The following is a 70,838-nucleotide window of genomic DNA, read 5'->3' on the forward strand; positions in this document are numbered from 1 at the left end:
AGGATTTGACTATTACTTGCTCTATACTTTAAGGACAATTAAAAACATTTTTCTTAAACCAGACGCCTTAAATGATGTAATTAACCCTAATTTCTAGTCCACATCCCCCATATGTATACTATTTTGGGGATTTTCACAATAGTCTTTATCACTTTGGTTATATTTACCAACATGAATTGATCTTATTTGTGTAATCCTCTAGACCCGTATATCAGTTTATTTAACAAATTTAATGGCCCAATAGCCTTTAGTGACCAACCCTATTAACTATATTGATGTAGCTAAGTTCCTAGCCAATGGGGTCCCAAGCTGCACCTCATTTAACCCAGTTGATAGGTTAAGTTGCTAGCCTATGGGTTGTCAAGCTACAACTCATTATCTAGAAGATATAGAGAAGTGTATAAGATCTTCTCCTATAACCTTTGCCTTATGGATATTATGTCGTCTTAAAACAAATTACTCTTCATGTTATTATAAGTTCATTGAAATAAATATTTTTTCATTATTTTTCTTGTGTGATGTTTATAGTGAAGTCCCTAAGTACATGAAATGATTGAGTGGATTATGATGGGATCATAATAGAATGATCATTGGTCCTTAAACATGCATTCTAAATATACATATTCTATGGATACTAGGGACTGACATCAAACATTCCATGAAGAATGGCGCTATGTTATCATGATTATACAATAAATATGGCTGATTTTTTGGATGTTAGTATAGAGACATCAAGGACAAACGATTCTCTTTAACAAAAGACTTCACTGAATTGAACAGTGTGATACCCTTAATGACGTTATTCCTAAACACCTATAATGTTGATTCATATCACGATCATATTAGTCATTCGACTTGAGACACCAAAGACATCTTGTGCAAGGACAGTCATATTTTAACCGCAATTTACAAGTGCATACTTATGAGTTGTATATAATTATTGGTTTGGCTATACTAAAAAGTACACAAAGACGATTGAGTGGACAAGATGGATTATGATAAATGATGGTGGCAAGTTAAGTTGTTATTTTACTTTGTTTTAAATGTAAATTTCCTAAATAAAATATAATTTTTTATTCTGTAAAATCAGTCAAATGTGTGTATTATGGGAGTGAGGTTGTCTCCATAGAGATCGGTCTTTAGAGGTGATTTTAATAATTAAGTTAGGTTAATGGAGAATTTAGAATGAGAATAAGTGTAATGAAAGAGGTTATTTATAAGTTGATTAAGAGAAGTAATAATAATAAAGATAGTGAAAGGTGAAGATAAGTAAAAAGAGGTAGATAGGGAAGTGGAGAAACTATGACTATATTGAAACAAGATGGTAATATAGGTAGTGGATGATATATTTTTAGAGTTTTAATTACGATGTAAGATAGATGAGGTGAAAATATATTAGTCAGGATACTATGAGTAGTAAGAAGTATAATTAGTGTAATTATTAATTATAATTAAGACCAGGTTACATGTAATTAAGAAGAGATACATATAATAGGTAAGCGGATACTAGGTTTAGATAAGTAGTGAATATGGATATTTAGTTCAGTGGAATATGAGAGAAGAATAAAGAGGAATGTATAGGGACTATGATAATATTTAGAGAGGATTATTTAATTAGATCAATGAAAGAGAGAAATATGTATATGCTAATAATTTCATATTCCAAGAGATAGAGAGAATATAGTTTGTTTAATTCTAGAAGAAAAACTTAGGTAGAGTGAAAAAAGAATAAGAAGAGAGAAAGAGGAAGAGTAATAGAGCTATTGAATTACTTATATGTAATAAATATAGTTTGGTAATATCATATAATAACATAAAACAATTTATATATTTAATAAATATATTTTTATTATTTTTATTTAGTAAAATTGAAAAGAAAATAGGATAAATTGGGGTGAAATCCTCGATGCCCACTAGATGTTTGTGAAAATTCTTGAAGAGGCAGAACTATGAACCAAACTTCAAAATCATATTTCCGATTGGATTGAGATCAACAATACAAGTAAAAAGGTATCACACTCCTCTTGTTCGTTGATAAATCAGAAATTTGTGTTAAATAAGCCATTAAGGCTCTGATTCATGCAACAATATATATAAAATTTTCCTTCGAATAGGGTAAGGGTTGAATCCAAAAGGAGGGGGAATGAGAGAGTAAATTAAAATTCAAATATATTTTAAAATATTTTTTAGGTGATTTTATATTTTTCCAGATTTTTTAACTATTCTCTAAAGAGAAAAATTGATGAAATAAATAAAAACTAGTCAAAACTATTTTCAATAAATGGAATACATATTAATTTTGATTTTACATAAGTTCTAAGAATTAAATGTGACTTTTAAGAATTTTTTGGGACCTTATAGGGCAAGGAATAAGATTTAATATTAAAGAGAACCTCTGGCCACAACGGGTAGTAGACTGAAGACACTGAAACTGTGCTATCCAATGGAATATTTATCTAGCAAAAAAGGTGAGAAAATTCAAATCAAACATTCAGGAGGTCACACAAACGTTATTGCCACTTCCCCCATCGGCCAAGTGGTGCTCTTTCCCCAAGAATCTTGATCACCCTTGAACTCTCTCTCCCACACTCTTGTAGAACCAGAATGAATCAAAGAAATATGATTCACTAGGCCTTCAAAAACAATTTGGGAGCCCCAGAAATCCAAGATGAGATACAAAGAAAGGGGAGAAGAGATTAAATAGAAGTGCCCTAACTCTCCCTGCCATTGGATTTAATTCCAAGGGTTTGGAGGGCTAAGATTTCTTGATATCCAGCTTGGATCCACATTCCCTCCCTCCCAGATTTGGAAATAGGTCTTTCAAATTCAAATTGTGGATTAGTTCCACACTTCTTGACTTTAGTTGACCCGGTTCTTAAGGAAGTTTGAATGGGCTTCTAAAGTGGGCTTCTTGTTTATTGGGCCTCTTCTTATTATCTATTAGATGGCTTAAGTTTCTACTTTCCTCCTATTTGTATCTCAAACTCACCATTGTATTTACGTAAGTCCTGTTGTTCAAATGACACTCCAAGAAAAAGTAAGAAATCCACTTGACTCTAAGGAGTCAAGTGTGGTTAGTCTAAAAAAACAATAATATATATAAAATAGAGCTTAGCAAAATAAAGCATAAATTTCTCATTTTAACCTTAAATGGTGAATAATGCTAGTGAAAATCTAAAAATACATGGTAAAAAATAAGTATAAATCATAATTTTATTGATCTAATTTGATGTTATCAAATATTCCTTAACTAAATCATTATTGGCCTAGATCCTCCTTTGTTATCATCAACCGATGGTTCATGTCGTGCATGTATCCTTGTAGGAAAATGTAAAATTCAAGAATTGCGGCGTATGATAAATAATGATATGATACATGTGACATGGCGGCACATCAACGCACACCATGTCAACTTGCTTTTTGTCAAGCCCTAATGCTTTTATGACACATCTACGTCACTTTTATAGGTTTGTGCCACATGTACATATGACGCCATGTGTCTCGTGTCAAGTGGGGATGGCAAGTCCATTGTTGACCTGTCAATTTTAATAAATAAGCAACAAATAATTTAGTTAAATGCACCTCACTACTTCACACAAATCATTTATTGAAAATAAAATCTGACCTTTTTTATTGGTACATGTCGCTACCATGATGAGCGAATTGTCCGCGTGCATTCAATAGACAGTGATCTACCTCGTACCGGAGTCGATAAGCAGCGTGCATTAACTGCACGCGGCTACCAACACATGTGCATCAATAAAAGAATCGATTTTTCACTGTATTTAATACATGCCCGCAGTCGATTCACCGCGTGCATTAAATAATCACGGTAAGCTCACCGCTGTACTCTTTTTTATTTTTTTATTTTAAAGCAGTGTTGATGGGGTGACGTGGCATTTTTCTAGCCATTTAAACACACGAATCATTCTCCAATGATTGCGCCACGGAAAACGACGTGTTAGAACGCAATTTGAGAAGGGTGAAAATGAGAAAAACGTGGCAACCAATCAGAAAACGCCGTTTCCTAGATTCTTGGAGGAGAGATAAATTAATCTAACGGCTAGGATTAATCCTCAGTAAAACGATGATATCTTGAGATCTAGATGTCCGATTGGGCTGAAATTTTGAGGGCATGTTTGTCTTTTCCCCCTCTCCAATCTAGTTGGTTGGATCTTTAAATAGAGGTCTGGAAAAGGGCAAAATTCACTTTTTGAAGCTCTCCCTAAGGATTTTGCCAAGAAGGACACAGGAGTTGCTTTGGAAGCTGACAGATCTTAATTCTGCATTCAATGTTGTAAGTTTCTGATTTGTATTCTGAACATCTTCTTGAGAGATTCTAAAATGCATTGGCATGGGCAAAATGTACATGCCCTGGAAGTTGTTTTGAATGAAATTAGCATTGCAAATTGAGTCTGATTCGAGATCTGATTTTTAATCTTTAGTTTTAAATAAATTTGGAAGAATTATGCATTTTTAGAATTTTAATTTAGGGTCAGATTTCACTATTTCCCCAAATTCTGTACTTTCTCTCTCTAGGTTAATTCACATAGTTTCTCTATCTAGATTTCACAATTGATTGTTTGTAAATTTAATTCAACATATAAAAAACCTAAATAAAAAATTTCATCCAAAAATTCGCCCATCTTGAAGTCCAATTTCAAAACCCCTTTGTTGATTATTAAATTCCCATTTTAATTCATAAAAATTGTCTTAAAATTTTATATTAATTGGGAAATTAATAATTTGAATTAATCTAATCTTATAATTAAAATTATCCTCTCTTGAGCTTTTTGACTGAAAATATTTAAAATCAAAATTAAGTTTTTACTTAATTTTGATTAATTAAAAACATCATTAAGTATAATTATGGTCTATTAATTGCAAAATTAATTCATTCTTGAATTAATTTATTAAAAATTGGATAAAAGTCTTGCTTTCTGCCTCCCTGTGGTTCGACCCCTTGCTTGCTCTATATTCTGTATTTAGTGATTAAGGGTATTTATAAATTTTATCGTATTAGTCTAAACGCTCGATCAACGATGTATTACACATCATTTTTAGGCTTATCAATTAGCGCTGTTGCCGGGGAGGCACGGTTAGAATTTTAAATTATTCATCAGGAATATTCTGTTCTAGAGTGATAATCCATTTTTTTATACATTCTTGAATTGAATTAAATTTTGCATATATTTTAGAGTTATCAAAACACATAGTGGAAATTCCAAGTTTATCAGTTATCTTTCATTTGTTGTGATTTTCTTGTTGAGATAATATGACTTGTCCTCAAAACAAACTATTATATATTGATTTTTTAAAAACAAACTATCAGAGATTGAAATTTCAAAACAAACTATCGGAGATTTGTTTATTTATTTTTATTGAACTAACGCGTACTAATCTTTTTCTTGAGTGTTTGTGTTACAAAAGAAGGTGGTCATCACAATTGGGATTTCTACACCTCCATTGAGGTAATTTTTTTTAATTTTATTTTTCATTCTCACCCTCTGATATTTCATAAAGGGAAGATCCTCTAAAAGGAGAAAATGGAACATAATAGAAGTCTGCCAAGCAATTCAATCACTGGACAAGGTACGCATCGTAAAACGATTAGGAAAATGATGGAATTTCCTACATATCCTGTAGATTAAAATGAAAATACTGTTCCTAGGAAACTTAGAGAATTTTATGAGCCACCAAGTTTTGAAGAATACCTTGCACTTAAGGAAAATTCTTATAGGAATCATAGAGATGATCCTAGGGAAAACTTGAAGGGTTTTGAAGAAAGGAAAAGTGAATCTTTTGAAAACCCTAATTTTGAGTTTGGGAATTCTCTAAACTATTCTAGATATCAGAAGCCACCATCTCCTAAAGCCATAAGTCCAGGTATAAGTTCTTCTACTAATATTATGGATGTAAGTAGTAGCTCCCAAATTAATACCACCTCTACTAGTATCCCTACTAGGTCAAGCTCTCCAACAACCAATGGCTCACCTATTAGTGCTCCTATCCCGGATCATTCTCAAATAGTTACGGTTGTCCAAACTATGATATCCATGATGTCTCAAGTGAAGGATCATATGATGGAGTTCAATGAAAGAATTACAAAAATAGAGAATGATAGACGTCAAGAACCTATAGGAGACATGATAAGCAAAGAAAATAGTGGAGGATTAGTAAAATTAGAAGATGAAGTAGAGGATGAAAAACTCCACAACCCTCAAATCACATTATAAAAACCTGTCGGAAAACCTTCTAGGAGGAGGAACTTATATAAGAAGTCGTTGGAACAAAGAGAGTACAAAATTACATGTGAAATCAGAGGAACAAAATTCAAAAATGTCGTTATAGATCTTAGTTCCAATCTGAATATCATACCTTCTTCTATGTTTGCGAGACACCCTATAGGAAAGGTAATGCCCTCTTCTGATGTTGTTTGTTTTGATGATGGAGTCCAGATAGCTTCTAAAGAAACAATCTCCAATATTTGCATTGATATAGAGGGGTTTCGATTCAGATCTGATTTTGTGATCCTTGAAGAAATCAAAGAAAACCCCTTTAGTTCTTGGTAGATCTTTCTTGAAAACAGCTAGAGCTATGATTGATATTGAGGAAGGAGAGGTAATCCTTAGAAAAGAAGATAATATTGTCTCCCTTATTTTAGGTATTTCTAATAGCAAAAGTGTACACTTTGAGGATTACATTAAAAAAATTCCTAAGGAAAAAACTGTGGTAGACGATTGATCTTCTCAACCTAGTTCTTTCCCTAAAACAGTTTATTCATCATTACCATCCATTAGTCCACCTTCTCAAAATTTCTGTAAACCATCATGTATATCATCTCAAGTGGGACTTTTTGCTTTAAAAATAGTTAATCTTCACTTGTGAAATGATATGAAGAAATTAAATGATCAAACGAGTGAGATGCAGGAAAGGTTAGAAAAGTAAAAAATGGAGAATGAATCATTGACTAAAAATTTTTCTGCATTACTAAAGAAGGAAAATAGATGTATAAATGGATGTAAGATTACAGATTTTGACATGAGGAGGTACGAGGATCATAGGAGTAAGTATTTAGGGAATCATGGGATGTATGAGCATAAAAGATGGATTCCTATGCGATATATGTCGATGAGCACAAAAGGTATTTCAACCCAAACTAAGGAGCGAAGAGTGTGGATTCCCAAATCCATCTTAGAACCATTTAAAACAATATTGCATAAGGAATTATGGATTCCAAAGTTCATTATAAAGCCATTTGTATGACCCTAAATATTAACATTCATATATTTAGTCGGGATAGGAGGTTACGAAGTCAATTATTTGGCCACGAAGCAAACCCCATCGCTAGGTTGAGGGTCATGTCTCTCCAAGGCACAGCTTTCATTATTTACTTGCTGTAAGAAGGTTTTGCAAGACCTTCTATGACTTCGAGTAGCAAAGTTTTTTAGTTTTTTTTTTTTTTACATTCTTCTTAATCTAAATCTGAATTGACTTCATCACACATGAATCTTTATTTATTTCTCCTAATTTCTTAAGGTCATCTTCACTCCTAAAGTCACACCTCTACCGCTGTTTGGTAAGTAGCATATGCGGTCTGCCTGGTTCTTTCATTCCTAACAGAACCTTTTGTGTAGAAGGTATTTCAAATACGATAAAAACTCTTTGATTGGTGGGACTTATATAAAAAATATATTTCCACTAAATCATCATACTATAAGTCAAAGTTACAGCCTGGGGAGCTAGGAATAAGAATGAGAATCGATGTTGTGATGGTGCTACGAGATGGAAATTTCTTTTATCATATAGAGGCGGACCTATTTATTGACTATAAATGCAAACCAATGTACCAGTATCTAAGATAAGAAGTTGTTATATCATTAAATTTTATGAAAATGCAACTTTAGGAGCTACTTTTGCGGCAGCTTATATCTTTAGTATTTGCCATGTAGCTCGTCTGTCAAAAAATGATCTTCTCAAAGTCATAGAGAGAGTCTTGGGTGTGTATCACTAGAAAATAGGAACTCATCATCAGGGAAGATTTTCCAGAGGGTCTGAAGGCGTGATTTTAGGAGCAAGAGTTCTTAAATAAGTTAATCAATAAAGGCAAGAGTTTATGAGTGCGAGCAGAGTGTAACAGATGATAGTACAAAATGAAGGTTCCGATCAGAATTTAGGTTATGAATTAAATGAAGATGAAGATTCTAAGAAGTCAATGAATATTCAGAATCAGAAGGAATGCATGTTCTCTCTTGTAAGAAAAATCAAATTTGATGTCGATTGCATCCACATTTCCATTCCTTGAAAGCTAACTGCTTGTTGGTTGTTGTATAAGTGGTAATGTCCATGTACGCCTCCGTGAGAAGGCCTTGTTGTACCTCACTCTCGTTATCAATGGGGTATGCTCTTTCTTTTTTGGGAGAGTATGCCAATATGATCTTAATGACATGTGGAGCTTTGCATCTGACATTTGTTGGACTTCCTTCTGCGGGAGTCGGTGTCCCAGCCTTTTCGTGCCATAACTAGTGATAAGTGGTCACACGGAGCTTTCGGAGAGGAGTAACCTATCATATAAGCACAAATACGAACTGTGCTAAACACTCAAATGACCCATCTAAGATTAGGGGGAGTTTTCCTTAAATAGGAACCTTTGACTTTTCTACGGACTTAGAGATGTATCGAATGCTCTTACGGGAAAATAAACTCCCTGCTATGGTTCCACAATAACTCTGAAAAATCCTTTCTTTCTCGTCCACTTCTGGGGGTGCAGACGCACATGCGCCAATTAAAGTTGAAGGTTACAAGAATGGCGGGGAAGTGAACAGTACGGATGAATGTAGACCCATCAGGCAGGGATATTCATTCTGGTCCTTGGATGGGTGGTGAGACTAGCCTGAGCCGAGGTTTTGAAGGTGCAACTATAAGTGCGATGAGCAAAAGGGATGAAGTGAAGAAATGACCAAATGTTCAGCATCTGAATGAGCAGAGCATCATAAAGCAAAGCAAGCCGCGTTATCACACAAATCTTCCTTTATGAGTGAGACTCTATCAAGTTGGAGAAGCTCATCCACTATAAATGCTTTATTTCATAACATTTAGTTCATGTTCTGAGGTTTTAAAAAGTCAATATTATTAAAGATAATGTTATGAAATAAATGTTCTGTTTACATAAATTCAAAACCAAAGTAGAGAAATGAATGTGTGTGCCTTTTTAAAAAAATAAAGAGGTTGCGGAGAAAAAATGGGATTTGCTTCCCTTTACAATATGAAGAAAGAAATAGGTTGAATTTTTTACCGCTTATATTAGTTCTACCTATAGAAAAGATCATGAAAGAGGTGATAAGAATGGTCCCTGAATCCATTTACGATCTCGTGTTTTCAGACACATCGCACTTCCACTCGGATCAAGGCTGGCACTCCTCCCTAAGACAGATAAAACAAGAGTGGGGAATCTCTCTTTGGTTTTTGGAATTTGACATCAGATTGTCTTCAAATAACGACCGACATAGATTTGTTCCAATTTTTAAGGAAGAGATTGACAATCCTAAGTTCGTTTACCCCACTCAAACACTTTTTTTTCGCTAGATGAAGAGGTGAGAAGGGCCCTTACTCCATCTCAAACAATATACTATTATCGGCCGTATCAGGCAACATCTACCTACACAAGCTTAAACAGTAGATATGGAGGATCTGATAGAAGCACGACATCCCTCTTTTTCAGGGAATAACATAAGTTTTCTTTAGGACAGGTCATCATATTGATGACCAACAAAACTATGGAGAACAAGCAGGCTTTAACGCTCCCCAAGACAATAAAGCCGTTCTGGTGGGAAGGGGCGAGTTTACGAACTGGTTACGAACTGTTGTTTAAATTCCAATTCCTACTTCAGCGAGATTACAAATTCTCCAAAGCCTAAACTCACGGCTCTCTCTTGAAACAAAAGTAGCAAATGCATGCTCTACCAAAGCAGGCAATTCTAACTAAAAAGCTAAAACAATCCTTCCATTTTTTATCTCGTAATTTTTCATCTCTCTATATTTCTCTCTCTCATATATGTATGTTTATGTGCATATCTTTAATATTTCATACTTGGTTCCTAGCCCAAATTAGATCCTATATATACATCTAAAGAAAGCTTGTGCTGCTTCTTAAGGATGAATGTACTACACATAAATTCAAAACATAGCTTATGTCTATCATATATTCAAGTGAGAAGGTGATCATTCATTAGGGAAGGCCTTTTGGATCAGTAAAGGATGACTAGCTTAAGGCTCTATTGGTCTGTCAGGTCTTCGAGTGAGAAGATGATCTTTCATGAGGGGAGGTCTTTGGGATCACCATTAGATGACCGTCTGAAATCTCTCTCAGTATGGGATGCCTTGGAGAATAGTAAATACCCTAATTACCCAAGTACATGGCCCCTTTTTATAAGGGAGGGGAAACTTAATCATCTTCAATCTTTATTGCTTTGTACATTATTTTAATAAGATAGACTTAGCTCTCTAGATTTAATTTTAATCACCATACTTAATTATAATGTATTCATCTCATCAATAGTATGTGCGAATCCCATTCATTGGAATCTGTAAATGATAACATGAAATTGTATACATAAATATAATTTTCAACATTTAAGAAATCAATATAAAACTTGTTTCTACACTAATTCGTCCTGACTCAGCCTCTTGAGTTTAGCTATTTGTAATCATTCAATTATGAATTTGACCAATCAAATGGAATGAAAAATCAGCTCATTATTTTGGGATTTACAATTCATTAAAATCAGATCAATTAGGATTTGTAATGGATGCATGCAAATCTTCCTCCTATCACCTGGTCTTTACATCAAATGCTAGCATTGCATCACAAAAATGTCATAAACCAGTGGGAGAGAGATCATTTGGGTCTGCTCGTGGTAGTGCTCGATTGGAGAGATCTGGTTACTCCACTTTATGGCTTTGCTCATTGAGTTGATGTCAGGTACTCTTTAATTGCATCTGTTCTATTTAACCTATTTTTCTTGATGTTTCCAAAAAGGGGCTACTATTGATGTACCCTTACTCACTTTCATTTAATGCATCTTACCATTCACTCTAACTATTTTATATGCTTGAGCTTTATCATTCTCTCGATCTCAAAATCCTCAGGTTCAAAGTTTGTTGTAAACACTCTCTCTCTTTGTGAACACAGCACTTCAACATCCAGTCGACAGAAATCATCTGCTGAAACTATCTACATATTGTTATTGAGTTTGTGGTTCACAAAGTTATTACTAACCACAGATTAAAATACATAAGATCTATTCTGATATTCTAGAAATCATCCAGCAAATGAGCTTATGAAAACTGGATTTTTAATTTCTACATTGACTGCTTTTATGTTTTTTGGAATGACAAGGGACACAGGATTGAATTCTAGAAATGGTGCCGCCAGAGACCTACGTAGAAAATTGGCTTATAATGATGTATGTGTGCTTCTTTCAATTTTTTGTTCAACACAAAGATTGTTCCTAAGAAAAATCCAATAGTGTGGAACTGGAATCATGTTTTTTGGTGTAAATAAAAATACTTTCATGATTACTCAATAAAGAAAATTTATTGTAGTTATTCAGAAAGGATGACAGAAAAGGGAGAGAGACTTCATGCAGTTATTTCAATTTTTTTGTATTGCATGAATATATGTAAGGAAGGTGAATATCTTAAGAGCACCCTTTCTGCCGACATTAGTGAAGAACGAGGTCTGAATAAAGAAAGAGCACGTGGACAAGTAACAAAAGGCAGAAGGGAGGTATATTTAAAAAATGTACTTACTAATGTGATATCGATACCTTTGTTTCTCAAGATATCAAAAGAGAGATTCTCACATCAATATTTGTGTTAAATATTTAGTGAGATACTTGAATGATATTTTTAATTTTATGTACATCTCTTTGGGCTTGTTTAGAGGGGAGAATTGACCTTAGAGAACAAAGTCTGAGCTTACTTTTGATCAACTTATGTATCAATTGTTATTGTGCTTAATTAGATCTATGAGGCTGTCCTAGAGGGCTTGAGGAACTAAGTAGACTATGAGGTGATACTATTGATCTGCGGGAGGCTTTGGGTGTCTATGACAACAGATCTCACTATCAATTTTTTTTACTTTCAGTGTCTTATTATTGTGTAATTTTTGCTTTAGTTGTGGCCTCAACAAATCGGTGAGGGGCTAGAACAGCTCTGAGTTAGGATATCCCAGATACAGGATTTAGAAGCTAGCCCTAACTTTTGAAAAAGCACACAAATCATCCTTCTAGTATAACACAAATGTCTTTTTTTTAGTTAGATACTAGATTAAATTGATAGTTAAGTAAATTTTAGAGCTATATATTTATCTCCCTCTTAGGGTGTGCCTATCGAGAAAAACCAACACTTGCTGATTTTCTTACTAATCTCCTCTCTTCCCTTATGAACTAAAAAGGTGCGGTGAATGACACCCTTCAATCTGTCTATTCCTTAAAGAAATGAACTATCAAGTGTTACATTTATCTGATGGCAGGTAGGTTGCGGTGATCAGACCAATCTAGGGAATCCTTGATTGCACATTCCCTAATCTTGAATCCTTGATTTTCTTTGAGTCTAAATATCCCTTCTCTCTTATCTTTTTTATTCATAGACTACTCATCTAATCTCCCTCTTTCTCGCTCTAGAATTATAACATGAAAAGCTGAAAGTAGAATGCCACCCTGTATAAGACTGTATACATATATAATAAGTATCTCCCCCATTGTCCTAATAAGTCTGTTCTCTCATTTGCAACACTAGCTAAGTTAGTAAAGCTGAAAGTACAACACCCTCTTTTCTCCCTCTGGTTCAACCCATGTTCTCTCTAATCTGTGGCTTCGACATCGAAAACGAAGGAGAAACACGTCTCAAATCTAATGACAACAGACGGTTCCGCCGCTGATCTCAGACTTCACCAGCAATGCCGCCGCCACCAACACCGCCGCCACCGTCCGGACCAGAGACCTCCTCAGCATTATCCCGCCGGCGAAGCTCAAACCCATCAGAGTCAGTGAGTGACTCCCGATTCGCCGACTCCACGCCCCCGTCTGCCTCCGTTGACGTTTCTGTCTCGGTTGAGTCACTGCCCAGCTTCCTCTCCGCCTCCGTCCCGGTCGAGCTCCCACCGCCATTCTCCAAAGAAATTGCCGGCGCTCCGGCCGCCTCCATCATCTTCTCTGGCGGCCCGTTTGCCGGCAGCCCATTCGCTGGAAGCTCAGTCAGCTGTTGTCTGATGGGCACAGCATTGCAGATCACCACCTGTCCTCCAGTCTTCTGCCTCTCCCGGTACACCACCATCTCGCTCTTATACCGCTCCTTGTCCTGTACTCCTCTCTCCTGGTACACCTGAGTTGACCCAAAGATTAAGAACAAGAAGAAAAAACCCAAAGATTCGAGCTTTTATGTATAATTAACTTTCGGGCAACTCACGGATTTCTCGGAGTCAGAGAGCTTGCTCCAAAGATCGCCGATGATCTTGCTGATCTCCCGGTCCTTGCCCGGGTGCAGAGGCTTCAGCCTGGCATGCTGCTCGGCGAAGAAGAAGTTGTACCCACTGCGGTTCGGCTTCGGGTGAGTTGGGTCGAGTGTGCTCAGCTTCTTACGACGGCGGCGCCGCCTACCTCCGCCAGCCAAGGTGGTGCTGTTGCCTGCAGGGAGGCTCAGCGGCACGGTCCCCGGGGCGTAGCCGGCAGTGTGGTAAAGAACGCCCTTCAGCTTCTCTGCGCCCACCATTACGGTGACCAGATATCCGTGCTCAAACTTCCCATCAATCACGCCCACCACCGGATAATTAGCAGGCATTTGGGCGCTTCCTGAGATAAAAATGATTCAAACATTTTCACAGCGTATGAAAAAAAAAATTCTGAGTCGCACAAATTTTCTGCACATCATAAAATTACGGGCATAATTTTAAAAGATAGACGCAAATAATTTCCTAAAAACCATGCTTCTTAAAAATGCCAGGAGATTTGTAACATTAATGCATGGAAGACAATAAAATCGAAAATAAATAGCTATAACTAGAAGCTTCAACAACGCAAGATAAAAGTTGGGGCTCTTACAGACCAAAAATATAGGAAATTGACATTATCGTTCAGTTTACAGCTCAGACCAGCATACCAAGAATCATTAACAATTAGGCATTTGAGATTAAAAAAAAACAGTAGAACCGATACAATACAGCTATAATTAGAAGCCAATCACAGCTTCTATCAGCAAATCAAGCATAGTAAAAGAGACCAAAATGTACGGGAAATTGGTTAATCCAAAATATGGGCAAACGGATAAGACACCTAAGGAAAGATGATCGCCAACGCTTCTTTTTCGCTTCTGGAATGGACCTCCGCTCTCAGGAGTAGGCCCCTGCTCGGAAGGCTTCTCTGCTGAAAAAACAAAGGAAAAAAAAACGTAGTTTCTTAACGAAAGTTATTTAAGAAGACAATAACATATCATAACTGTTCAAAACAACCCAAAAAATGAGATTTTTGTTTCCTAAAAAATAGGATTTTAATTGATTCCAATCGAAAAGGCGTAAGAAAACACACCGGGTGGGGTAGGATTCCAGCCCTTGGCGCCAAAGAAATAAATCTTTTCGTAGTGATGCATCAGAGACATGTAATATTTCCGCAAAACGAATGAAGCGTTCGTCGCCGTGGACGGAAAACTGAAGACAGCCGTTATCTCCTTCCATCTTCTCTCTCTTATGACCTGAGAATGGAGAAAGATAAGAGGGAGAAATGCTGGGTCAACGCCCATATTCGCAATTTCCTTAAAAAAAACATAATTTGCTCATCCACTTGGTTCTAATGCCCAGAACTATGATTATTTATCAAACCAGATTGACATTATTCAAAATACTGCTTGCTACTCTGCAAATTTCTGGTAAGAGGAGGAAGAACGACCCTGAATTCCCACATTCCCGAAATACTTATTGTTCGTTAAAAATGGTGGCATTCAACAGCCTAAAGTTTTGGTTTAGTCACCATCAAATGTTTTTCCACGATTTCAACTTGCGAGATTGAAGGTAAAAAAAGCATAAAATGTTCAGCTAAATGCTCCAAAAACCAAGCCGTCCAGTAATAACATATCTATCGAACTTCACCTTCTCAATACCACCACGAGAAGTAACCTCAACGAACAGGCGATGGAGATCGAGCTCTTTCCCACCAATAGTAGGAACCCTAGAAAAATGCAAGGGAAATCATCTAAGCAGAAAGCAATCAAAATCCAAAAGAAATAAGAAAATGGTAGAAAATCTTTCCGGCATTTCAATGCATCATCAATGCCCAACATTTTCCAAGCATAAAAAGATTCAAACTTCTCGGAGAAACGGAAGATTGTTTCTGCCGAACGAAGAAATCCAAGGAAACGTACATGAATTTGGTTCCGAGAGTGGCGTGGAGCTTCTCCAGAGACCTGATGAACAGCTCTCTATCCGCAATCACTTCATCGTACTTTGCAATCGGCGGGGGATAGGGACTGTAATTATTCCCATCTGTTGTTACATCAATCGGAGAAGAAGATATCGCCGCTTCCATCTGTTTACCCTTCTCGATCGCCTTCTCTTCCGCAACTTCAGTCATCGCCTTCGAACGAGAGATCAGCCCTTTTTCACTCTAAGATAAACTAAGCTTGATGAGAGGCTTATTACGCATGAAAATTTCTCACAAAAAACGAAAAAACCCAAGAAGAAGACGAGAACAAACCCAATGAAACTAGCTTCTCATGGAGCCCTAGCAACCGATAGATCAGGCCCTTCCCTCGGAAACTGCGATTTGATGTCCGGAAGAACATTTACGAGCAAGATTAAGCTTCAAGAGAGGATCGCCACGCTAGAAAATCCCCACCAAAAAAAGAAATTTCACATGAACCGAAGAAACTGCCCAGATTACTCCGAAACCGCGGTTAATTTCCCAAACAAGGGGTTTACAAATGCTTAAAACTCCGACAGAAAACGAAGAATTTGAACAAAGAAGACAGACCCAATGAGAACAAACCAGCGAGGGTTTCGATCATAAAACCCCCACCCAGATTCGTCCCCTCACAAAGGATTAAAACCCCAGCTGTCTGCCATGGCTAATCTACCTACACACGCAACATTCTCCACAGAAAGCCTTCAATGGCCCCGAGTTTCAAACCACGTTTTCTGCATTTGGGGAATAATGCCGGCGCCATCAATACCACATTTAAGCCGCTACCCCAAATAAGAACAAGAACAGCAGCAGTTCGAGAGAAACGAAGAGGGAGAACTTCACCTAATCTGTACATGAGCAGACGCCGTTGTTTACCTCGCAGTAAAACGACGATGGCGTTTCTCTATGATCAAGCGGAGTAAATACGATGATTAATTACAGGATGGAGATTTGAAACGCGAGGAACGAGATCAACAAGAGAGGGGAGAGGAACTCACGCGATTCGCCGGGGAGCGCCCCTATTCTGGTTTATTAGGGCGAGACGGGTCACAAACTTCAGATGAAATCGCCGAAAACCAAGTAGAAATGAATGAACAAGAATCTATTTTTACACAAAATACGATCTGGGTCGCGATGCAAAAGATCCGTCGTTGCTCGTTTCTTATGTGGGTCATCCTCGCCGCTGATTCCTTCCTCGCTTCTCCCTCGGCCATGGAGATTTCTTGAAGGGCAAAGTTGGGATTTTTAAGGAGGGAAGTGGTACGTGGCTTTTTTCTAGATAGGACACGTTGCCCATGGGGTACGTGGCGGAATCTCAAGTTTTTTAGGGTTGCGGATTGGACCGGGTGTTTTTATTGACTTGAGCGGGCACGTGACGTGGCTTCCACGTGCGGGTTTGCACGTGCGAGGTGGCTACTGACATCAGTAAATGGGTTTTAAGTGTTGGGAGAAAGAAATGGTTATCAATTTAATTAAATATTGATAATCAGTATTCGTTAAGTTCAGATATATATATGCATATGTTCATAAAACAAAAATACAAATCTGCTGGTTCCTTCCTTGCTTCTTCCTCAGCTATGGAGATTTCTTGAGGGGCAAAGTTGGGATTTTTAAGGGGGGAAATGGGGTACGTGGCATTTTTCTAGGTAGGACATGACACTCTTCGGTACGTGGCAGATTTTCAAGTTTTTTAGGGTTGCGGATTGGACCTGGTGTATTTACTGACTTGAGAGGGCACGTGCGTGTTTGCACGTGCGGGTGGCTGCTGAAATCAGTAAATGGGTTTAGGTTTTGGGAAAATAACTGATTGTCAATTTAGTTATGTATTGATAATTAGTATTCATTAAGGTAATATATATACGAATAAAGCTGCATTATACATATATTCATTAAGATAACATACAAAGCTACTGAAAAAGGAGCAGAGGAGTACATCAAATGTGTTGAGACCGTAGATACACCTAGAGGCTGGACACTTGTGTGACCTCATATGACTTGTTTGGGTCATCAGCGTTGCTGATTATGTCCTCGATTCTTCCTCGGGTGGGGAAATGGGTTTGTGGCATTTCTCGGGTAGGATACAATCCTCATGGGGTATGTGGCATATTATAAAGTTTTTTTAGGTTGAGAATTGGATCGAGTGTTTTTATTGACTTGAGAAGGCACATGACAAGTCTTTGACATGCATATTTGCACTTGCAGGTTGGTTACCAAGCTAGCGGGCATTCAATTTAATTCAATCTTGATAGGCAATATTGGATTAAAGTCAAAATACATGTATTCAACCAATATAAATATTGATAAAACCCAAAAACACTGAAAAAATATTAAGACAATGTCATAAATGGGGAATGCAAGAAGCTGTATTATGATGGATAATATACGAAGCCGAAAAATGAAATCAGATAAGAAATTTCAATGTGTGGAGATTTTGTGGATACCTCTAGAGGCTAGACACTTGTGCTGCTTTATAAGAATCATTTGGGTTATGGAGAATACCTAAAAACACTGAAAATATTAAGACAATGTCATAAATGGGGAATGTGAGCAGCACAAGTGTCTAGCGTCTAGATGTATTATGATGGATAATATACGAAGCTGAAAAATGAAAGTAGATAAGAAATTTCAACGCGTGGAGATTGTGTGGATACCTCTGGAGGCTAGACATTTGTGCTGCCTTAGAAGATTCCTTCGGGTCTTGGAGATTTGTCGAGGGGTAAAGATGGAATTTGGGGGGAGGGGAGAAGAGACATGGCTTTTCCCCATGTACTACACAATACCCTTGAGGTTTGTGTGGAAACTCAAGTTTTTTAGGGTTACAGATCGTACCCAAGTGTTTTTATTGACTTCAGAATGCACGCAATGAGACTTCAGCATGCGGGATGCCTACCAAAAGAGCAACCATCCAATTTAATTAAATATCGGTAAGAAAATATTCATTAAAGTAGAAACATGTGTATTCAATCAATAAAAAGATTGATAATACACACAACATTGAAAATAAAGAGAATTATCATTATTTTTGTGAATGCACGTTTCTGCATTATGCTCTGTAATGTACAAAGTTGTTGGATAAGGAGCAGATGAGGACATTCAACATGTTGAGACCAAATGGATTCCTCTAGAAGCCGGATGCTTGTAATAAAATGCCTTAGATGACTTCTTTGGGTAATAGAGATTAGGGTTTGACAATCCCACTACGGCACAAGCTTTCAGCAAAGAACTAACCTTACCTAAAGTTCATTCCAATTCTCATCCGTTCGTGTTGAGTCCAGTCCAGACTGGTCCCAGTCTGGTCCGATTGACTAGTCCATGTCAAATTCAAAGTAGAAAAAATATGTTCATGGGCATGTTAAATACCCACACAGCGAGCTTTAGAAAAGTTGGTAATGAATGCCTTTTCTCCTCCCTTCCCTTCTTTCCCTCCTCTCTCTCAATCTCCCTCTTTAGGTCTTTCTCCCATCACAATAAAGGAGGAACAAGCCTTGAATAGAGAAAGAGATTTTGATGGCTTCTTGTAGACCACCTTCGAAGAACTCCTCTACATAAAGTGGGTGCCCACCAATGGTCAAATGTATGGAAACTACAGCTGAGCTCAATAAAAACCTCATTGACAAGTTGGATTTAATAGTTTTAGACTTTTTAAAATATATAAAATAAATATTTAATAATTTACTTTCAATTCCAGTCTGGTTTGTGCCTTGGGCCTAAACCTGCCTGATGAACCTGTCCACCTTCAAATAACGAACCTACAGTCCTGGTTTGGTGTGGTCAAACCGGTACAACCGCTGTAGAGATTCATCAAATAAGCAAAGTTGGGATTTTTAGAGTGTGAAAGGCATGATACCCCTAGGGTACGTGGCAGATTCTCAAGTTTTTTTAGAGTTGGGAAGTTTAATTAAATGATGAGGCCTGAGAGGGCACATGATGTGCAACTAAAATTAAAAAAAAAATCGTCAATTTTCTGGGAACATACAAAGCTGCATTATCATTTATAATACACAACGTTACTGAATGAGAAGAAGACTAGATTCAACGTGTCGAATACTACGTGGATATGTCTTCTCGTTTGAGGAACCGAATAATAGTAGATATGACTATGGGCAACGTGATTCTACTATCCACTTGTTTCGACTTTCCTTAAATGTCCAATTCAACTGGTATTTATTATGACTAGATGAGTAAAAATCATGGATTCTCAAGAATAAACAAATCTGCATTCTCATTGATAATAGACAAAGCTGCTGAGTTTCTAATCCCTATTTATTGATGATGCAAAAATTAACTGTTTATTAAATGTGCTTGAATTTTAGGCGGACAAATCACAACTACCTCATTTGACAACACATAAATAAACAAATAACTTTCTCCCTCTCAGGAACTTAAAAATCAGTGAAAGACTGTTTCTCATTTTTCAAAGTTCTGATTTGAATCAAGAGGACAATTTTTTTCCCCCTGATTACAGCTTCAAAATAGGTAAGTCAGAAGTTTTTACTGATGTCAGGCTCAGTTTGATAAATCAGGGGCATAGAAATTTAGAGTTAAATGTTATTTAAAAACGTTAAGAATAGTAAAATCGATTTTCGCTTTTGTGATAATGAATTGGTGGAAACAACGACACTACTTTCATATTAAAGCGACAAATAAAATTTATTTTTTATAAGGATTAATTATACTTGGGCATAATTTTACAATTTTAATATTATTAAGATTAACTTATGACGGGGTTTCCACTACGCAACGGCAGACGTCATCCGTCAAGTCACACGTCACGGTGACGGCACCGTGATGGATGACGTGACAATGACGATAATGGAATTCTTGGCCTGTGACGATGGCGGTGACGGCGACATGACGGTGAAGTGACAGTTACGGAGGTCCCCAGACGGGTGACGCGGCGGGACGGACAGAACGGATACCTCGGTGACGGGTTTGTTAGAACACTGAAAAATTGCATAAAAACCTTAAAAAATTATCTCCTTAAGAGAGAGAGAGAACTGAGCTTTGAATATTCATCACCTGTGACGGTGACGCTGTCTGGTGACAGGACAACACGTGCGGTGACGTGTGACAAGAATGTGACAGATTTTTTCAAAAACCTGGGACATGTGACAGGACGCGGCCGTGGTGTAATATTCGTCACGTCCCGTCCGTCACCACTCGTCATCCGTCCTGTCACGTCCGCCGTCACGTCACTTAGTTTCCACATGCGTGCTCGCACGTGCGGGAGGAAGGCACGTGCGAGACTGTTACAGAAAGTTCCAGAAGGGGTTGAGGGTTGTCGGAGAAGACGATGGAAGCGGTATTCAGATCTAGAAGTGGAAGCGCAGTCGGAGGAAGATGGAGGAGGAAATTTCTCGCGAAGCCTCAGATCTCGGCTTCGCGATTCTTCTGCGGCGGTCTCCTCTTCTTCCTGATTCTGTTCATCCATTTTTCGCAGATTTTGAGGTCGATTCTGGCGTCGTTTCCCGTGTCGTGGTCGGATCGGATCAAGGTAACTTCGCCGATCCTTCGATGCCGTTCTGTGATTGCGGAGGGGGAGAAGTTCGTCTTGTATTCCCCGCACAGCGGGTTCAGCAACCAGGTCGCTGAGCTCAGAAACGGCATTGTTGTTGCCGCTTTGCTGAATCGGACTTTGGTTGTTCCTCCTGTGCTCGATCACCATGCTGTGGCTCTCGGAAGTTGTCCGAAATTCAGAGTTTCTAGCCCCACCGATCTGCGTGTCAGTGTCTGGGATCATATCATGGACCTTCTCCGGAGTCGAAGGTGAGTCAGGGAACCTCTAGGTGTTCATATTTCGATTCCGAGGACGCTCTAATTATGACTAATTGCTCATTTTTTTATTTGATTTCTATTACGTCTGAAGTCTTCGAAATTGGTAAATTTTAGACTCTCATGCGTTTTATGATTCGCAGGTTCGTCTCCATGGCGGACATTGTCGATCTGTCATCCTTGGTTTCTTCTTCCACGGTGAAAATCATAGATTTTAGAGCATTTGTGGCGGCATTGTGCGGCGTCAACTTGAATCTCGTTTGTGCGGCTGCTTCTGAGCGTCAATCTTTGCCCAAGGAATTCAATCAGTGTAAAGATTTACTGTCTAGACCGGATTTTGGTGCTGGTCACTGCTCATACGGTGTGGAAGATGATTGCAGAACCACTGTATGGACTTACGGCCAAGAACACGACGATCTATTGGATCAATTTCAACCGGGCGAAGAGCTGAAGAGAAAGAAGAAGATCAAGTTCATCAGACGGAGGAGAGATATCTTTAAAGCTCTCGGCCCCGGTTCAACGGCTGATGCAGCCAAAGTTCTGGCATTTGGGAGCCTTTTTTCATCGCCATATAAAGGCTCCGAGCTTTATTTTGACATCCACGACTCACCCAAAGACTCCAGAATTGAATCATTATTAAGAAAACTTGATCATCTCCCATTCACCAGAGAAATATTAGATGTGGGTAAGGAGTTGGCTTCGAACAGGGTAAAGAAGCCCTTCCTCTGTGCCCAACTGAGGTTGCTTGATGGGCAGTTCAAGAATCATTGGAAGGAGACCTTTGCGGCTTTGAGGGAGAAGATTGAACTTTTGATGGCTGATAACGGAGGGAGAAGCCACAGACCAATCTCTATCTTTATTATGACAGATTTGCCTGAAGCTACTTGGTCTGAAACTTTCCTAGGAGAATTAATGAGAAATTCCAGTTACTTCGAGCTCTTCACTCTCTCAGAAGACGATAAGCTGCTGGTGGATGCATCTCGGCAGCTCATCTCTGCAGATCATATCTCAAGAACTCCTGTTTCCGCAGAGAGTCAAACCCTTTCTGGGGGCAAAGAATACTGTCCTCAATTAACATTGCCCAGTATTCTTCTCTATGTTCAGGAAGTCGTGTGTAGTTGCGCATCATTGGGATTTGTTGGGACTTCGGGATCAACTATTGCTGAAAATATTGAAGCAATGAGAAAGAATAACAGATGCAACTCGTAGGTGAGTTGATTTTGACCAAATGTTCGCTAGAATGAGCTCGAAATTTGTCTATCTAGAGAGATGGGGTTGATATATAGTCAGTATCCTATTACCCATCCATTCTCCATTCTTTGGTCTTATTTTCCTTTTGAACTGTAAGTATTCCTACTCTTGCCTCTATTTTGAATAATTTTTAAAGCTAAAAATTCATGTTCATAAGCTTTTCCTAATTTTTTATGGTTTGGGAAAAAAATACTTATTTCTTATCATTTTATTCACTCATTCGTGTATGGAGCATTCATTTCTTTGAAACCTGGAACTGGCTTTGTGTTTGAAGGTGAGCTGACTTTTGATAATGGTTTGATGGGATTCATCTGTACGTGGAAAAAAACAATAATTCGCAATAAGTGAGATTATTGGCTTCAGGACATGGAAAAAACAATAATTCGCAATAAGTGAGATTCCTGAAGATCAGATTTTGCTGAAATTCGGGAAAAATGTCATTTTGGTTTGAAGGGCGTGTATTTGCTCGAGTCTCAGAAAACCCATAATTTTGGTCATATATGTTGGTCAAAGTAAATCTGTGTCTGACAGCAATATCAAAAGTCAATCTACAATTATGATTATGATTTTTAGGTTGTTGACCATCGGAGACCTAGGCGACCAAACCCAAAGTCATAAATTATGACGGATTGGGATTATTATGCTACATAAGCTGCAAGTGATCCAGACTGGCTTGCACGACTGCCCATAGATGATACAGAGGAATGGATTGAATGATAGTCCTGGATAGTAATGGAGCAACAGATGGACAAAAGAAGTGGTGGATGGACAGATGATTGAGACATAGATAAAAGGAGAGATTTGGAAAGTGTGTGAGAGAAAGTGAGGAAAAAAGATATGCTCGATTAAAGGGAAGTAAAGAGCAACAGGTGAAAGGATAGATTTTTAGTTTTCAAAATAAGGATAGAGGATAAACCGATAAATGAAGGATGGAGCTGATTTCTTGGGATGTGGTTTGCAGACTGTTCAATTTAGAAGGCTTGGGTTCTGCAGCTACAAACGATGAACTTGGAGCTTCTGATAAAGTTTGTGGACAACATTATGAATTACGGGAAGGATCTCGTTCTGAAGGTATTGAATGACAATCATGACATGCAGCTGAATTGGGAGGGGTGTTCAGTTCCAGTCAGATGGGCATCTGCATTCTGGCAGGGTTTGAGGCAGGTCTTCCCCTAAGCCTGATAATTCTTCTTCGCCAAACTAGGGTATGGTTCCTTATTACGGTATTGGTTGGATAACTGGTCGGCTAGGGGCATTCTGTTAGAAGAGTTCTTGCATCTTTTTGTTGTATCATGGAACTCTTCTGCCGTAGTTAGGGATTGTCGGGATGGCACATGGAATCCAATTTTTGGGGGTGCTGTGATACGAACCTGGATCTAGGCTCGTATCAGAAGGGGGGGTAGAGGACGAGATAAGGTAGAAATTCCCGGGGTAGAGAGGTGAAACGGGAAGGATCGGAGAGGAGGCCGAGCAGAGGGTAAGGATCGGCTGAGGACGAGCCGCCTGGAGATGCGGTGAAGCAGATACGATCACGAAGACGGGGATCGTGGAGGAAGACGGAGCGTGGATATAGAAGAGACGAGGGGGAAGGGAAACCAACTACCACTTAAACCTCAAACATTCAGTCTGCCCTCTTCAAAGGAGGGCTGTGCTATTTAAAGGAAACATAGACGATAATGCCCCCAACGCATCTGGGGAAACCTATCATGGTGTCAGACCAGAGGGTGGAGGTTTTTGACGATGCAGAATTCTTTATGACATATTAGACCTCTCAACTGGGCACAGGATGACTCTTAGGCCTCTTTTTCTTACCCGGGTGTCTACACTAGGTTAAGAGATGGATAGTGATACGAACCTTGATCTAGGCTCATATCGGAGGGCCGGTAGAGGGCGAGGTAAGGTAGAAGTTCCCGGGGTAGAGAGGAGAACGGGAGTGGTCGGGGGAAGGCCGAGCTGAGGGGGTAGGGATCAGCCGGGGCGAGCCGCCTGAAGACGCGGTGAAGTGGAGACGATTGCGAGGACGGGGATCATAGAAGGGGAGAGAGAAACCCGACCTAGACGAGGAGAGGGGCAGGACAAGAACACTTCTTCTAACTTCTTCTTGGCTGCCCTCCTAAAGGGAGGGCATCCTATTTAAAGGGAAATACATAATAGCAAATGACTAGAACGCCCCTGTGGGCTAACATGACTAAACTACCCCTAGGATCCTATCAGATAGATTGAGGCAAGAGGTGTCAACCATTCGAGTGTGCAGGCTCATATGGAAGCAGAAAATTCCCTTAAAGTTGCAGACTTTGATACGGTTCCCATTAGAATATATGAAACGAGGAAAAGAAGGGGGAGCCAAAGAAAGAATGTTGACCAGTCAGCACTAATATCCCATGTGATGCTGACGTGGCGACTAACTCCCAGTCTTGACTGGGAGTGGTAAGAGAAAGTTGAGAGTTTTGTTTAATGCTGCTTTAGAAGGGCGTGAATGGTTTGGGGGGGGTAGTTTGGACCTTATGTAACTCTCATTTATATTTTTTTTAGTATTGGGGTTATTACCACACTGGGGTGATCTTCCTTTTTCCCTTAAAAAGGGAAATTGATGAAGGGATATATTTATGTCGTAAGAACAAGATATAAATGGTAGGATAGACATATTTTGGTTTGGTGGGTTCTGCTCAAAACAACCGTATATTAGTGTTCATTACCATCAAAACAACCAGACATTAGTGTTCATTGCCATCTCAAATGTCATTCACCTGTTCTAATATAACTCATGAATGACTTTTTTTTATGACTCATGAATGACATGCAGATTTTATTTTGTATTTTCTTGGATTGAAGTTTCAAACTTCAATTTTGATGTATTTGTCAATGGTTTGTGTCACATGATCTTCATTTTTTTTGGGCTGATTACTGATTGTGGGCGGTCTTATTTTTTTTTTTTAAAAATGATCTCTATTTTTATCTAATAAGAATTTTAGTAGTTGATTTTTTGCTAATCGTATGCCTATTAGTTTTTTTGAAAGAGCGTAATATTTATCCAGTGTGATGCAGACCGCCATCTTATTCTGAAAATTACTACTCGGTATTCGTTTCTGCTCTGTATTTGTTATTATTTAGTTAATTTCTGATGTCCATTAAGCATGCTTGATAACGCCACTTTGTTCAATGTCATCAAGGGCTTTGTTTCTGCGCTGGAATGTATCCCATGATTATTTTTCTCACTATTTAATTTGTTCTTGAAGTCAATTATATTGTCTCCATGAACATAGATAAATCTTGGATGTTTCGATAAAGATTCTAAATTTCACTCATCTAATGTTTTTTTTTTCTGGCATTCGTTTAGATTAAAACATACCTAGTTAAAATAATTGCCGCTTGATTATATGCACAAAATTGATTATAATTTTTCCGTCTTTGAATCTGCACTTTTGCATTAATGAGGTAATTCATAAGTACACAATGCTCATGATCACTATTTTAAATAATTAATACAATAAGAAGTATGCAGGCGGGGACGGGGGGGGGGGGGGCGTCAGAGGAATGTTTTATTTTCAAAAAAAAAATACAATAAGAAAAGCTGAGTATGTTTTTCTCCTCTATGTTCGAGGATCTCATGATTGAAGAAATCTATTTGAAGGGTGAATATTGAGGTTAAAATGGGGTTTAAATTAGCCCCTTCGATGCTTGCTTAGATCTATTTGTCTAATGTTAATTATTTAGCTTTCTGAATTTATGGATTAGACAGCCGACTTTTCTTGGGGACTTTTAAAATACTGTATTCTGTCTTGATTTTCGAATCTGTACATGCAAAAAGTTTAATAATAATTTTCTATCTTATTCGTATACTAGGCATGAAATGACATTATTTGTATACTTGGCACGAAAAGAATTACACAGCTGATATTCCAATAATCCAAACAAAACCCTCAGCGAGCAAGTGTATTACGTACTCTGATGTGGGTATACTTTTCCGTAATTTTACGAAGACGTAATTTTGTGGAAATTCCAAAATACTTTGTGGTGTGAACTGAACTGAGGTAAAAGAGTGCAAAATTGGCAATTTAAATATTTGTTGCTCCATGGAACTACCTTTTTTAATCTACCAATGTAAACATGTCTATCCATCTAGTCACCGGCCGACCGACCTACTGATCTTAATATCTACTTATTAATCTATCGACTCAAGTTTTTATTTATTTATGTGAGTAGAGTCTTATCTTTTTTAAAAAAATTATGGGTTCTTCGAAGATATGTATTTTGCCCAGAGTTTTTACATGTGAAGCAACAATGGAGCATCACGCGATCCATTTTTAAAAATTATTTTTAGATACTTTTTATCTTGGTGAAGTTCAGTGGATAAACTTCCTGTATGGTCTCCCATGCCAGAGTTCTTCCCATCTCAACTGCGAAGTTCCCTTCTTGTGGTATCCACTTTGGTTAACCAAGCAGGTCTGTCTATCTATCCATATGTATATAACCATATCAATCAATCTATCTATCCATATCAATTTACACGTGCCTATCTATATTTAATCATATCAATTTATATATCCGTCTGTCTATTTTTATATCCATATCAATTTATATATCTCACCGTCTATTTTTATATCCATATCAACTTATATAGCTGTCTGTCTATTTTTATATCCTTATCAATTTATATATCTGTCTGTCTATTTTTGTATCCATATCAATTTATATATCTGTCTATCTATTTATATATTCTTATCACTTTATATATCGTTCTGTCTATTTTTGTATTTATATCAACTTATATATCTGTCTGTCTATTTTTATATCCATATCAATTTACATACGACTATCTGTTTGTTTATTTTTGTATTTATATCAACTTATATATCTGTCTGTCTATTTTTATATCCATATCAATTTATATATCTGTCTATCGATTTGTATATCCTTATCAATTTATACATATCTTTCTCTACATTTTTATATCCATATCAATCTATTTATCTATCTATCCATATCAGTCAATCTATCCAACTGTCCATGTCATCAGATCTATCAATTCTATCCATATCAACCAATCTAACAATCCATATCTATCTATGTATCTATCAATTCTATCCATATCAACAAATCTAACTATCCATATCCAACAAACTATTTATCTATCCATGCCTATCTATCTATCCATCTTTCCATCTATCTAACACAAAACACTACAGTGATATAGATTTTGTCTCATAAGTTGCAAAAGCAAAACAGTGATGGGTAAATCACACTCCCTCCTGGAACAAGAAAAACATGCACTGTAAAACTTACAAACACAGATCGATAAATACAGATCTGATCTGTTGTTTTTCAATTAAAAAAAAAAAAAAAACTTACAAACACAAATCTGATCAACCAAAGCATACCACAACAAGTACCTGTTCTGCTATCCTCATCTCCCATTTGCATGAAGATAACTTCATGGTCATCCTTCAACATCAAGGCAGATAAGTAATCAAAGGCAACGGCAACGAAGGAGGCAGAGATGGTGCAACAGAAGGAGAAGCTTCTTCAGCTGACGTGGATGGGGTAGGAGACAGCCACGTGGCATATCGTATGGGAGATGGCGGGCTTATTGCATCCTGTGAATAGCCCAAGTTGTTGCATAGGAGAGCTGTGAGAAGGACTATGGCCATGTGGGATGCCATTGTTTCTGTAGTTCATGGTGGGAGATTTGAACAGGCTTTATAAACAAGTAAAGAACTTGATGAATGCATTCAATTGCTTTTATTGTTATTGTTTCTTTTGCAGATTAACCCATCAAAGCGATCAGTTTTTGGTGGGCAGTAATCGTTGCATTCATTTGACTTTATGGGTGGGACAATTTTGGGAAGAGGAGTGAATAACTGCTTAAAAGTATAAAAACATTGGTTGAATGTATAATCTAGATGAATATTCTTTTGGACCTTGCGATTTTAATATGGGTAATGTTTAGTTTTCACTTTTTGAGACTCGGTTCAAAGCAATTTATTTTGGTCCATTGAAGGACCTTAAATGAGGCATTGAAATAGTCATGACTTTAGTCAAGTCAGTCCCTTGTAGCTGACTGGACTATTTATTATCATTTATGACGAGGAAATAGATGAAAAATTGCATTAAATTTACGTTAAAGAATTTCTAATCCTTGGTTATATATTTCTCAACTCCTGTTGATGGATGGAAAAATTCTCAAGCAAGGAGGAGATTAATGTTAATTCTAGAGATTGGTAAGAAAGCCCTGAAAGTTATAGGAATGACCGTTGGTTTTGGGATGGTTAAGGTGTTAAAGAAAGAACCTCTGGCATTTTGTATTATTTTTTGTTTTGATATAAGATTTACTAGAATTTCCCAACAAAATAAAAGAAAGTGATCCTAGGGTTGGTCATTCTCCCACATAAAAGTCGATCTGGTTAATAATAAGGGAAACATGAGCTGATTTTCCGTTGACATTGTTCTGTTTATGGATTCGAATATATGCTTCTGATTCAAACTCTATTGCAGTTTTTCCTACTGCTATTTCAAGTTTGAGAAATATATTTGTCTACGGAAATAAATTAATGCAAATTTATTTCCGACAAACTGTTATATTTCATTGCTATAATTGTTATATTTCATTGCAACGACTTTATCTTTATAATAAGTAGATGCATAAGATCCCATTAAGTAATAAACGATTTTGTTGAAAAAATACATTTTATTAAAATTATCTTAAAATTCCTAGTTGAAATAAAATTATCTATATCTTGTACAAATGATTTTTGGAATGTAATAAGTCACAAAAATTGAATATGAGATAGTAGGTCAATTGACATGATTATTCAATTGATGATATACCAATTTAACTATATTACTGTCATATACAATGTTCTCATTATTACCCTGCACTGATTCATATCCAAGTGTCCATGTTGGTGTTTGCCTTCTAGAATCATATTACTAATATTGTACGGTTCTGAGATTAACCTGTTTCCTCCTCACCTCCTCAATCTCAAATACCTTGGGTAGAACAATAAGTGAGAAGAAAAAAATGTTACTGCAATCTCAAATGTCTAGTACAAATTTTTTCTTGATGTGCATATTAGTTATATTAAATTAGGATAACATGTTATAGGTTGTGGTCTACCAAGGCCTAGATCATCATGATCTGTTGTCCCCATATTACTAGTAATATATTGCTGAACATGCGTCGCCCAAATTTTTTATGATGAGAAACATTTTTAATAGCATCTCACCCGCTTTAAAATGCTTCTAATGGAGGAATTCATGTGACTTGGCAATGTTATAGAAATGATTTTCTATCCTTAGTTGACATCTGGTCATTGCTTGTCATCGCCTTTTGTCACTATATGGATGATTTCAAACCTAAAACTAGAGAAGAATTATAAGGGCTTAGGATGCAATGATTTGGTATTGATAGTTGTGTTGACAGAATTTTCTACATTGATATCATATGGGTATTTCTAAATTCAATCTAAAAAATACAATGAAAACAATTTATGATATCAATGAAATATCCAAAGTTAAACATGAAGCAGTTAGTTACTATGAGACAACATGGAATTATGAAAAACTTGGATAACATTCAAGCATAAAGTTTTTACATTGAAATAGTGTTTTTGCAAATCAGTATCTGAGTACGAGTCAACAGTTCAGAAAGCAGATGCCCATTCATAAGTACATGTCATTTTTTTTTGGAAAATTCATACTAACCACTGAATGACTTGTCCAAAGTCATCAAATTAACCAAATACACCAACTATCCTTGAACAAGTGGCTAATAAAACTATGTCATCTCATGTTAGCTTTGTGATTTATGTTATTTGGTGATTTGCCGCCACATTAGACATTTGGAGGAAAAAGGAATTTGACAGATAAGTTAGGAATGTATGAACCTTCTCATTAATCAAAACATAATTTATATTCAGCATAGAATACTTGGATACTTTGAAAGTATGTTGATCAGGCAACTCCTCAATAAAAACCTACAACTATTTACAAAAAAAAAACAGAAAAAACTAAGTCTTGTTAAGGTTCATACATAGATGTAAATCATCCAGTAAATGCTTGATTTTCTTCAGGCACTAACATTTATACATAACAAACTTGGTTTTCATTCAAAGCAAACATAAAAGCAAAATTTGTACATAAATCTTCATTTTATTTATTTGTTTATCCATATTTGGGTAAAAAATCTACCAAGTTTGGAGGTACTATGTTATCTCATGTTAGCTTTCTGACATAAGTTATTTGGTAATTTGCAGCCACATTAGAAATTTGTTGGAGAATAGAATTTGGCACTTAAGTTCGGAGGAATGTATTTAAATTCTGATTAATTCAACCACTTTTTGATATTTATCATACAATACTTTGATAATTTGAAAATATGTTGAGCAGGCAATTCCTGAGTAAAAAAAGAAAAAATAAGTAAAGGGTAAGGTTCATACGTGGCACTAGGGAACAGTAGCCGTCATCTGCCACGTCACACGTCACAGTGATGGTGACAAAATTAGGGGCCTGTCACGGTGACGGTGACGAAATTAGGGGCCCGTCACGATGACGGTGACGGATGACAAACTGGGCGTGACAGGGACGCGATGGTAATGGGGGCCTCGGACGAGTGACGTGACGTGACGGCCGTCACGGATGACGGCCGTGACGGATTTTTAAAAATGACCTGAAAAGCTTAAAAATAGTTAGATTTAAGCTTTTCGAGGGCCAAGATCTCGCCACGTGGTGTCACTAACTCAATTTTCTCGGCATTTTGCAAAAAAGTCCCTGCATTAATTCGCGCGCGCAAAAGGATGCCGTCCAAAGATAATTGGAGATATGCCCCTCCAATTGTCTCTCCTTGGCATGGTTGTTTTTCCCGTCACACATGACAGTGATGCCGTCCGGTGACGGGGACGTGACGGGGACGCCACAAACCATGACCATGACGCGAACGTGACGGATTTTTCCGAAATCCTAGGACGTGCGACGGGATCGTGACGTGACGAAACTTTCGTCCCGTCACCGTCTGTCACGGATCGTCATCCGTCCCGTCACATCCCAGACGGGACTAACATTCATATATGAAAAAAGGATGGTTCTCATTCAAATCAAATATAAAAGCAATTTAATTGAATAATTGATTTATCTATCCATATATGGTTCTGAAAATGAGTTTAAGAAGATGGGCAAATTTCTAGAACTGTAGTTTTTCTTCTATATCTCTCCCTTTATCTTCATTCTTCAGCGACCGCTGTTCTTCCTCTCCTCAAAAATCTTCCCCATCAATGGCCGATTCGATCGCCCATCACTGCGCTTACAGCTTCTCTGGATGGAACCCATTTTCAGGAACCCAAAGGAGAGCTCATCGTTCTTCTCTCTCGTTCAGAGTTGCTTCTCAGAACTCGCCAGAGAGATTGAAGAAGGAAGAAGAGAGCTTTGAAGCTTCATTGGTTTCAGAGAGCTCGAACGAGACATGGGTCATGGGCGATGGCCGCCGGGAGAGGGAAAGAGAAGAGAGGGAGAAGGAGAAGGAGGAGAAAGAGAAGGAAAGACGGAGAAAGGAGGAAGTGAACAGGAAGATTGCTTCTAAGAAGGCTATCTCGGTGATATTGAGGAGAGAGGCTACCAAGGCTGTTCTTGAGAAGAAGCGAGGGACTAATTCTAAGAAGCTTCTCCCTCGAACTGTCCTCGAGGCGCTCCATGAGCGCGTCAAAGCCTTGCGATGGGAATCTGCTCTCAAGGTCTGAATTCTTCATCTGTTTTTGAATTTGGGATTTTTTGATTGGTTTTTTTTTTTTGAGTTTCTTGTCTTCTGAATTTTTTAACTGGAGATCGTGTTCCTTGTTTCATCGTCTTTGACATGATCGATGGAGTAGCCGTGTGATTTAATTTCATTTTGTTTTTTACAATGTTTTCCGCTCTTTTCTCATTTTTTCTTGAATTCTGGCATCTATGTGTTTGGATTATCATATGTGGCTATAAATCCTGGGTTCAAAATCTAGTGAAAATTTTATGGCCAATGAATATCCATGGAATGAAATTCATCGCTTTTTCACTAGTTTTTTGGCGTATTTCCTCAAAATCTGAGGCATGTGGCATGATATCATGTCGATAATGATTGGTGATCATGAAACCTTCACCCTGGCTCTAGAGAAAATATCGTGGCCTGTGAATAGCCTTGAGATGAAATTTCATCGTTTTTTCTCTACTTCTCTGGTATGTGGCATCATGGCATGTCTATAATCATGGATGCTGTAGAATCCGTAGAAAATCTGATGATGGCATATGAAAAATTTAGTACAATCCCCTACCCATGTCAGAGGATTATTGTCATTTGTCGATAATCATGGATGCTGTTGAATCCGTAGAAAATCTGATGATGGCGTAGAAAATAATGAAGATGATTTTTCGTCAACATTATTGCCATTTGTCTATGCCCAGAATGATGATAACTAAATCACTATCCTCACTCAAGCTGGGGATGTCGATAAGGACGGGTTTTAGATGTCAATGACATTATTTCATTATCATCCTCAAACACGAGGTACTGGCACCGATCCAGGTCTCTAGGTTCACTTTTCTTCTGTTATCTTCCTATTTTCTCATTCTATTGTGCTCTCTTCCCTCAAGAAACCATCTTAGGGATTCACTTCGAAGTAAGTCTATCATTTATGGAGTGTCTCTTGAACATTGAATCAATATTCATCCCCTAAAGCTACTGATCAAATATTTTTTTAATTTATGTACCAGGTGTTTGAACTACTACGCGAACAGATGTGGTACAGGCCAAACGCAGGAATATATATTAAGCTTATTGTCATGCTAGGAAAATGTAGGCAGCCAGAGAGAGCCCAGATTCTCTTCCAAGCCATGATTGACGAAGGCTGCCCGATAAATCACGAGGCCTACACTGCTCTCCTTTCGGCCTATAGTCGGAGCGGTCTTCTCAATGAAGCGTTTTCTCTTCTTGAAACCATGAAAATCTCTGAGGGTTGTCATCCAGATGTTTATACTTACTCTATTCTTATTAAATCCTGCCTTCAAATGTTTGAATTCGATAAAGTTCAGAGCTTGATTCTTGATATGAAGAGCTTTGGCATAAGACCTAATACCATCACATACAACACACTTATTGATGCCTATGGAAAAGCAGGAAGGTACGACACATTTAACATTGTGGATATAATGAAATTATTTTATTTAAAATTACTTAATTGTTTGCGATTTGAAAAAGGTTTGCTGAGATGGAGTTGACACTAGCAGAGATGCTTCGGCAGCGGGACTGCAAGCCAGATGTGTGGACAATGAACGCAACGCTGCGAGCGTTTGGCGGCAGTGGGCAAATCGAAACAATGGAGAGCTGCTATGACAAGTTTAGAACCTCTGGGATCTCACCCAACATAAAGACATTCAACATTCTTCTGGATTCCTATGGAAAGGCGAAGATGTACGAAAAGATGAGTTCTGTGATGGAGTTCATGCAGAAATACTACTTTTCTTGGACAATCGTAACGTACAATGTCGTGATCGATGCATTTGGGAGATCTGGGGATCTCAAACAGATGGAGTACGTCTTTAGGCTGATGAAATCTGAAGGAGTCAAGCCAAATTGCATTACTCTCTGCTCATTGGTTCGGGCGTATGGAAGGGTCAACGCCATTGACAAAATCGGCGGTGTTTTGAGGCTTATCGAAAATTCAGATGTTTTACTTGATACTGTGTTCTTCAACTGCTTGATGGATGCTTATGGTAGGGCGGGATGCCTGGCAGAGATGAGAGAGGTGTTATACATGATGGAAAAAAGAGGTTGTAAGCCTGATAAGGTGACTTATACTACGATGATTAAAGCCTACTCCAGCCGAGGCGTGGCTGACCGAGTGAAAGACATCTGTGGTCTCAGCGCACAGGAATTTTTTCAGTTGAGAAATCCTGGAAAAGGAAAATTCCCAGATAAAAGTCAAGAAGTGTGACCAAAGATATTAATGGACTATGTGGGAGGTTTATTCTTTTTCAGGATCATGAAGCCAAGCGATGCGGAAAGATTCTCTGATAAATGAAATCATTCATTCAAATGTTGACTTAAATTTGTATTATTCTCTTGTGTTCCCTGGACCAAACTTCACATATTCCAGGCCTGCATGGATATGAATGCCAGAGTTTGAAGATCTTCTAGGCAGAGTAAATATGACTGGCTTGTTTATTTTCAGGCTTCATCCTTCAGATATAAAAGAATCCTGCAGCAAGGGACATTCAAGCAGATACCATGAAAAGCTCTTCGCAAATGTTATGTTGTAAGTTTATTTGCAAAAGCTTTGCCAGGGAAGAATTACTTGGTAACTGAGTAGAGAGTATTCTTTCCAAACTTCTTAGTTTAAGTGTTCTTATTTCTTATCGCTTTATGTTTGGATTCCCACTTCTCCTGTCTCTGTCGACTATGATCAGCTGGTTTATCTGACTAAACCAGAAGAAATGACATTGTTCGTTCTCAGATAGTTGAATATTTAAAACGCATCCATCCGCCCACTTAGTTTTTATAGTTTTGATTATGTTAGATGTACCAAACCTTTGAATCCATTAGGATTCTGATGAAACAGACGAACTCGGAGCTCAATTTTTGAGAAAAAAACGTGCCCACTGGTGATTCATGAGTACTCAGTCTTTCAATCCCAAAAAAGTATAATCTTTAGATGAAGAAAATGCACATGGACCTGTTACCTCTCTTCTCAAGATTGAATCTATATATATATTTATATCCATCTACGTTCTGGGACATTTTCTGCTTGTGGGTATTCCATTTTGCTCAGAGATGTAGTCTCATTCTGCAACAATCTTAAAAACCTGTCGTTCTATTTTATTAAATCCAAATTTTGGGGTTATTAAATTGAATTAAAGCATTAATATATGCGCATAACTTCTGAATCAGGAATTTTGCACTTTTTTCTATCCCTTTTCTCAGAGAAAATAGAATAAGAACTAAGTGCGCAGAGCTATCTTTGATCCTCCAGTCTAAGAAAGAATGAGATGTGGGGGTGATCAATAGCCACTTTTGCAAAATAAGTTACCGCTTCTAGAACTCAAATCTAAGATTTCTTTATTATTTTATCCAACACAAAATAAGGTATAGTGCGTGGGGAGGGAACAAGAATGTTTCTACCTTAGTTTATTTATAAGATTAGGTGACCTTGAATTCACCCATTTAACCCCTTCCCTTGGCCTAGTAGAACGACTGCAGCTTGTGAGTCATGAAGGCTGAACTAATTGTCTAAAATGTAGAATGAATATAATTCGGTATATTTAAGATTGATTCAATATTTAATGATTAAATAATCTCCATTATCCAGTATTTAGTCGTGATTTTAAAAATATTTCTCAAGATAATGTACTGAGTTGAATCATGGATAAGATCCATATCAATATTAAGAAACTAAGTGACACACTTTTGGCAATGTATGAAGCAATTACCAATATTATATCATTGTAAAACGATGAGTTGGTGTTATTTCTTGAAATCACCTCAGCCTAACAAATAATTCTGATAAAAATATGTTTCTTTTTAAAATATGCATTATTTTAGAATAACCAACCTATTAGGCGCATGATGAAATACTATTACGTCGGTGTAAGATAGTGATTGGATTGCTTCATACACTTAGTATGATAAGTCTTGCTATTTCAGCATAACTACTACGATCAACGGAAACTAGGTAAATAGTGGACAAACATCCATATCGTCTCACTTTGAAACTGAGTTTAGTATTTGTTAAGCTCACCATTCTCATTATAATGAACTGCCTCATAAGAAATTATCTAGGCCATGAGTACGAGTGAGAGAAATCGCTGTCATATTGAACTTAATTGTACGAACCATGTTCATAAGTTATATTTCATATCTTCAATTATATTTTTTATCCCATGCCACAAGTCATGATTTCCTGTTGAGATATACAATAGATCCTACAGGCATACAAGGTTGATTATCTGACTCCAAGTTAAATATTCGTGTTGAGACACTACATGCATACAAATGTATACTAATACATGAATATTATCTTACTCTAAGTTAAACATTGAACATATTATGTTTGAATGAAGTGTGAAGTAAATCCAACATTTGGCATCCAAACTTTGAATCTTCAATCATTTGTATAATATTACTTACCTTTTGCTATATACGCTTTGTTGAAGCCTGGGTGACCTGTGAGATACACATTCTAGAATATAGTTCTGTGAATGCGCAGATACTAAAGTACACCTACAATAAGCGTTGAAAATGTGAAATCATCTGCTGTCTTATTCTTCTTGATAAAATAATTTATTAGTTATTTAATGTAAGAGCCTGGCCCAGCATCTAAGTGCCAAACTATTGTTTGAACTAATTTTTATGGGGCATTCCATATAGCTTTTGTTAAAAAATATCCTGAATACAGATCATCCGTAATAATCAGTAATCATAAATTGTTAAAATAGTATTTGAGAGAACAATTTATACTAATTTGTCTTGAACAGAAATTGTCTCTTCCCTTTCTGTTTTTATAAGTGTTTACCAAATTACCAATGAGTCCGAGACCACACAGAAACACAAGCACAGAGATCTCAGCTCCATAATTTATTTTAACAAATTACTCCCATTACGAATGAATGAATTTTGAATTAATTTTTTTACCAAATTTTCTCATCCTTAATGATATCAGTTGTCATAATTATGCATGAATTACCTAATAATTTACTACCCTTCTTTCCTAAAAACACAAAGATAAACAATTAGATTCCTTCATGCAAAAAACTGTAGTGGATGAGTTCAGATGTTAACAAGATGAAATAGACCTCCAAACAAGTGGTGTAGACCAAAGTGATGACCCAGCTGAATTATTCAATCGAATGAGAATCAAACTCTTCATATGATCCGTTATGTTAGATTTAGTAATAATATACAAAACATAGATCAAAAGGATCTTACCGCCTCATCTTTATGAAGTGACAGTAAAATTAGGGACTAACTTTATGAAGCGAATTCAATATTAACTCAGGGAGTAACTTCCTCAATTGATGTTTGAATGTATCATCTTTTAATTTTGAGTAGCTTACGGAGATTAAATTTTACTCTTATCGGACTCTCCTCCATTTGGATTGAATATATTCATGGAGATAAGATTATAGGTTCTCAAACTAGATGAAATTCAGCAGAAAGATGTTGACTTAAGGTCTTAGTTGCCAATAAAATAAAAAATAATGAATATAGAAACGTTTAAACAAAAGGCTTTGACTGGGCAAAATGTCTACGAGTGGATTAAAAATCGCATAAGCCTCAGGCAATTTTCCCAAGAAAACGTTACTTGATGACAAAACAGCAGAGTTAAGACAGATACAGATTAAATTCAAAAATATATTAAGCATAACAAAGATTTGTTTTTAGAGATTATTAATTTTTTATTGACTAATGGATATAAGGGAATTTGACTAAAGGAAGGTAAGTAATAACTAAAAAAGTCTTCTTTTGCTTTGATTTGAACTCCCCCAAAAAATCCAAATAAAAATCCTTACATTTTAAGTTAATACTATGCAACATTATACCTCATAGATTCCAAACATTTGGCATAAGAAATCTACATGTTTTCCTTAGTCATTTTACTTGTAAGTTTTATAGACTCATCACCAATATTTTTTCCTTCCCTCGCTCATCTTTTATCTATTTTGCATGGCTTTATATCTAATGCATTACATTATGCCATCGATTTTATTTTTATGATTCTCACTGAGAAATTGTAAAGAACAAAATATTTATGGGCAAAATCACTGACCACTTCTCAATTGTCAGTGCATGGACAACCCATGGATTTTGTCTCAAGGCAAATGATGTTTATGTTTATTCAAAGCAAATGATGTTTGTGCTTTTACTATCCGATTAGCATAAACATCATTTGCTTTGAATGAGCATATCCATTATTATAATAAAAGCACAACCTTTGACCCAATATGATAAATATCCTACATCATTAATTTTTTATCTCACACTTGGAAAACTTTATTTTGTAAGAGTTAGATGAAGCTTAGGAGCAGAACTGAGCTAGATAATGCACATGCATGTACGGACTATGTAAGGTTTATTTTCGAATGTCCTTACTAGATATATAACGTAAATGCGCCTTTTTTAACAGTCTGTGCACTGGCCTTGGATTGGTCCATGACGTTTATAAAAGGCCAATCAAAATTCAGATCTTTATTAAAAAAAGCAATATTTTATATGCCCATGTTAGTAACTCTTTGGCAAAAGTTGAAGCTGAGACTGATTTTTGACCTAAAATTTTGAGAACGGATTATTCATCATGTTACATTTTAACTTTACTTTGTGAGAGTTAGATGAGGCTTAGGAGAAAATTTGAGCAACCTAATGCACATTATGCAAATGTGAACTGTAAGATTTATTTTTCGAATGTCCTTATCAGACATCTCACATAAATGTCCCCTTTTCAACGTTTGGTAATCAAATTTAAGATTTTTATAACCTCTCTTCTAAAAAAATTTATTTTAACGTCAAAATACCTCCACAGGTCTATATGCACATTGTATTACCATGACTGTGGCCATTCCAATGGAAATCCAATCCTCATTCATGCCTAGAATAGGATATTTCCCCATCAATTGATATAGAAATTTAGAAAATGTATCCTCCAAAGAGGGCAGAATTTCAACACCTTAATTTTGACATTGCAGTTTTAACACCCAACATTTCAAGATAATATCAATATAAGCAGAAACCGAAAGGGTTTCTCAACAATGCTGAAAGGTAATCATGGCATTAACCTAACATACTCTTGTTAGGACAAATAATTTGTCCTGAAATATCTCATATCCTCTTCGGATGACAAAGAATATACTTTAAAAATGGACATTTAAGTACTTAGAAGCATCCAAGTAATATTAGCTCCCAATCAATGACAGTCCAGCCTATGGACTTAAATGAGAGTTGGAATTTTCAAGACAGATGCAGCAGCCTAAAAATATTTGGCTTGTTTATCTTTTAGGTCAGAATAACTCAAGCGGAGTCAGTCAGATAAATTTAAACATGATGAATAATTGTTTTTTGGCCGCCAATATTGGATAAACCGAGAGAAACTGATAAGCCCTCAATCTCCTCATGATTATTGTGTGGACAGCGAATATGATGCATAACACGACTGCAAATACTTAAATAAACAATATGAAACACTTTTGAAGATTGGCTCAAAGAGTAGCAAGAAAACCACAAACCTAGAGTTTCTCTTGCCATTTTTCCCATCCAAAGTAGCATATGCCCTAGACCTTATTATCACCCACATCTCTTCAAACTTGAGCGCTTCTACTTCTGTACATAATATGTGCAGCAGACTTTAGCATCATGCATTGGCCACCCTTCTCTCTCTATAAATATGAGTCCAAATACTTGAAGACGTGTCTGCGGTTGTAGTGGATAAGGCTGGCGTATATACGGTCCCAAACTCCGACAAAAAGGGACTCGTCATCTGGGCTGAGAGCAAATCCTGAAATCTCCCCGAAAAAGTCGATCTCTTGACGGCGCTCGTAGTTCTGCTTAGTGCTGTAGATGTGGACAAAATCTGCCGGTTCCGCCATCATCAAGAACTGGCCGTCAGATGAGTATCGGATGGACCTGATTGCACCGAGGTTGCCCTTGAGCGCAGAGACGGCAGAGGAGAGGTTCCGAGTGTCCCAGACCCGACACGTCTTATCCTGGTTGCCTGTTGCAAATGTGACGCCGCCAGGATGCCATGCTGAGGAGAAGGAGAAGTCTCGGTGCCCCACTAACCTTGACACTACCTGATCATCAACAGGAAAAATGAGATTTTCTTCAGAAAATACATTTGAAACCGTAGGGGATCTTTATTTTTATCTTGGAATTCTGGAATAAGATATTTTATGATCGAAAAGAAACCCTCTTCTCATGTTCAGGTTCGAATTCTGGAGACTTCACTTGGTGTACGCTTGTTCCAGAAGAGAAGAATTATGGTTGAAAATTAAAAAAAATAAACTGAAACTTACATCAAAAAAAGGTTTCCGAAAATAGATTTCGAAATATTGGAGATGTTTATTTTGAATCTGATAAAAGAATTGTTGAGGGCGAGAATAGATATATTTTATGATTGAGAAGAAAGCCTTTCCTCTGGGTCAAAATTAAAAAAATTCAAAATATATGCTGCAGCCGCTTGTTTCAGAAAAGAAGAATCATGAAGACAATTAATAAAAATTAATATTCATAATTCACATTCAGATAAATACTTTTTTCAAAATAATCATTTTTCAGAAGTTCTAATCATAGTAATGATGCACTAAATTTTGACTTACTAATGAACCATTTCCGGTGTATGAGACTAGAGCATTGCATTAAAAAGAACTTGATGTTAGAAACGTTATTCTTGGAAAGCAGAAAATGAGTGGCTACAAATACTAGATTTTTTCAGAGAATGAAAAATAAAATATTCAGAATGAAGATAATGTCATCCATTCAAAAAAATCATGCACGTAATGGCAACGGTTGACTTTTCAATAAGGGGATTGAAAATTTACAAGAACTAGCCATAATAATGAAGCATCATATTTAGGCTGAGATGATAAATAATGAGATGAAGCATCTTATTGCATATTTCTGGTACATGATAAATACTGAGAAGGAACTGAGAGTGATCTTTACACTCTTAAGAAAAAAATGAACTGATTCACCTTCCCATCCCGTGAATCAACGAGCAGACCCTCACAATGATCACCTACTACTGTCACAAGCCTGCCATCTGGACTGATAGAAGTGTGCTGTCGTCAGGAAAACAACAAAACTATCAGAATCTTAATCTTCCATGAAAGCCTCAATGAAAATATGAAAAAGAAATAAAGCTTCTCTCACATTTACTGGCCATGGAAAACGGAAATGATTAAGAAGCTGGTATTTTTCTGCATCATACTGCCGTAAGCCGCCGTCGTTGTTTGACGCCATGACACAAGGACTTCCACTGAAATTTTACTTTCTTTCCTCACATTTGCGGCAAATATAATTTTTTTATTCAAAAGCGATTATTATTAAGCTCTGTACCTCGAATTGGCGTAAATCTCGATTGCATTAGTTATTGCATTGTCTTCGAGAGTCATCCGTGAGCAAAAGCTTACACCCGGTCGATCCAAACGCTGTCAAGGTTGTTGGCCACAGTAAATGTCAAATAAAAAAGATACTTTCAGAAGTAAAAACGAAGAAAAAAGTATGATAATAATTCTAACACTAAATCAATAGACACAAACGCTTCTCAGTAGTGATAAACGTAACCCTAGACAGCTTCCGTTCTTCACTGCCGAACTCCATTAATTTAACAGCCAAATTCATCATGATGCAGCAATATAAGAGAAAATAGAAGTGCATTATGTTTAAACATTCATGTCGCGCGTTCAATAGCTGGCCCAAGAAAAACATAACGCATTATGGTTCCAGCTTATGAAAGAGAAAAAATACAAAGCAAGAGAGAGAAATGAATACACAAATTAGATTCTACGCTAAGCACAGAAGAGAAAGAGAAATACTCGCCTTGAAAATCAATTCACCCTGAAAGCCGCCAGCAACCAACAAATTATCCCTGACCGCAAGGGTGCTGACCTGTGTTCGACTGAATCCTTCCATCAAGCTTCCTTGGTGTTTCTGACAATTAAAAAATTTAAACAAGAACGATTTTTATTTTCTAGTTCACGACCATTTTCATACATTATATAGAGGAGCCAAGAGGAGAACAGACCTCACAAGGCGCTACATGCCCACAGAAATTTAATACTTCCGACAGATCATGAGAGATTGCAGACCAGTGCACGACTGCATTATTGGATATAAGATAAACATCGTGTTTTGATGTAGCCCACACCAAGTTTCTTAGCTGTGAAATAAAGAAAAAAATAGTAATAAGTTACTCGATCAGAAGAAGGTCCACAAAAAAATAAATTAAGAATAAAGTAAAATTAAGAAATATGGTGATAGAACATCACAAAGAACAAGTTTTGAAGAAAATCTATCACCTGAAAATGAAGTATAGTGGGCTTCACCCTTCTAGAGTTATACTGGAAGTCGTAATAACTTCCGGTCGGCTCCACTTGTTTGCATTCCTATTAACACAATGAATTAATCGGGCAGAATTCGACAAAGCATCAAAATATTATAAATAAATAAAATATTAAAAACCTTGTCGGCAAGCTCGCCGGATGATTGAACGTTCTCATAGTTTTTGTACGATTCAACCCTCGTTCTTCTGTAGTCTTGTCTAGAGATTTTCAGCTTATCCCACTGGATTCCTTGAATATCTTTACCTTTCCTGGCTTGAGCCGAGGAAGTATCAGTCACCTTATTTTGCTGCAAAAATCGAAAAACATCCAAGAAAATCAAGAATTAATGAGATTTAACGGATACTAATGAAATTAAACGCAGATGGAGTATATCTTACAATATCATACTCATCCTCCTCTTCATACCCTTCTCCACCTCTCGCGTATAACAAAACTTCGTCAATCTCCTCTTCCAAAGTGTTGCTCATCTCGTCGTCTTCCATCATATATTCAAACTCGTCGCCAACTTCGTTAACCGACATTCTTCCAGCAAAATTTTCTCCTTCAAAACGGCAGATTTCTTCGCAGATATTCGGAAGAAATGATTCTCACAGCGGATCCCCTACTCCGACTGCAAAAGCGAAATGAAATTTCAATCTTTCCGCCCAAGTAACAAGTGAGAAGATATAATCAATCGGCAGTGAAACGAACCCTAAAAATTCCGATCATTTTTTAGGGTTCCACCGAGTTCTGGAAATTAAAAAGAAGGAAAAACAAACTTAAAGAAAGAATAACACGCGCCCGCCATGAAATTCCCCGAATTGCGACTGCCGGCATCAACAACGATCTAAAATCCGAGAAATATAAAAGGAACGAGGAAAAAAGACGTGTCCGATCAGGAAAAGGCGCAAGAAAAAAAGAAATTAAAAACATGGGTCGGTCATAAACTCCTTGAATTGCGCAGATTGGCACAGATAATCAGATTACGACCCGGAAAAATGAGTAAAAACAGGGGAAAAAAGGGAGGTATGTGATCAGGAAGGCGACATACAGGAGGTGTAGGAGACAGAATCGAAGGCAGATTGCACAGATCGATCGGAGGCTTTGCAGAGATCTTCAGCTTGGCGTAATTCTTGGTCGCTTACGATGGGCGCCGCCTGGGCTTAAAATTTACCACGCCGAGCGGGCGAAGATCTTATCCTTTGTGCTGTCAGACCTCCGCGTTGCGACTAAATACCAAATTATCCACTACGAGGATGATTTCGTCTCTCACTTCGTATGTATCTCTCCTCTCTCTACCTATTCATCTAACAATATCCGCATCTCTCTCTCTCTCTATATCTTTCTTTCTCCCTCCACCGACACTATCTATATATTTATATCTATGTATACATATCTCTCTCTCTTCTCTATTTATATCTTTCTATCTCTCTCCATCGATATCTCTCTCTGTCTCTCTCTCTTCTCTATGTATATCTTTCTATCTCCCTCCATCGATATCTCTCTATCTATATATCTCTCTGTATCTCTCTCTATCTCTTTCCATCGATATATATCTCTATCTTTAAATCTCTCTGTGTCTCTCTTCTATTTATGTATCTTTCTATCTCTCTCCATCGATATATCTCTCTATGTATCTCTGTATATCTCTCTATCTCTCACTGTCTCCATATCTCTCTATCTATTTATCTCTCTCAATCTCTCACTATCTTTATATCTCTCTATCTATATATATTTTTTATCTATTATCCCTCTCTCAATCTCTCTATCTCTTTCTATCTATTATCTCTATCAATCTCTCACTATCTATATATCTCTCTCTCATTCACTATCTATATATCTCTCCCTCTATCCATATGTTGCTATCTTACATTCTATCTCTTTCTCCATCTATCTGTTTACCTATCTCTATCTCTCTCTCCATCTACCTATCTATCTATCTATATTTCTCACTCTATCTCCTGTATCTATCTATCTCTCTCTATACATAGCTTTCTCTATCTCTCTTATCTATCCTCTATACCAAACAATCTGTGTCTATCTCTCTCTCTCTCAATCAGTATCTCTCTCTACAGTCTGCCCATCCATCTCTCTATCTCATGACACGTGGCTTGGGAGATATTTTTATGGGCTGCCGACTCGGCGACCGATGAGATGAGACCAAAACCAAAATATTAATATTATTTTTGCTATGTCCCCCGACTGTCTAAAGGGAAAGATATTTATCAGGTGAGATATTTGATGCCGAGTGTACATACATCAACTTTTTATTTTTTTAATTTTTTTTGGCTGTCCATATATCTATTTATAGATAGATTTATTTGGTTTTCCCTAATTTGGTGTGTCATTCAATTTTTGGATTATTTTCAAATTTTTGGAGCTTTTTTAATCCTTCGTACTTGCCCATGTTGTTCTTTTATGCAATTATGGGGGAGCCAATGCTTCTATACATTGATAGCAGCCCACGCAGTCAAACCCATTGATATGTTTTAAGCTTAAAATTAAAAAAAAAACAACAAATATCGTCCTTGATTGGCAGTAAGTCCCACCTCCTGTCTTAAATAAAATACCTTCATACAGTAGTGATTGAATACAATATATTTTCTTGATGTAAAATTGGTTTTTACTTTTGGCTCTCTTTAAGTTTGAACCAGGAAATGCATGAAAAGGCTTGGGTTACAGATAATTAGAGTGATATATGTATACCTAAGAAATAAATTTATGAAGTTTTGTTATTTCCAAATAAAAACTATCAAGTAATGGGTTACTTTTCGTCCTCCCTCTTTCGATTCCAATTTTCCTTTTTCTTTGTGATTTCATCTTGGAATTGAAAGACTTTTTGATTTATTATAAGGAACTGTCAACCGTAACTGGTCATTGGTGCCAGTTTGCAGAAAAACTATTAAATATAAAAAATAATGTTAAGTTTGACTTTAAAAAGAAAGAATGTGTATCGAATAAATTGGTGTGTAAAGAATCTGTGATGTCATAGTGTAAAGTTTTATGAGAGCATTAGCTGATTTCTATTTATGGAAAAAATTCATCCTCAATGTTATGTGCCGGCAAAAAAATATTTGCACCAATCTTAAATGTTAAATGTGCCAAGATATTCCACTCAAGAAATATCAGGTCTTTTATGACATGAAAAATCAAGCAGTTTATCATGAAATTCATGTCATGAGTTTGAGCTATCTATACTAAATATTGTATCTAACATTAAGGAGTATTTTTAATCTATTTTTATGAATCTTTATTAGAAAAATAGAGCCCAAGTAATATTATAAACATTTCAAACTAGAGAAGTGATAATTATTTTGAGCTAAAATCATCAGTTACCTAATTTGGTGCTGAACCAAGATTTTGATACTGAAATATATGGATGTATAAATATGGTTCTAGTCTGTAAAACACGTAAATACTTGATAATCATTCTTCAAACGAGAATATTAGATACCTTGTATAACGTCGATTGATGTGACTAGAAATCTCCTATGGCTCATACTGTTTAGCACCTTATAAGAGTTTGAGAGTGCACTACCTGAGTTGATTGGCTGAACTACCTGAATAGAGATTTTTTTAATAATTATAATGAAATATCTTACAATCCCTCACACTGAAAAAACACTACTACTGCAGGAGAATAAGAAAAATGAATGGCTAATATTTCTCCTACAGTTGATCTAGGCTTATCCTCAAGCTCTAGATTTCTTTTTAAAAAAAATCCTCAAGCTCTAGAGAAATAAGCTCATCTCCAATAATAACATTCATGATTGACTAAAAGGATTTCTGGAAGAGAGAGTATGAGAACGTTTTATTCACGAAGCCACCCACAAAATCCCAAACATATCTATCAAGTTTAAAGTAACTAGATAAAAATCTGTAATTAAATATTTTACAGTTATCTTGTTCTAGACCAATCTTCTTGACACCCCTCTCAAGTGGCATCAGAAGATCCTTATAACTCATTCCCATGGTGGCCATGCCATTTTTTATGAATAAGTATCCTTATTTTTATTTTTATTTGAAATATAAAAGGGATGAACACCCGACTAATCGGTGAACCTCCCATCAGGACCTTATGAATAAGCATCCTTATGAATATCTTTTTAAGGTTATTCCTGATAATTCATTTCTCCAAGCTCTAAGCCTCTATTATCGTAACTTAAAACCATCTGACTTGAACAATTTCCAGATCAGATAACTGTCTACAACTCAAAACATCTGGGATATCTGTTCATGTCCTTTGAATCAAGTAATCTGTTCATCTTTCAGGACGTCCTATTTAATGAATCAAAATTCACACTTCTGAAAGCAAATACAACACAAAATACACAAGAGAAACATGTCATCAATGGGTTATTTGTCACCATTGCAATTTATATGGGAATGTCATTTCTTATGAATAAATATCTTTTTAGGGTTATTCATGATAATTCATTTCTCCAAGAATTCAGTCTCTGTTATCCTAACTTACAACCATCTGACTTAAAAAATCTCCAGATCAGAGAATTGTCTACAACTCACAACATCTGGGATACCTATGCATGTCCCTTGAATGAAATAAGCAGTTCATTTTTTAGCATGTCCTATTCAATGAATCAAAATTTACAATTACTAAAAAAACTCCAATACAAAATACGCACGAGAAACACGTCATCAATGGATTACTTGGCACCATTTGAAATTTATATGCCAATGTCAACTTCCTACAATTATTTAATTCAATATACTAGTTCATGATCTCTATTAACTGTCAACTGACCTTTTCTCCACTTGTACCTAGTCTACCCCTGGCTGAAATGTTGACCCCTACATCACCAGCAATGATTCCCAATAGTCACTTAAACACCAGCCCTATTCCCAAACTAAGAGCCATGTGCATCATCAATAAGAGTCTTATCATTGGCTTAGAAGATGAATCACACTCTTATCTCTCTTGTCTAATTTTTTTTTTTTTTAACTATCTTGTCTAAAATATTTAAAGAGACATAAGCTCAATGGACTGCAAAATTAAGTACAAAACACACATTCCTTCTTTATTTTAAGAATCTCTTCTCACCAGTATAAAACCTTAGACTTTACTCAAGCCATCGAAGCTCAGCCAACACTATGACAAAGAACTGTTGGTCCCACAAAACCCTAATATGCTTGTTCTTGTATTCGAGTGGTTATATCGTGTCAAGACTTACTTGATAGCACTCTGGACACGTATAAAATAAGTTCAATTAGCCAATGTTTCGAGCAGAAGGCTAGTTTCTTGACTATCTTGCAACTTCTAGCACAATCATTAAAATGTCTACTGTACATGTTTTGCTTTCCCTCACCATTATTCGAACTTTCCGTATAAATTAGTTAGAAATTTTGTTTGAAAACAAAAAATAAGTTAGATATTTCCAATGTATTTCTCAATAATGGTGTTACTAAAATAATATACCTGAAGCAACCTCTGGAGTTTTTGGACTCACAGTTTTTGATTCGCCTGTTGACTTCAAAACTACTAAATGGTTTACAAAATGCCACCGGAATGGCTTTAGAAAGTTCCTTCATTTTTATACTCCATTGGCTTTAATGGATAAAAAAACTTAAACATCTCAGTTTTATAACATGATAAAATTGGTATATTTCTTATTCGAATGTGCCGTCGGCATTTTAATTCACACTACCTACTCTCATGGAATAAAACTGATAATTTACAAACTTGAGGCTACTTTCACTCTTTGCAACTAAGGACAAATGTCATTAGTTTGTAGGCTGTGAAGTTTTCCCCACTATTATGGTTCCATGTTATCTCAATCAAGTCACTTCTCAACTATTCTTGCCAAAAATTTAACCAACATCTACACCTTGCTTGATTCCCAGTTTGATACATACTCTTGTATCAAGAAACTGTTACAATCCCAATGGAGATCAAACAAAAATCAAGAAAAAAGAAGAGGAATATAGATGGGAGGAAGAGAGAAGGGAAACTTGAGAAGTTCGAATGGCCTCGACCTCAAGAACTTCCAAATCGAGCGTTCTTGCCCGCACAACAGCTCGATATAGCTACTCGTGCTAAGAAAACATTAAAAGATCGTTCATCCAGTGTCTCTAATGACCTAAAAAGGGGGTGTTTATAACCAAAAAATTATTCAAGAGTCGGTTATTCTTCCTGCCTAAGGCTCAGTCATTGACTGAGCTTCCCGTTGACCGAGACTTCTCTGTTGAGTCCTTCTCAGGACTCTATCAGAAACCAAACTGACAAATACTCTTCAAATGTGCGAAAATCGCAACCAATTCTGATTGAACAACCCACATGTCTGCCGCTGATCGCCCAAGCATTTATTATTTCTTTGGTAAGATCTTGTTAAGAATCTATCTGTAATCGAATAAAAGTATAAGATTTCTACAAGAAATTTAATCGTCAATCAACACAGAAAAGAATGATAACCAAAAAATAATGATAGGCTGAATAAATAAATAACAGCAGACTCATGGATCAAAAAACTTCTCACCCAGATTTGTGATCTGCAGGATCCCTTCTCAGAGTTAAACGAACTGGGACAGAGAGACATTAACCAACATTTCACCCTTGATCTCCGAGAGCAAAGGAATTACTGTAATTTCTTCTGAATATGGCTGGAATCAGCTCATAAATTTTTCTGAACGTAAACCCAAACTGTTGGTTGTTAAATGATGTTGAAAATTCTTTGCTCTGATTTTTCTGTTTATTCCACCCAATGCCTCCTCTGGCGATAGAAACCTGCTCGGTAATATTATAATCTATAAATTACAAGGTATCGCCCCGTAAAATTGTAAAGAACCTAATAAGAGAGGGAATCGAGCCGTTGATATGATCAGCGGGCATAGACGGGACAAAAAAACAAAAGGAAATTGGTTACCGTGTGTTTTTCAACGAGATCAAACTGCCCAAACTCCCAGTTTTTTGATTCAACACCATCGACATGAAGAGAGATGTCGTTCCAGCTCGAATGGTGGAACTCCAGTCTATTGAATTTGAAGCCTAGTCCGATACCCAAGGCTTTGACGTATGCTTCCTTCAATGACCAGTATCTGCAGTGGTGAAACATCATCAATTATTTAAACGCTGTTGTCTATAGACGGATTTCACCAGCATTGAAGTAAAGTTTTGATAAAATGCATTTCCTATTCTAAGATCTAGATATATGAATCTGTCAGACCCCTAGTTTTCTATCCTCATGGTCTGTTAGGTAGTGTCCAAATAGAGCATTAATCGAACATTTCTCTAGAAATGGTAAAACATACATGATTCCTTATTTATTATGAGTTCCTACTGAATAAGGCCATGAAGTCTTTTGGATCATCACACAGAAGAATGGCCCCATATTTTCAGAGAATCATTTTTTCTGAAGTTACAAATCTGGCTCAAAACTAATCAGTAATATAATTAAAGGCCGAGTCATAAATATTAGGACTAGTAGCTGCAACTTTTCAAACACCAACAGCTCGCAAATCCAAATTTGATTGGACTGATTTGCCAATGATAAACCGTTATCCACAAGTATTTTTTTATGTTTAAAAATAAAACTGTGAGCTCCTCATATTTTAAATATTTCGTCAAGAACAAAATTCATGTACGCTATTTAAGTGTTAAAACAAGTAACAGGTGAAAATCTGTGCATATTCATTTCTAAATACCGTAAATTGTGAATAATGAAGTGACACATGTAAGTAGAAACGACTTGAATAATAAAATGATGAGAATCCAAAAATAAGGATCCTTCAACGAATAGGAAAATACAATCCTCTTTTACATTTATGAATAAAACAACAGGAGTGTTTCCACTTGTACCTACAAAATTCTCTTGACATTAGATTAAAATCTCCAGGCTTCGTAATGTTATTCCATTCAAAATTTGTGAAATGCATAGATAAACAATTTAAAAGATCAGGAGTCGGTTGCTGCTTGAAGTCGGCATTAGACATGATATCTAAGCCCACAAGGAATTCTGGTTCAGAGGCAATGCCCACTAAGTTTCCACTATGTGATACACTGAAGTTGAAAGCAGGATATCTGGTCTGCCCACAGATGCTCTGCATATATAAGAAAATTCATGTTAAAGCACAAATCCTAATCCGGTAGATATCAATTTCGAGGAAAAAATTCTTACGTAAATAATGAAGAGAAGAGTTAAGATTCATGGAAGGTAGTTTATTCCATTTTCAAATTTTACTTTTTTGTTTATTTTTGTTCTACACGAATTAATGTTTCTCGAATGCTATTATGTTATTTTCTGTTTGATTAAGCAAATTTAAGTGTTTAGCTGATCGAAAGTAGAGTATTATTTGTTTCGTCGAAAAGATGACGAACCAACGCTCAGCAAATATTTCAGACATTATGCGTTGATTCACAGCTAAAAATTTCATGAAATCTAATAAAGACGAAAAATACGCAGACAAAAGTAAGCAGGCGATCGATTTAACTTGCCAGGATACACTAATTACCTCACCAGATAAGGTTTGCCTTCCATTGTGCGCTTTATGCTGATCTCACTGAAAGAAATGCCAAAGATCTCTTGAACAAGAGCATACTGAAGCAGCCGGCTGGCAAGAGCGCGTTTCCTATCATCCAAGGCCACGAACCTGACATTCAATTGCGAGAAGATTCCAATCCGGAAGGTGAAAATCAATAATCCTATTCAGTTTCCAGCTCATTCTAAGAACATCCAGGAGAAACATTGAAAATTTAATTCTTCGTCTGATAGTGTTATAAAATGATGATCGGAATCAACCAATTATCCATTCGGGATTTATTGTTTGTTTAATTCGAATTGAATGTATTTCAAGAGGAAATTTTGATTCCAATATCTATTCAAAATATATTATATAATTATAGTTAGAGAGGAAAGAGCAGAATCCACACGATTTTTCGTTATTAGACCTTGATCGAGAAAAAAGGGACATATGATAACACTTGAGAAACATTAATCTGCCTTTTTCACGATCTTTTTGTCTTTATTAGACCCGAAAATTTTGGTGTAAATTCATGCAGAACAAACAGCAACCAAGCAAACAAACAAAAATAAAGGTTAATGGAGTCTCTATATTCTCTCTGTAGTTTTTGATTCCTTCCAATGGTTAGTATTCTAGATCAACCATTGCTGCTAGATGTCACAAGGAATTCGAAATTTGTTAATCGTTCGGAAATATGGTGAAACTTCTCCGAACAATCGTTTCGCTCAACAAAGCAGAACAGATAGAGAAAAGAGGAATTTCAAGTCCATACCTGATGACGGATGAAACTTCGCTGGATGGAAAAAGAGATAAAATAAATGAAAACTCATCCGGAGAAGGATTCCACGAAGATATGTCCACCAGCCATCGTCGCGTAGCTCCCTCCATATTCCTCGCTACGATCCAACGCGAAAGCGTAATCAGATCCAACTCGTTAAAACAAGAAAATTTTCGAATTGTAGAGCTCGGCGTTTGAAATTTCTTAATGATTGCCAACTTTTTATGCATCAAGTATTCAAAAATGCGACGCAAAAAACCTTCTTTGGAAGATCTAAAATAATTCCAAATCTCATATTTTTCAATGATCCTCTTTGATGAGTATCAGATTTCTGTCCTTCGAAACTTCACATTGGGGAAGAGACTAATAAACATTACAAGGAAAATAAATCTTGGATCTAGTTATACCAAAATTTGATCTATCTATCAAGATTTATGTATAAAAACTATACTCTGAAAGTCTCACAATATTTTCTGTGATAGTAAGTTTTCTGCATATAGTATTTATTACCTTAGTATTCTAATATGTAGAAAATCCGCAACAAGTGTTTTGAATTAAATTACTTGGCATGAGTCTCAAATATGGAAAATATCTAACTGAAGAGAGGAAAATTCATTACTAATATTTTTTTACCAAAATCTATTATCCTAATCTTGCAATTGGAAACCCATAAAATTACTTTCACTTTATTTGTCATAAAGATTTGGGTTCTTCCAAAAAATAGAATCCATTGATTTGTCAAAGTTTGCTGATGTTTCTCACCTTTATTACTTAAAAAAGAGTGTTCAAGATAATTAATATTTTAATGTATAAATTAGTTAAAATTTTAACCAAAATTTAAGATACATTTTTTGAGTTTCTGAGTGCATGGGGTTTTTTATGAATGTGTATGCTTTTCTTGACAAAGAGAGAAAAAGGTACAGAGATTTTAACCAAATTAAAGAAGTCCATTTGTGGTCTAAAGTAAGCTTCTCGTCAATGGTATCATAAATTTCATCAAATTATTGTCTCTTTTGGTTTTGAGGCAAATTTGGCAGATGAATGTGTGTACCATAAGTTTAGTGGGAGTAAATACATATTTCTCGTCTTATATGTTGATGACATATTACTTGCCACAAACGATACAAACCTACTTCATGACACGAAGAATTTTTTGTCGAGTCATTTTGAGATGAAGTATCTCGGTGAAGCCTCATATGTATTGGGGATTCGGATCTAACATTCATCAAAAACCCCCATGCACACTTATACCACATGTTAGATCCGTAGGAGGCTTGCATCGATTCTCTATGTATGGTAATTAACTGTGTAGAGGCTAAGCCTATCTTAATTATAATGATGGTATTAATTAAGATAGACTAAAGAGGATTAAGTATCACCTCTTCCTATAAATAGGGGCCAGGTCCTTGGGTCATAAAGCAATTTTGACTATTCTCCTAAGCATCCCATTACTCAGATAAATTTCAGGAAGTCATCCGGTATTGATCCAAAAGGCCTCTCCTCGAGCTTGTTCTATTCGACTAAGAGAAGACGCCATGGATTGAGGTATGTTTTACACGCACGATCTTCATCATCCTTGAGAATCGATGCAAGCCTCCTGCGAATCTAACATGTGGTATAAGTGTGCATGGGGGTTTTTGATGAATGTTATATCCGAATCCCCAATACATATGAGGCTTCACCGAGATCCTTCATCTCAAAATGACTCGACAAAAATTTCTTCGTGTCATGAAGTAGGCTTGTATCGTTTGTGGCAAGTAATATGTCATCAACATATAAGACGAGAAATATGTACTTACTCCCACTAAACTTATGGTACACACATTTATCTGCTAAATTTGCCTCAAAATCGAAAGAGACAATAATTTGATGAAATTTATTATACCATTGACGAGAAGCTTGCTTTAGACCATAGATGGACTTGTTTAATTTGCAGACCATTGACTTTGGATCTCCGACCACCAAGTTTTCTGGTTGAACCATATATATTGTCTCATTAATGTCTCCATTGAGAAATACAGTCTTGACATCCATCTTGTGTAGCTCAAGATTAAAATACGCTACAAGCGCCATTATAATTCTAAAGGAGTCTTTCGATGAAACTGGAGAGAAATTCTCACTATAATCTATGCCTTCCTGTTGAGTAAAACCTTTTGCAACAAGACGAGCTTTATATCTTTCCATATTACCCTTTGAATCCCTTTTGGTTTTAAATATCCATTTGCAGCCAATGGGCTTCTTACCTTCGGGTAATGGGACAAGATTCCAAACGTCATTGTCAACCATAGATTTTATCCCTTAATTCATGGCATCTATCCACTTTTGAGAGTTGAAATTCTGCATGGCCTGTTTTATATTAAGAGGATCATCTTCCATGATCTCAAAATCAACCTTATGTTATTGGAGAAAAAACAATATAGTCATCTGGAATTGCATATTTTCTTTCTCTAGTGGATCTTCTTAAGGGCACTTGTATTTGAGGTTGTGATGTTTGTTTAATTAGAATAGAGAAGCATGAAGCATTATCCTGAATTAGCAGTGCCTTTGTTGGTGCACCAAGTGTGATTAATTCATCTTCGTGGTCATCAACAATAACTAAAGGGACATCCTCTAATTCTTCTATAAAGACAATGTCATGAACTTTATCTCCCATTGTAAACTCAACATCCTAAAAAAATGAGCATTTCCCATCTTAAAAATGGCTTTAGTAGTGGGGTCGTAAAATTTAAAACCTCTAGACATTTCAGGATATCCAACAAAATAGCAAGTGACAGTTTTGGAGTCAAGCTTTTGTTCATTAGGCAACAGGGGCCGTGCTTCTGCTTGACAACCCCAAATGTGCAAATGTTTCAAACTTAGTTTGCGAGTCGTCCAAAGCTCATATGGAATTTTCTTAGTTGCCTTTGTTGGAATTCGATTAAGTAAATAGGCAGTCGTCTTGAGTGCTTCGCCCTGGAGGTTCATTGGAAGAGGCGATTTTGCAAGCATACTTCTAACCATATCTTGGAGTGTTCTTGATGGCGCAGCATCACCGGACGTCATCGAGCCAGCACGCGAGGAGCCACCGGACGTCATCGAGCCAGCACACGAGGAGCCACCGTCGTCATCGAGCCCGCCACCGTCACGTGTCCAGCTGACACGACGAACCGCCGCAGCGACGCGCGACCCCGAGTTCAGATACTCGGCATGACGCACGTGCACATCGTCATCGGAGCAGCCCAATTCTCCCCTTTGCTTTCTTTTCATACCTTTACTTCTTTATCTTTCGTCTCTTTACGTCTTTATCTTTCATCACCGTTGTCTTACATGTCATCGTGTAGTGAGGGGAAGAGCCCATATGAGGACATCTTCCCCTCACATGGGCCTGACAAGCCCATTATCTCTTTTACCTTCTTATTTTCTTTGTTGCTTAAAAGGGGGCCTACTTTCACCCATTATATAAGGGGGGAGGTGGGCGTCCAAACACACTCTTGAATTTGGGAAGTTATGTTTTAAGAATTTGAAGAGTCACGAACGTGAGAGGAAGGAAGAAGAAGAAAGGAAGAAGAAGAAGAAGAAGAAGAAGAAGGAAGAAGAAGGAGAAGGAGAGGAAGAAGAAGGAAGAAAGAAGAAAGGTCGCTGCTCGGCATATGACACGCTTGTCTGGGGATTCCTCTGGGCGTTAATGAAAAGGAGGGGCTTCCTGAAAGAATGGGTTATATGGATAAAAAAATGGATCACAACACATTCCTTCTCAGTGTTGGTGAATGGAAGGCCAGAAAGCGAGCGTATATAACCGCAAAGGGGGGTGAGGCAAGGGTGCCCGCTCGCACCCCTACTGTTTTTGCTAGCGGTAGACGCGTGTGAGCACTTCAGCGGGGATTCCCCGTTCGGCGACGTACTCGCCCTCGACCCCCTCGGGCGAGGTTCAAGAGGTCCGTCAGGCCTCACTCAGGCGACCCGTCACTTCTCTGGAACGGCACGCACGTACGGCATTAGGACTTTCATACATTCATTTTCGTCATTTATATCTGTCCACTCGTCTCCATCGGACGACGTCACTTGACGTAGTCCGATTAGTTATCGATACAACACCGAGCCCGTACCCTCGGTGACGATCGGACGACGTGGTGACAGCGTCCGGCATCAGTTCTATTTCGCCTCTCGGCAAAACCATTCATGTGGGGTGAACCCGGCATGGTGTATTGAGGAACAATACCACACACTGATAGATATTTAGCAAAAGGGCCTAGACATTGTTCACCTGATCCATCATATCGACCATAGAATTCTCCTCCACGACTGGAGTTTATGGTCTTAATCCGCTTGTTTAGCTCATTTTCAACTTCAGCTTTATATTTCTGAAACATTTCCAGAGATTCTGATTTCTCATGAACGAGATATAGGTGGCCATATCGAGAATAATCATCTGTGAAAGTAATAAAGTAGTGTTGACCATTTCTTGTTGATGTAAGAAATGGTCCACATATATCTGTATGAATCAATTCCAAGACATCTGAAGCTCGAATGGCCCCTTTTCCCTTAGGTTTTGTTTGTTTTCTCTTGATACACTTGATGCAAGTGTGGATATTCTTGTCATTAAAGGGATCTAGAATACCATCTCACAGAAGGCCATCGATTCTCTGATGAGAGAATCGATCCAAAATTTAAGATACATTTTTTGAGTTTATGAGTGCATGGGGGTTTTTGATGAATGTGTTATACTTTTACCATGGATTTTCCAATCAATTCACTTTAGAAACTGTAGGAATAAAAATTATCATATCAATCTCAATTATCCAGTTCATAGTGTTGGTTCAAATCAAAAATGGAAAAATATAATATGTGGTATCTTGGAAACGTTTCCAAGAAATTTTCCATGACCTTATAATTTCTTTGAAATTTTTTATTGTAAAGATGCATAAAAATTTTATCAGTGCACTATAAGTGTGCATGTGATGTGTTTGATGAGTGAAATACACCAAACACATTGTATGCCATGTGCCTTCTATTCTCTTTGAGAATCAACAACGAGAGCGCCTTGTTTTTCTAATAGTATCATTTTTGGCCCTAATTTATATTTGAACTTGGATGCTACACTGAGAAAGAATATTGAGGACAACTGTAATCTACCACTACATAATTAAGTACCAGCTCAATATTCAAGCACATCATTAAGCCCAAACTTAACGGTTGACTACATCATTAGGCATATGCAAAAAGATATCTACATCATTAAGCACATGAGTCAATAGTTGACTGCTCTAATGGGCATATTGTTCAGAAAAAGCTCCAGATTTTACGGATCTCCCCTAATCAAATACGTGAATTAGACAAACCAATTCAAGGCATCAACTCAATCTACATGCATTCATAATAGAAAGAGAAAAGTGATGGCGCGGCCCCGTCTGAGACCGCAGGACCACCGCTTGAGGAGTCGGCATCGCCTTCAATCTCGCCACCAACTCGCATCCAGCCCGCAAGACAAGCCAAAGCGACGACGCGCGTACCCGGATTCAGATATCCCGGATAGCGGCGCGCCCCCCTTCGATCCCATCTATCTTTTTATTTCTATTGTGCTTCTCATCTTTCATAGTTTTGTTGTAGTGAGGGGAAGTTCCCATATGAGGATACCTTCCCCTCCCATCAACCTAGTGGGCCTAATAAGCCCCTTTTATTTCTTTTCCCTTTGTAGTTTAAGGGGCCCATTTATCCTTCCTATATAAGGGAGGGGTGGGCCCCCCCCAGACCACTCTTGAATTTTCATTGAAAAAGTATAACTTTTGGAAGTCAAAGAGTCAGTACGTGGAGGAAGAAGGAAGAAGAAAGAAGGAAGAAGGAAGAAGGAAGGAGGAAAGAGGAAGGAGGAAGAAGAAGAGGAAGAGAGAGGAGAAAGAGTGGCCGACGCCGCCGCTGTCCCCGGTGCTCCGCCGTCCCACGACCGACCGCCGCTCCGCGTGCCATCGTCGCATTGCGTGCCGACGCCGCCTCGCACGCTGCCGCTGTCCCATGCGCCGCCGAGCCCGTGCTGCCGCCACCCTGCGTGCTGCCGTCGTCCCGCAAGTTGTCGCCATCCTCGTGCTCCACCCGCGCGCCGTCGCAGCCTGTGCACCGCCGCCGTCCCTTTGCGTACCCGCTCGCCGACCACGCCCGGCCTGCGCCCCACGCGCCCGCTGCCGCTGACCTCCCGGCCGCGCGCCACCGTGCACCGTCCGCGTTCCGCATCCGCTCGCCGACCTCGCCTGGTCTGCGCGCCACACGCCCTCTGCCGCAGTCACACGCAGTCGTGCGCCGGCGTGCGCCGTCCGCGCGTCGCGCCCACTCCGCGCGCTTAGCGCCGCCCGCGCACCGCCCTCGCGCGCTGTCTGTGCCTGCTCGTGCGCCAGCGGTGCATCGTCGGGGTGCCGTCCGCGCGCCATCGCGCCTCGCCCGTTCGTGTGCCGGCTGCGCCCGCCGCTGCCCTGCGATCGTCCGCGCGACCCCACCACCGCATCACCTCTAGTCACGTGACGTCGACTCGCGCCGCCTTTCTCTTCACCGGTACCAGTCCTGATCACCGCGCCGTTACCGCCCTCCAACGGTCCTTGGGTGCTACCAAGATAGTTGTCGCCAGATGCGACGAAGGTACCCCTCTCCACTGTCCTTTATCTCTTACCTTTTCCAGTACTCTTTCGATTTGCCTCCACCGCGCTCGGGTTAGACGTAGGTGAGAGTGAGATAGGTTGAGAAAACGACGACGAATTCTTTGAGAGTCTTACCTGGCTGGTACGAGTCGGGCGAGCCCGACGAGCGTGAGCATCTAAGCGGGATATTCCCATTCGGCGACATAGTCATCCTCGACCCTCTCGGGCGAGGTTCGGGTGGCCTGGTTGACCCTCCCTAGGCGACCTCGTCGGATCTGTGGAATGGCATCACCGCGAGTCAGCATTTGCGCATACTACAGTTAGGACTTTTCACATTTCCGTCATTATTCATAACTGTCCATCCGCATTATCGGACGACACTTACCGTCGTTGTCCGATAGAGATCCTCATTTGATACCGAGCCGCTACCCTCGGTGTCGACCGGACGACGTCTTGACGATGTCCGGCATCAAAAGTGAGGTACAAAGCAATAAAGAATCATCTGGATTTAGATAATTGATCAATTACCAAAATACAGTCTACACTTAATGACGGCATTGAAAATGGAAGTATTTAAATTGACGACATATGCCTCATGCCTTGGGAGATTCAATTATCCCTAGAGATAATTGTTGGATTAATGGGATATGTACTATATAGATTTTATAAATATCACTTGATTACCTTTTTTGCCATTATTATGGGGTGGCCATTGTCTACATGGATGAAGTCATCATTGTGTAACAATCTTGGATCACAACCAATGGGAGCCAATTTTGGGTGCTGATTTAGTGTGGAGATCAACAAGTTGCTTTCTGGTTGGCAGAAAGGTGACCTAAATTTTTTATTTGAAACTTCTGTCCATCTTTACGATGGACTCTGTTATGCCTCCATTGCATAATAATTTCTATCAATGTGTTCCTTTGAGATTACATAATAAATATTTGTTTGAAACTCAATTATCAGCACCGGGGTTGTGCATGTGATGATAAGCTTTATTGATGGCATAAGAGATGTCAGGCGATGGGTGAGTTAAATATTTGAGACTTCCTGCGGTTTGGTATTAAAGGTTTTTTCAGGTTTCTTAAATGCAGGGAATGAAGCACTATGATGATGAGTGCTTACATGTTTAAATCTTGGCATGGTTGAAGAATGGTGGTTATGTACTTAGATTGTGAGGCATGACCTTGATTACAAGACCAATAAAATAGTTGGCCTTACTAAGATCTCGAACTGAAAAATGGGACTGAAATGATTGAATGCCTAATGTACACAAAATCAGATATGATTAGGGAAGGAAAAGGTCTGACCAAAGTTTGGCCGATCGGACCAAACCAGACAATCGGTCAGCCTTTTTAGGGCTGACCAACCCTTATGATCAAGGTCTCACTCGCACATCAAAATGAACCGAAGTATGCCCATATTCCTCTCCCCCTCTCTCCCTCTGGTGTCTCCCTCTCTCCCACTCTCCCACTCTTCCTCTCTCTATCTGTATCACTCTCTTCCTCTCTCTCACACACTCTCTTCCTCTTTCCCTCTTCTTCTCTCTCCCTCTCCCTCTCCCTCTCTCTCTCCCTCTCTACTGCTCATTCTCTCACTCTTCCTCTTTCAAATTAGATCAATAAAATTATGCTTTTATACTTCTTTTTAACTTCATATTTTTAGAATTGCACTTGCATTATTCACCAGTTAAGGATGTAAATTTATAATTTATTTTCCGACGCTCTATATATATATTATTGATTCTGAGACAAACCCCACTTGAATCCTTAGAGTCAAGTGGGTTTCTCACACCTTCTTGGAGTTTTATTTGAAAAACAGGACTTAGGTAAATACAATGTTGAATTTGAGATACAAATGGGAGAAAAGTAGAAACTCAAGCCATCTAATAGATAATAAAGAAGAGGCCCAATACACAAGAACCCCACTCTAGAAGCCCATTCAAACCTCCTTAAAGACCAGGTCAACTAAAGGCAAAAGCTGTGGAACTAACCCACAATTTGAATTTGAAAGGCTTGTTTTTAAGTCTGGGAAGGAGAGAACAGGGGTCTAGGCTTTAAATCAAGAAATCCTAGCCCTCCAAACCCTTGGAATTAAATCCAATGGCTGAGAGAGTTAGGACACTCCTATTTAATCTCTTCTTCCATCTCTTTGCATCTCATCTTGTATTTGTGCTCCCAACTTATTGTTGGAGCCCTAGTGCATCAGATTTCTTTGATCCATTCTTGTTCTACAAGATTGTGGGAGAGAGGGTTCAAGGGTGATCAAGATTATTGGAGAAAGAGCACCACTTGGCTCTCGAGGGAAGTGACAACAAGGTTCATGTGATCTCCTGAATGCTCAAATTAAATTTTCTCACCACTTTATTTAGGTAAACATTGCAATGGATAGCGTAGACTTCAATATTTCCTACCCATCAAATAACAATGAAAAATTCTTCATGTAGCAAAAGTTACAGCCTTTTTAGTCTACTTTCCCTCTGTGAAGCGCCGCTGCCCACAAATTGCGGCTGAAGGTTTTCTTCAACTTTAAATATTACTTCTTGCCTTAAAAATCCCCCAATAGCTCCTAAAAAATACATTTAATCATTAAAACTTATCTAAAACAAAACAAATATGTATTTCATTTTTAAAAAATAGTTTTAACTAGTTTTAATTTATTGCATTGATTTTCTTATTTAGGAAATACTTAAAAATCCAGAAAAAAATATAAATCACCTGAAATAATTATTTTAAAATATATTAGAAATAAAATTTACTGTCTCATTACCTTTTCCTTGTGGATTCAACCCTTAATTACCTTGTTCTATGTAAGGAAAATTTTATTAATATTTTTACATAAAGTAGAGACTTAAAATGACCTACTTAACCCAATGTCTGGTTTATTAGTGTCCAAGGCTAGTTTCAAAGTAGTGTGATGTAGTGTAAGTTACATGTTGACGAGTAAGATAGATACATTAAATTGTGCACTGTCATGTTCAAGATAAATATGAAAGTTAAATGGAAAAATATGAGTTAAATCATCATGAATCAGGTAATGTTGTCACTGAGTAAAAGTTGTGAACATTAAGAACACCATAAATGAGGCGAGAGTGCTTAAAAAGAAAGTGTGGATGGAATCGTTAGAATTAAAGAAGATAAAATTACAGGACCGATGAAATGGGGAATGTGTGTGCAGATTCAATTTTAAAGGTTTGAGGATTTGACAAGAAAATTGAGGTCAAAGATATGGTATGAATAATTTTGGGTGAATTGACAGGGCTTTGAGAATTTGGGTGTTAAATCTATCAATACATAGGAATTTCGAATGTAGGCAAATGGAGATTTTTTCCCTCAAAGATCACATTTGAAAAGGCCAATAACAAAGTTAAGTACTTTGAAAAATAATCACTTTAATTATTTTCGTGATTTAATACACCATTTTGAACCCTTAGAATAGGGAATACAAACCATTTCATCCGTCTTTTGAGTGTTTATCCTAAAAAGAACTACAAACAACCTTTCAATGTCCTTTAGTTTTTTAGAAATGCTCATTTGTATCATGTATCTGCCTCAAATCACCCTTCCAAACCCTCACACAGATAATAAGACATGTTTCGTCACTATTGTACTTGTTTCTGCATTAAAAAGGCTAAGATCAGTGCTTCTACATTCAGGAAGTGACTAGTTTCATATTGCTGTCTAAGAAGAGAAATTTTTTTTCTGAAAGAAGAAGAGAAATTTTATGCCTTGACATAGATAAAATGTGAAGTTCCATAAAAATTAGGGTTTCAAGTAAAAAATACTAAAGGCCATCTATTTGAAAATATCTGATTATAATTATTTTTATACCTTAAAATATCCTTTTGAACCTTACAATATAAATCATGTGATCCATTTTTCAGTGTTTCTCCATAAAATAACACTCGAAACAATCGTTTGATGCTATTTCATAGCAACAAAGGCTATTTTAAAAGGAAAATATGCCGAGGACAATTTTCCTTAAAAATGGTCACCTATATCAGGTATTTGCCTCAAACCACCTACTTCAAACCCTAATACAACTAATAAGACCCACTTAATGACTATTTTTAGCGCTTTTGCATCTTAAAGGATTAGATCAGCATTTAAACATGAGGGAATTCATTAAATTCATATTAATGCTGGAGAAGACACTTTCTATGCCCAGAGATGGCTAAAAGGCAAAATTCCATTGCAAATTTGAGGATTTCAAGATAACCAATACTAATGTCCTGTTGATGTAGCCTTATCCCAAGAGTGGTGTAGAAACATGACTTGAATATGAAAGCCTTACTCTACTTGAAGCAGCCAAGTTTTAAATCCAGAAAAGAACAATCATACAGGTTATTTTTCCTAATCTAAGCATTATAACATGTGTTTTAAAGGAGAAAAATAATTAAACTTAGTTTTTTAATAATGGTGTTTCTTACTTGCACATGAAACACTTAAAAATCATAATAAAATTTAAAATTTTAGCTATTTTAGGGCATTGAAAGTTTTCTTATCAAGCATCAATATGAATGTAGTTACTTGATGTAGAAACACTGCTCTTATTATTTTTATGAAATAATTGGTGTATCCTTAGCCAAGGAATGGTGTAGAAATACAAGACTACCTATAGTCTTCAAAAATAAAAATAAAGAATGGTGTACAAGTACAACTCAAGTCCAAATGCCTTACTCTACAACCCTTGAGTCCAAAAGGGCATTGTGTATGGGTCCATAAGCAATGGAGCACTCTCTATCAAGGAGAAAACTCAGAGGGGATAAACAAGTTAAGCTGAAAAATAACATACTTCAATAATGACCCTTGAAGGTTGCAACGTGGCCTTAGATAGGCCCCAAAAACATTGAAAAAAAACACTAATAAGATAAAACAGAAGATCGACATCCTGACAGGCTTGAGAAGAGATATTCTGAAGTTTTTTATCGCTGAAGAGGATTTTGACTAGACAAAGTAGGAGGTCTGGACCTTAAAAAAGGCATAGCATATATATTCTTAAATGCTACCAGAAGATTCTGGTGGAAGAAGAATCTGTGAGAAGATTTTGCTAAAGATAGAATATGGTAGAGGAATTTGTGGGCCTTTAAGCACTTCTTTGTAGCTATTGTCTGCTTCTAGAATAATCTCCATCTTGGGCCTCCACTTGCCAATGAACATCAAGAAATGGGGTATTGGGCTACATCAGTCACCCCTTCTTCAAGAGAACTTTCCCTAACGATATCTCCATATGCAACAAAGTACCCATAAAAGTACTCATTGATGTCATATACATAGAATATTTGAGAGATGCCACATCTTTCTGAAGCTCGATGATGTTGGTTTTGTCATTGATTTTTTAAAAATATTTTAGGGACAATACATTACATAGGAAGACCATAACCACATCACCATATGTGAAAACCTTCTTACATTGTTTCTTGTGTGCAGTCTACAAATGTGGACTGGCTTGATTTTGTCATACATGTTTCTTGCTGGAAGCTCTTTCCATTTTATAAAGATGACTATTGGAGGTCTAAAAGTATCCAAGGAGGAAACAGTAGAAAATGGGGACTGCTCGGTTGAACGATTCATAATATATTCATAGGCAAACACAACTTACGTGGATGTCAGATCCGAACATTTTTGGCTTCGAATTCATCCTGTAGCAGGTGCAAAAACTAATTCTTGGGTTTCCAAGGATTTAGGATAGGTCATCAGTTCTTCCATCGATGAGGAACATAAAGCACCACATTGAACTTTTCCCGAGAGGAGTTTTAATAAAATTTTCCCACTATAGAATGAGCCCCAATCAGAATAAAAAATTTCAAGATCAAGTTGAAGATCTATTACACAAAGAACGCATAAGAGAGAACGTGTATCAACACTTATTCAGGTCGCTAAAATAATTAAGGTAAAATATCACTTGACCATTCAAGAACTTGATGATATGCTAGACATTTTATGAACCTCAAATGTGTTCTTCATTATCATCTTAAAGATAATATATCATCAGATGCATATTCTCTAAAGAATCCGAACACTATTTTGAGTGTTTTAAGAAGAGTAAAAAACAATAAACCCTTCACTTCTAAAATTAGTCATGAAAACCTTGTATCTGTCTCGAAACACCATTTTGAAGGATGTTTAGAGCTAAAGACTTGTTTAATAGCTGCAGTCATTATTTCCACAAGCAAAACACTGAAAGCTACTTATTTGTAGGACAATAAGTAAACTCGTGTTTCTAGCTAAGACCAGCTTTCCAACCTTTGTATAGCTAAAATGAGCTCTTTATGAATTTTCTGAGTTTTCTATAAAAATAAACATTACATTTTTTCAATAAAAATGGCTGGAAGCATTATAGTTAAATGGACCTCCTTTACTCCTTTCATATCTAAAAAGGAATCTTTTATCCATGTTTCTAGTGTTTTTACAGAAAATGGAAACACTAAAAATATTCCCTAAAAATAATCATTTACATTGTATTTTTGTCTTAAAACACCCATTTACATTTACATTTACAAGTAAGTTTTTAATTACTGCTTTAAGTATGTCTACAAAAACAACACTAAAAACAATTTCCATGTATAAATAATCATCGACATCATTATTCTAGTTTAAAATACTTTTAAAAACCGAGTTTGGGTCTTAAGGACCTATTTCTTCAATGCTTTGAGCATTCAGCAGGAAAATTACTTAAAACATTTTCTTGTAAAAAATGATTGGGTTAGTTGTTGTTTTCTGGAAGCTACAGAAAAAAAACATTAAAACCATTTTATTATAAAAATATTTAAGATATTATATTTTTTAAGCCTTTTAGTTGTAAGATAACTTTCATGTAGAAAAATTTTATATGTAGAGTGTTTCTTGATCAATTTTTAAAGAGTTCCTACAGAAAAAATAATGAAAGTTTATTCATGTAGAAATAGTTGTACAGAAGATGTTCCTGTCACACAAAATTTTTGCTAACATGACCTGATTTATCGCTGTTTTGAGTGTTTTGCAAAAAAATGTGGATTTTCTTGTAAAACAATCATTCATAACTTATATACCATTTTTCATTTTTTTTAAATATAAATATCTGTTTCATAACCATTTCGAGTATCTTAGCAGAAAGAAACATTGAAAAACACATCACTGTAGCAATTACAAGTAATATTGGTTGCTCCCTGAAACACACTTTTCATGCATTTTAATAACTAAAATGATTTAAATTATGATTGCTTTGAGAGTAAAAATAGAAAAAACACTCAAAGCCATTTGAGTGTTTAGTGATGAATCTGAGAAGGAAATGAAATTAAGAATCTTAACTTTTTATTGCTTTTTTGAGTGTTACAACAGGAAAAAAAGCAAAATATTTTCTTGTAAAGGCTGATCCTCGAACAAACTAACACAGTGGTCAATGACTCTATAAGATAACACAGTGAACAAACTAAATAGAAGGCCATTCCTATCACCTTCATGAACTTCTCACTGCATTTGAGCTAAGCCTTTCTGAAATCTTGTGATTAGGGACTTGTAGGACATGGAAAACATTATCATCAACCCACAATATGTCTTAAAGATGAATTCCTTGAATTCTTTTTTTAAGATCACACGTTATTTCTCCTCATTGTATCCATGAAAAAAGGTTGGCGTTATTCTATCTAGATATTTTGACGGGCTTATCTTATATCAGATGAATACAAAATTATAGTCACATGTTTTAAAATAAGTGATTATCATATTATTCTCATCATAGTTCACTCGTTAATACACATGGCTTTGTATTTTATTATAAACATATTATGTGAGTAAAAATGCATATATACGTAATAATGAATAATGAACACGGCGTGGAATGTGTGGTTAGCTTGCACAATGTATTTTTAAAATTATGGAACATAATTATATTGATTACATAGTGAAAATTTCAGGATATAGAAGGAATTGAATAAGATAATTCTTAATTCAATGTTCTGCATTTTTTGTGATCTTTTGAATTTTCTAAAATTGATAATAAACTAAGAAGAAAATAATGCGAGACATCACTATGTTATTTATAATGATCAATTATCAACGAATATTTTCGAAGCTGAGGCCTGTCTAAAGTCATGTTTGACAATGTAATTTGATTATGTAAAAAATATAAAGTGTTATCAACGTTCATCGTTTATTGAGAATATTTATGGTTGATAGAATTTTCAATTAGATCCAAGTGACCAACTAGATTGATGATTATATCTGACTATTGATCAATCTAATCAACCATAAATACTAAGGACAAGAGGTTAAGGTTCATCAAAATCCCGAGTTAAAATAGTCTTGAAGGAGAACTCAAAATATTAAATGGACTCGAATGCGCTACTGCATAAAAGGGTGTAAAATAGTCTTGGGGAACTTCTCGGAAAAATATTAAAGTCGCACCCGCTTGTGAACTCGAGCCTGAATCTTCAGTGACTTAATAACATGAGAATGTATCTGAATGTTACGAAGTGAATGAAGATTTACATGGAAGTGAAAGAATGCGGAATCATTAATGAAAAAAAAACACAGAATCAGAAGTAACTATGCTTACCCCTAGTTTACGCCTTCATTGTTAAAAAATCCAAATAATAGATTTCTAACTCATACTCATTTGTATTTGTAAATTATGGGTTCAACTTGTTCATTTCTTCAGATGGAGTCATTATTATTTGTGAAAGTGGGTGTATAGTGCTGGGACGCGGACGGGACAATTTTTTCGTCCCGCGAAAAAAAATCCTCCTGTCCGAGGATACGGACAAATTTCGGGATGAAAATTTGTCCACGGGACCACTGGACGGGATGGTTTTCGTGCCGTGGGACGAAAAAACCGTAGGTCCGGAGGTCTCGGACGAATCTAAATGGAAAACCGCCAGATTCATATCCAACAATTGAGATGTTGCCACTTGGTCTCACAATGACAATTTACATCAAAATCCCTGTATTTTGATGTGCATGCAAATGGACGCCGCTCGGAAATAATTGTACATATGTCCCTTTGCGTTCTATCTCCTCAGTAATTCCCTAAAAAACTTGAAAAAATCAATATTAGTATATTAAAAATATATAATAGATTTATTTCGTCGGGGACAAATTTCGGGACGAAAACTCGTTTCGGGAGGACTAAACGGGACGGAAAACCGTCCCGGTATGATTGGACTCGTTCCGGTTTTATCGACAAAAAACCGTCCCGTCCTCCGTCCATGAACTTACTATAGACGTCGGACGGGACGAAATACGGACCGTCCCGTTCGTCGTCCGTGTCCGGGACGATCCGGAACTATACATATGTTGGTGTTTAGGGGAATAATGTGGAAAATATATTTATGAAAGTTTAAGGGTTACCAAATGAATATGTAGAAAGTCGAGGACTTTATGAAGGAATCTGGAGCCCTAATAGCTCGCCGCTTCGTTCCTCGCTGTCCGCCATCCCGACCGACGCCGTAGCTGCTTTCACTTTGGAGAACTGTGGTCGTCGTACAAAGGTGTTTGCCCCCATCTGGATCTTTGTTTGTTGAGCTTTGTAATTCTTTCATTTCTACGATTGGAGGGTGAAATTCATTTTTTATGTTATGATCTGTAACTATTTTGACTTGGGTGGGCATGTTATCGGCTATTGATTCGTTGGTCGGTGTAAATTTTGTATCTTTGTTATTTCTTGAGTTTTTGTTGATTCGCCTGTATTGTTTGTCGTATTTTGGTGTGCTTTGTATGGATTTGTGACGTAGACTGCATTGTTTTCTGCCTACGTTTCCGTTATCTCGCAGGACAATCGAATCCCATTTGAAATTTGATCTTAATTTTGTTGATTTGGTTTCTACCGGTGTATATTAGTCTTAACAACAGGTGGGGGAAGGGGAATAAAGTTTCTTGCAAGATTTATTAAGGAAAATATGTTGTCCTGTTTGCCAATTCGTATAACAATAACTCACTTTTTTGTTTGCCATTGAACGACAATGGGGAGATTTGGGTTGTTATGTTGAATAAAGTTCAAATTGAATAAATCTCCTCTCAGGCAATACACAGTTTTCAATTGAATAAATATCCCTATTGCTTGTCGTCATTATGTTATCCTATTTTTGGGTCTTTTTTCTTTTCTAGAATTCTGGCGATGATGTTAATTTCGTTTCGTTACGTCAGTATAATTAATGTTTGACTGATGGATTGATGATGAACACTTGCGGAACTATTGCATACTGGCATGGATGATTTGGAACAATCGCTTCTGTCTAATGCTAGAAACTCCATAATTTCTGGCCTACTCTTTCTTGATTTAAAGCTAATATCCATTTCATGATGCCATTTACAGGACAATCAAGCTTCATTCTGCTTTGTGCTAGAATAAGTTGTATGATTTTGTTGGAGTAGTTGGATCTACATAAAGAATGGAGGACTGGGGTAGCTACCTTCTTTTCTTATCAGAATATTTCTTTATTGAAATAAAGTTCTGAAGTCTAACAATGTCTAGTGAAAAGGCTTTAAGGAAACTGATGTAATTCTTTGTAACAGCATTTGACTGTGTTTCGGAGTTTGACTTATCTTCATATTTTTGCATTCTAAATTAGATGCAAGTTGTGATAAAAACTCGTTCTGCAGAATCTGAGGAGTTTGAGCCAGTAGCTCCCATCGCAAAGAAAGAACTTCCAAAAGGTAAATGGGATGATGAAGATGTGGAAGAAGAAGATGTCAAAGAATCCTGGGAAGATGAGGATTCCTCTGAGGTGAATATCTTTTTCGTTCCCTTCATTTTTTTCTCAGAAGATGATGCCTTTTTCTCCAAAAGTGCAATTCAGTGTGTGTTTATTTATAGTCATTAAACGTGTCCCAAAAATCTATTCTCTTCAGACTTTTAAAGTTCTTGTGACGTTTTCCAGACTGGTAATAATTTGGATGGGCTTCTAGTGACTGATAGTGTTTGGCCTCCTTGATCATCCTCGTCATTTGTCCATGACTATGATGACCATGGCGGTGATAATTTTGCAGATTGGGTAAAGATCTTTACAATTCTATATCATGAATAGTTAAAAAAAACAATTCTATGTCATGAGGATAATGATAACATGTCATCATTTTTTTCTTCAAAAAAAGAATAACATGTCATCATTTTAGTCATCTACTTGTGCCAGGATGATGATGAGAAAGCTGTCCTTCATCGTCTCTCATCCTTGTCATTTGCACACGCACTAGGGACAATAAGGATGACGATGGTTTATTCAACAGTGTTGAGTTCCTTGTGACTGTGGATGACGAATCATCATTGTTCTCGTCATATATCTGCGCCAGGATGGAGATACCAACGCTGACCTAGTCATCATCATCATCGTCACTTGTCCACACCTTAAATGATGACGACGAAATTGTCATCATCATTGGCACGATCTTGTGATGATGTTGAAGGCGATGATGCTTTTGTCACGGACTAGAGACGGGGTAGGAGCCTTTCCAACTATGAATGATGGCGATGATGCGTAAATATTTATATTAACTAATCTACGACAAGGAATTTTTTCTTCTCCAGAATTTTGTTCCGTGAATAATTTCTTCTCCAGAATTTCACTGAATATGGTGATTTGTGGATTGCTATCCGAATTCCTAGTGTAATTAAACTCATATGGGTGTTTAATTTTATGTACAAAGTTGTCTTGATCTCGGTGGAATACCCTTTTGTAATTTCAGAAGCCCAAACCCCAGCCCACAGTTGAGAAGCCGGCGCCAAAGCCCAGCGCGAAATCCCATGGGAAGAAGGCGAAGGCCGGTGAACTGAATGTAAACGAAGGCAAGTCAACCACAGTTAGCAACGACGTGCTTTCGGATCCTCTTGCAGAGAAATTGCGGCAGCAGAGGTCAGAACTCCTTCATATCTGTTTTGTGCTATGGAACAAACCTAATGCCGTTGACCTTTGTTGTAGGCTTGTGGAAGAAGCTGACTATAAGTCAACGACTGAGTTATTTGGGAAGAGCGGCAACGAGAAGACTTTGGACAATTTTATACCCAAGTCGGAAGAAGATTTCTTGGAGTACGCGCAGCTCATCTCCCATAAGATCCGTCCATATGATGTATGTTATCTCTCTCTCTTCATTCGCTGGAGCAATTCTCATCCCTCTCTATTTTTTATCCTCTTACATTGACATGTTACTGTCTTCGGGGTTATCAGAAAAGCTACCACTTTGCGGGGATGCTTAAGGCAGTGTTGAGATTGTCCATGGTGAACATGAAAGCTGCCGACGCCAAGGATGTTGCCTCCTCTATTTCTGCCTTAGCCAACGAGAAGCTCAAGGCCGAGAAGGAAGCTGCTGCCGGCAAGAAGAAACAAGGTTATCTCTTGCTCTCTCTCGCTCTCTCTCGCTCTCTCGCTCTCTCGCTCTCTCGCTCTCTCGCTCTCTCGCTCTCTCGCTCTCTCGCTCTCTCGCTCTCTCGCTCTCTCGCGCTCTCTCGCTCTCTCGCTCTCTCTCTCGCTCTCTCGCTCTCTCTCGCTCTCTCTCGCTC

The 70,838-nt window shown here is 37.3% G+C and overlaps 6 protein-coding genes across 25 annotated transcripts in view; 3 read left to right on the forward strand and 3 right to left on the reverse strand.

The window, feature by feature from the left end:
• Positions 1–12,704: 12,704 nt before the first annotated feature.
• LOC144705408 (high mobility group B protein 9-like) lies at positions 12,705–16,645 on the reverse strand. 12 transcript variants are annotated; one of them, XM_078578065.1, is made up of 10 exons: positions 16,451–16,645; positions 16,296–16,356; positions 16,130–16,186; positions 15,747–15,808; positions 15,415–15,656; positions 15,143–15,221; positions 14,586–14,748; positions 14,334–14,423; positions 13,471–13,853; positions 12,705–13,386 (listed from the first exon to the last, which is right to left on the reverse strand). In XM_078578065.1, the coding sequence occupies exons 5-10, from the start codon at positions 15,621–15,623 to the stop codon at positions 12,946–12,948; spliced, it is 1,365 nt and encodes a 454-aa protein (XP_078434191.1). In that variant the 5' UTR covers positions 15,624–15,656; positions 15,747–15,808; positions 16,130–16,186; positions 16,296–16,356; positions 16,451–16,645; the 3' UTR covers positions 12,705–12,945. The 12 variants fall into 12 exon arrangements, with proteins under 12 accessions (XP_078434191.1, XP_078434190.1, XP_078434187.1 ...); XM_078578064.1 differs by having other exon boundaries at positions 16,126–16,186; XM_078578061.1 differs by having other exon boundaries at positions 16,023–16,186.
• A 4,074-nt stretch (positions 16,646–20,719) lies between these two features.
• On the forward strand, positions 20,720–28,222 carry LOC144705239 (O-fucosyltransferase family protein). 5 transcript variants are annotated; one of them, XR_013582005.1, is made up of 4 exons: positions 20,720–21,218; positions 21,368–22,567; positions 26,856–26,918; positions 27,935–28,222. XR_013582005.1 is itself a non-coding variant. In XM_078577825.1 (2 exons), the coding sequence occupies exons 1-2, from the start codon at positions 20,746–20,748 to the stop codon at positions 22,431–22,433; spliced, it is 1,539 nt and encodes a 512-aa protein (XP_078433951.1). In that variant the 5' UTR covers positions 20,720–20,745; the 3' UTR covers positions 22,434–28,222. The 5 variants fall into 5 exon arrangements, 1 of the variants encoding a protein (XP_078433951.1); XR_013582002.1 differs by having other exon boundaries at positions 21,368–26,918; XR_013582004.1 differs by having other exon boundaries at positions 21,368–26,893.
• Positions 28,223–31,657: 3,435 nt separating this feature from the next.
• On the forward strand, positions 31,658–34,855 carry LOC144705713 (uncharacterized). Its single transcript, XM_078578486.1, has 3 exons — positions 31,658–32,197; positions 33,207–33,613; positions 33,691–34,855. Exons 1-3 carry the CDS (start codon positions 31,742–31,744, stop codon positions 34,424–34,426), a joined length of 1,599 nt encoding a protein of 532 aa, XP_078434612.1. The 5' UTR covers positions 31,658–31,741; the 3' UTR covers positions 34,427–34,855.
• A 4,761-nt stretch (positions 34,856–39,616) lies between these two features.
• Positions 39,617–43,735, reverse strand: LOC144705220 (putative WD repeat-containing protein C2A9.03). The gene is made up of 10 exons (XM_078577804.1): positions 43,570–43,735; positions 42,917–43,149; positions 42,658–42,825; positions 42,495–42,581; positions 42,221–42,355; positions 42,016–42,126; positions 41,533–41,624; positions 41,347–41,452; positions 41,169–41,255; positions 39,617–40,268 (listed from the first exon to the last, which is right to left on the reverse strand). The coding sequence occupies exons 2-10, from the start codon at positions 43,058–43,060 to the stop codon at positions 39,855–39,857; spliced, it is 1,344 nt and encodes a 447-aa protein (XP_078433930.1). The 5' UTR covers positions 43,061–43,149; positions 43,570–43,735; the 3' UTR covers positions 39,617–39,854.
• Positions 43,736–48,343: 4,608 nt separating this feature from the next.
• On the reverse strand, positions 48,344–52,169 carry LOC144706106 (uncharacterized). 4 transcript variants are annotated; one of them, XM_078579007.1, is made up of 7 exons: positions 52,028–52,169; positions 51,763–51,886; positions 50,987–51,119; positions 50,329–50,570; positions 49,397–49,568; positions 49,010–49,257; positions 48,344–48,873 (listed from the first exon to the last, which is right to left on the reverse strand). In XM_078579007.1, the coding sequence occupies exons 2-6, from the start codon at positions 51,876–51,878 to the stop codon at positions 49,081–49,083; spliced, it is 840 nt and encodes a 279-aa protein (XP_078435133.1). In that variant the 5' UTR covers positions 51,879–51,886; positions 52,028–52,169; the 3' UTR covers positions 48,344–48,873; positions 49,010–49,080. The 4 variants fall into 4 exon arrangements, with proteins under 4 accessions (XP_078435133.1, XP_078435132.1, XP_078435129.1 ...); XM_078579006.1 differs by lacking the exon at positions 52,028–52,169 and having other exon boundaries at positions 50,987–51,098; positions 51,763–52,006; XM_078579003.1 differs by lacking the exon at positions 52,028–52,169 and having other exon boundaries at positions 51,763–52,003.
• Positions 52,170–67,693: 15,524 nt separating this feature from the next.
• Positions 67,694–70,838, forward strand: part of LOC144705877 (uncharacterized) — a 3,710-nt gene continuing 565 nt past the window's right edge. The window contains exons 1-6 of one of the 2 annotated variants that reach the window (XM_078578729.1): positions 67,694–67,836; positions 68,661–68,749; positions 68,948–69,072; positions 70,028–70,194; positions 70,261–70,408; positions 70,507–70,666. In XM_078578729.1, the coding sequence (XP_078434855.1) occupies positions 68,737–68,749; positions 68,948–69,072; positions 70,028–70,194; positions 70,261–70,408; positions 70,507–70,666 (613 nt within the window). In that variant the 5' untranslated portion in view covers positions 67,694–67,836; positions 68,661–68,736. Of the gene's footprint in view, positions 67,837–67,956; positions 67,979–68,660; positions 68,750–68,947; positions 69,073–70,027; positions 70,195–70,260; positions 70,409–70,506; positions 70,667–70,838 lie in introns of those variants that run through there. The other variant, XM_078578730.1, reaches the window with a different exon arrangement.

The sequence above is a fragment of the Wolffia australiana genome, chromosome 7 (assembly GCF_029677425.1).
Source record: "Wolffia australiana isolate 7733 chromosome 7, ASM2967742v1".
Classification (NCBI taxonomy): Eukaryota; Viridiplantae; Streptophyta; class Magnoliopsida; order Alismatales; family Araceae; genus Wolffia; species Wolffia australiana.

Coding starts and splice junctions, on each gene's coding strand:
- LOC144705408 (XM_078578070.1), bottom strand. CDS start 15,623: ATGACTGAAGTTGCGGAAGAGAAGGCGATCGAGAAGGGTAAACAGATG. Junction 14,749..15,142: donor CTCGTGGTGGTATTGAGAAG/GTGAAGTTCGAT, acceptor CTCCATTCTCAG/GTCATAAGAGAGAGAAGATG. Junction 14,424..14,585: donor CTGGAATCCTACCCCACCCG/GTGTGTTTTCTT, acceptor TTGTTTTTTCAG/CAGAGAAGCCTTCCGAGCAG.
- LOC144705239 (XM_078577825.1), top strand. CDS start 20,746: ATGGAAGCGGTATTCAGATCTAGAAGTGGAAGCGCAGTCGGAGGAAGA. Junction 21,219..21,367: donor GACCTTCTCCGGAGTCGAAG/GTGAGTCAGGGA, acceptor TATGATTCGCAG/GTTCGTCTCCATGGCGGACA.
- LOC144705713 (XM_078578486.1), top strand. CDS start 31,742: ATGGCCGATTCGATCGCCCATCACTGCGCTTACAGCTTCTCTGGATGG. Junction 32,198..33,206: donor GATGGGAATCTGCTCTCAAG/GTCTGAATTCTT, acceptor TTTATGTACCAG/GTGTTTGAACTACTACGCGA. Junction 33,614..33,690: donor GCCTATGGAAAAGCAGGAAG/GTACGACACATT, acceptor GATTTGAAAAAG/GTTTGCTGAGATGGAGTTGA.
- LOC144705220 (XM_078577804.1), bottom strand. CDS start 43,060: ATGTCGGTTAACGAAGTTGGCGACGAGTTTGAATATATGATGGAAGAC. Junction 42,826..42,916: donor AGGAGGATGAGTATGATATT/GTAAGATATACT, acceptor CGATTTTTGCAG/CAAAATAAGGTGACTGATAC. Junction 41,625..42,015: donor AGGGTGAATTGATTTTCAAG/GCGAGTATTTCT, acceptor CAACCTTGACAG/CGTTTGGATCGACCGGGTGT.
- LOC144706106 (XM_078579003.1), bottom strand. CDS start 51,998: ATGCATAAAAAGTTGGCAATCATTAAGAAATTTCAAACGCCGAGCTCT. Junction 50,571..50,986: donor TGGAAGGCAAACCTTATCTG/GTGAGGTAATTA, acceptor TTATATATGCAG/AGCATCTGTGGGCAGACCAG. Junction 49,569..50,328: donor ATGTCAAGAGAATTTTGTAG/GTACAAGTGGAA, acceptor TCACCACTGCAG/ATACTGGTCATTGAAGGAAG.